The 72,089-nt window shown below is 44.3% G+C and overlaps 1 long non-coding RNA gene across 1 annotated transcript; it reads right to left on the reverse strand.

Annotated features, from left to right (window-relative positions):
• Positions 1-4,892: 4,892 nt before the first annotated feature.
• Positions 4,893-34,919, reverse strand: LOC115086207. The gene is made up of 5 exons (XR_003855153.1): positions 34,798-34,919; positions 31,890-31,944; positions 29,707-29,823; positions 19,799-19,889; positions 4,893-5,216 (listed from the first exon to the last, which is right to left on the reverse strand). It is a non-coding gene; the product is annotated as an uncharacterized LOC115086207 (long non-coding RNA).
• Positions 34,920-72,089: the final 37,170 nt, after the last annotated feature.

The following is a 72,089-nucleotide window of genomic DNA, read 5'->3' on the forward strand; positions in this document are numbered from 1 at the left end:
GAAGGTGAGGGGAGGGCGAAAGAGAGTTCCCTCCGAGGCCGCTCTGATTTCGGAGCGGCCTCGGAGGGAACGGTGACAGGCTGCGCGGCTTTGGCGCGCGCCGGCTGCCCAAAATCGGCAGCCTTGCGCACGCCGATCCAGGATTTTAGAAGATACGCGTGGCTACGCGCGTATCTTATAAAATCCAGCATACTTTTGTTTGCGCCTGGTGCGCAAACAAAAGTACGCGAACGCGCTTTTTAAAAAAATCTACCCCATAGGGAACTTCTCAATGTGTGGTTTTGTATTAAAGTATCAGGGTACATAAAGACAAGTAAAAATGGGAAGCAGAGTTCAAAGGACAGTTTCTGGTTTATCCGCATGGAAACGCCAGACATGCTGACTTTGGCGTCCAGCAGAGCTGATACATTTTATATACAACATTGTATTGTGGTAACAAAGGAGGATAGAATGTGATATTTTAAAAGACCATTCAGAGTACTTTGCAGCCCCTGAGGCAGCTCGTTCAAATGAGCGAAACTCAGCCAGAGTCAGGCTTTCACCGCTACTAGACCACATAATAAACACATCCTTGTTTATACCAATCATTCTTCTTGGTTGCTACTCCCCTTTCTTGTACATGTAAATTTACTCATGGTCCTTGATTTACATGCATATGTTACAGTTTTTAAAATAACCCAAACAACCAATGTACTGGTCTATCTTTATATAGCACACTGTCACCAGAAAACTTATGTAAGACCCTCTATTCACGAGCAGGCATGTATACTTCCATCTCGTTTGTCATAGGGGTCTGAATTACTTTAATTGTAAATCCTACGTATATTTTGTTAAATTTTTTATAAAAATGTCTTCACGAAAATTATAGGGAGGAACTCCCAACCAATCAAGTCACACGGGTAATATTAATAAGGATACTTATCCACGGTGAAAAGGTCCCAATAATCCCGACATGGCCATGTTTCGGACCGTAGTCCTGCTTCAGGGGAATAGCAGAAACCAGTTCATCAATCCTTCTTTCGCTTCAAACAATCCAACGCGGTGATTACATCCGTGCAATTCCTTTTTTCTAAATGCAGGCTGAATTTCAACCCGCCTAGTTGGGAGTTCCTCCCTATAATTTTCATGAAGACATTTTTATAAAAAATTTAACAAAATATACATAGGATTTACAATTAAAGTAATTCAGACCCCTATGATAAACGAGATGGAAGTATACATGCCTGCTCGTGAATAGAGGGTCTTACATACGTTTTCTGGTGACAGTGTGCTATATAAAGATAGACCAGTACATTGGTTGTTTGGGTTGTTTACATTGTGGTGTACTGGAATACACAGTTGGTGTGTGTGGGTAGTTGTGTGATTGATACAGTTTTTAAAACAACATGTGCTCACGTATGCACTATTTTATGCGTGCACTTGCTGTTTATTACACGTGCATCTTTTAAAAAGTTCACCTCCCAGCCTACATCTCTGGGACTATGTCTCCCCAGGACTATAAGGATGTCACAAGATATATACAGTACCGTAATCCAACATACAGTATGTATGCAAGCACATATGACATTTACAATAACAGCTCATAGCACCAGGTAGCACTGGGATACACAGGAAGCTTTCCAGCACACATTATGGCATATGTAAATCAATCATCCCCTCCTTTAAACCATATACCCCATCTCCACCACAACTGAGTAATCAACAGTCATATCTTGTTTTCCATAGCATTAAAGAAATGTATGGGAAAAAGGAAGTGATAGATATAAGAAATATGCAAAATAAATATGTTTTATTTACAGAATAAACAAAATTAAAGAAAAACAAATGGGTGATTTGCAGTAGATTCCTTTTATAGGTCATTGAGGGACTTCTATGCCTCTGCTTCTTCTGAGTAGACTATTTATGGGTAGAGCAAGTCATCCCCTGCTTTTGATACAGTCCCGCATAGGAGGCTTGTGAATAAAATGAGTAGCTTGGAAGTGAGCACCAAGATGGTGGCATGGATTACAAACTGGTTGACTGATAGGGGATGGCATGTAATGGTAAATGGAACCTACTCTGTAGACAGAGCCATGTTAAGTGGAGTGCCACAGGAATTGGTGCTGGGACTGGTTCTGTTCAAGATCTTTGTGAGTGACAATGAGGAAGTGATAGAAGGTAAAGTATGTCTATTTGCAGATGATACTAAGATCTGCAAAAGAATGGATAGACTAGAGAGGACTAGAGAGGACTAGAGAGAATGAAAAGAGATTTAAGAAAGCTGGAAGAGTGGTCAAAGATTTGGCAACTGGGATTCAGTGCCAAGAAGTTTAGAATCATGCATCTGGGATGTGTTAATCCAAAAGAGATGTATGTGATGGGGGAGTGAAAGACCGATGTGCAAGGACCAAGAGAGGAATCTTGGGGTGATAGTATCAAGGGATCTGAAGATGGTGAAGCAATGTGACAAGGCATTGAAAGCAATAGCTAAAGCCAGAATGCCTAGCTACATAGAGAGAGGAATAACCAGTAAGAAAAAGAAGGTGATGATGCCCTTGTACATATCCTTGGTGAGGACTCACCTGGAGTATTGTATTCTGTTCTGGAGCCCACATATCAAAAAAAATAGAGACAGGATGGAGGCAGTCCAGAGAAGGGTGACGAAAATGCTATGGGCTCTGTATCGGAAGACCTATGAGGAGAGGCTGAAGGATCTGAATATGTATGCTCTGGAAGAGAGGAGATGCAGGGGAGATATAATACAGACCTTTAGATACCTAAAAGGTTTCAATGATGTATGGACTTAGAACCTTTTCCATTGGAAAGAAAACAATAGCACTAGGGGTCACAAAATGAAACTCCAAGGGAAATGACTCAGAACCAGTGTCAGGGAATATTTCTTTATGGAGAGAGTGGTGGGGGCCTGGAATGCCCTTCTGGAGGGGGTGGTGAAAAAGAAAACAGTAAAAGAATTCAAAGGGGCATGGGATAAACACTGTGAATCTTTAAAGGCTAGAAGATAGAAATGAGATATACATGCAGGAGGGCAACTTACTGGTATGGCAGTTACTACCCTTAGCAGAAGGTCAAGGTATGATGATTACTATCCTTAACCAATATGCTTTGATGCTTTTAATGCAACTGCAACATTGTCCCCTTCTTAAACAGCAGGGGGGATAAGTGGAATTTTATTCAGATGACAACCAAGGGCCCCGACTTCCATGGTCTGGGATACTTTTACGCAGACATAAGAGAAAGACACAGGATTGCTTCTATGTCCAAGTCCTAAAGGAAACGAAGAAAGCATGCATGGGGGTAACTTGTAGGGATGTGCATTCGTTTTGAACGAATGCGCAATCCGCAACGTATAGGTCCTTATTCGTTGCATTCGTGGGTTCCCGAAACTTATGGCGAACCCCCACAAATGCAATGTATCATTAATGAATAAAACCCCCACCCTCCTGACCCCCCCCAAGACTTGCCAAAAGTCCATGCTGGTCCAGCGGGGGTCCTGGAGTGATCTCCTGCACTCGGGCCGTCGGCTGCCGTTATTCAAAATGGTGCCGATTGCCTTTGCCCTTACTTTGTCACAGGGGCTACCGGTGCCATTAGTCGGCCCCTGTCATATGGTAGGAGCAATGGACGGCTGGCGCCATCTAGAGCTCCTACCATGTGACAGAGGCCGACTAATGGCACCGGTAGCCCCTGTGACATAGTAAGGGCAAAGGCTATCGGCGCCATTTTGAATACTGGCAGCCAATGGCCCGAGTGCAGGAGATAGCTCCAGGACCCCCGCTGGACCACCAGGGACTTTTGGCAAGTCTTGGAGGGGTCAGGAGGGTGGGGGGTTTAGTTAATTAAATTTAAAGGGTTGGGAAGGGTTTTTTTTTTGTTTTTCCAACTTTAATGGAAAACGAATACTGAATTCAACTAATGGACGAATCAGGTTTCTCCCTATGAAAACAAATGCAATGTATTTGGGTCCCGACGAATACAAATACCAAATTGAATGAATCCGTCCCTTCTGCACATCCCTAATAACTTGCTGGTGTGATGGTTACTACTCTTAACCAAATAAACCTTGATATTTTTGCTGCAATGCCAACATTACTCTCTGCTTCAATGGCAGGTATAAAAGGGAATTGGATTTAGATAGTAGCTATCGAGGATCCCAACTTTTATGGTCTGTGGAACTGATGAACATGGGGGTAACCAGCACAGAACAGCGGTTACTACCCTTAATAGAAGCATGGGATTACTACCCTTAACCAATAACCCTTGAAGCTTTTGATGCAACTGTAACATTGCTTTCTGCTTTGAAGGAGGGGGTGGGGGCTGAATGGAAAGAGAAATTTGGATTCTCAAGCCATTACCTTTTTACAGTCTGGGGTACCGATGCTCAGACATTAAGTAAAAACACAGGACTGCTTCAATGGCCAAGTCCACAAGCAAAACACATCAAGTAAAACATGGGGGTAACCTGTACGATGTAGCAGATACTACCATGGGAAGTTTGCTTGGCAGACTGGATGGACACTCGGTCCTTTTCTGCCATCATTTCTATGTGTCTATGTTTCTGACTATATGGGGCTGCTTCTACTCCATCAGCTCCTGAAACAATATGTAATTGTTTTACTATAAAATAAAAGAAGTAATTGATAAGAAGGATCTACTTAAGGCCCATTCTTCTTTTTTTCCTAATAGGAATGTGTTTTCATTTTTAATGACATAGGCAATGTTGATTTTGTTTCAAAACTATGATGCTAAAAATATTCACAAAATTTCATTTTTTGTAATTTTTAATTCAGTGTGCACTAACTCAAATCTTGTGCAGTAAATCAAAATAATCATACTAAATGACAAATTAAAAGAAAACAAAAAAACCTTTAAAAAAGCACAAAAGAAAAAAGGGGTAAAAAACAAAACAAAATGAAAGCTTTATTGATGCACAACCTTACTATCTAATAGTACACAATATTCATATGTAATAGTAATTCTACTAAGAAGGCAAGAAAACAGATAAAAGAAGAGACTAATAGGCAGGAGATAACAAAAGATAAACAGATAGATAAAATGTAATATTGCATAAAACAAAATAATACTGACACCATTATAACCAATAACGTCCAACATTAAAGCAAGGAGAAAATGGAAAACTTGTTATACTTTGAAGAACATGAGCACCAGCACAACAGTGAGAAGCTAATTAATGCCTACTTTCCTCCTCCCTCCTTGGTCTGAAAAACAAAAGAAAGGAAAAACATGTCACTCAGCAAATATTAGCATCTCAAGCTTAAGTACATGTTATACAAATGCTACCTCTAATCATAGACTATCACAAGAAACATGCACAGACAGAGCACATCAAGTATACATTATCAACCTTCCTGCTACATTTCATTCACATAACACAACAAAGAAAAGTTCTTAAGGGGAAAGACAGAAGGACTCTCTGAGTACCTCCTTTGGGTTGATGTTGTGACCCTGGAAATAGGTTAGTGGTTGAAGTGAAGCTTTCCCCTTATATTACTAAATAGGGATGTGAATCGTTTTAGGACGATTAAAATTATCGTCCGATAATTTTAATATCGTCTTAAAACCGTTATGGAACACAATACAATACAGATTCTAACGATTTATCGTTATAAATCGTTAGAATCGTGAGCCGGCACACTAAAACCCCCTAAAACCCACCCCCGACCCTTTAAATTAAATCCCCCACCCTCCCGAACCCCCCCCAAATAACTTAAATAACCTGCGGGTCCAGCGGCGGTCCGGAACGGCAGCGGTCCGGAACGGGCTCCTGCTCTGAATCTTGTCGTCTTCAGCCGGCGCCATTTTCCAAAATGGCGCCGAAAAATGGCGGCGGCCATAGACGAAAAAGATTGGACGGCAGGAGGTCCTTCCGGACCCCCGCTGGACTTTTGGCAAGTCTCGTGGGGGTCAGGAGGCCCCCCACAAGCTGGCCAAAAGTTCCTGGAGGTCCAGCGGGGGTCAGGGAGCGATTTCCCGCCGCGAATCGTTTTCGTACGGAAAATGGCGCCGGCAGGAGATCGACTGCAGGAGGTCGTTCAGCGAGGCGCCGGAACCCTCGCTGAACGACCTCCTGCAGTCGATCTCCTGCCGGCGCCATTTTCCGTACGAAAACGATTCGCGGCGGGAAATCGCTCCCTGACCCCCGCTGGACCTCCAGGAACTTTTGGCCAGCTTGTGGGGGGCCTCCTGACCCCCACGAGACTTGCCAAAAGTCCAGCGGGGGTCCGGAAGGACCTCCTGCCGTCCAATCTTTTTCGTCTATGGCCGCCGCCATTTTTCGGCGCCATTTGGAAAATGGCGCCGGCTGAAGACGACAAGATTCAGAGCAGGAGCCCGTTCCGGACCGCTGCCGTTCCGGACCGCCGCTGGACCCGCAGGTTATTTAAGTTATTTGGGGGGGGTTCGGGAGGGTGGGGGATTTAATTTAAAGGGTCGGGGGTGGGTTTTAGGGGGTTTTAATGTGCCGGTTTTTCGATTTTTCGATTTTTAACGATTTTTCACGATATTTTACCCCCCCAAACGGCAACAATACGATTCCCTCCCCCTCCCAGCCGAAATCGATCGTTAAGACGATCGAGGACACGATTCACATCCCTATTACTAAATATGTTGATCTGATTGCTGCCATCACTTCCACATATCAATCAGAAAAGGATGAAAATCACATTAAAAGTACAGCAAGAGACATTGATTTGTAATCAGATGGATGTCACATTAGACTCATTAAAGTCCCCCCTCCATGCCACACTCCATAGCATATTTCAATAAAGAGCTTCCAACATAAGATCATGGATGTGTGATCTGAATTTATATCCTCTTTTTCTCTCAAGAATGGAATCTTAGTAAGTGTGTATGTGTGTGGTTGATTAATTGACAACTCCTTTGTTATGACAATGTTTGCTTTTACTTAGCTTTGGTCAAGAAACATATTTGGAAGATCTGTGTCTCCTACCCAAGGGTGAGATAAGACATGAGTAGCATTAATCTGTATTCAATTTGCAGATGCTTCTACGGAAGGCCAAGGCTTCAACCTGGGTCTAGGCCAAGGCCCAGGCCTCAAGGCCCAGCCTTCATTGGATACCTGATAGATAAGTTAAGTTTGTTTTAATTTTTCTGGGGTCTCGGCCAAAGCCCTGGCATCGTCCCAGGTCGAGGCTGAGACCCAGCATCATGCTCGGGCCTAGGCCATGGTCCCTGCTTTGGGCTTTGGCATATGCCTTCAGTGAGGCCCTGGCATCCACCTAGGTCTAAGCCCAATGCATTCATTTAAAATGAATGCGATGAATCATATTTGTTTAATTTGGGGAGCCTCCAAATGAAATGAATTGGCCTTATTTGTTGCATGTTGTACATTCATTTTAAATGAATGCACATCCTTAATAGTGACCACAACATTGTATATATTATTAGAAAGGGATCTTCGTGTTCTTTCAAACAAGCACAATTTTGGCTTGCTACAAGGATCCTGGGCAAAGTAAGTGCAATGTAGTTTTGTGTAGTCCTTTGAAAGGACTGCAAATATAGCCATGCTATCCTGTATAAGGGACCGATGTTGCTGGTCAATGGGGCAACATGTTGCTGCTGGTAGGGCAACTCATAAAATCTCCCATTAGGAAAGTATTTCTCCCCTTTTGAGGGAATAATATTGGCTTCCAGTATGGTACCTCTTAACTTTGACCTTTAAAACCCTTTGAGGCATGGGACCACAATATCTATGTTCTAGATTTGAATGGTATGAGCCTATTAGGGTGCTGAAATCATGCCAGGAAATCCAGTTTACCATTCTAACAGTAGATTCTAGGAGCAAGAGCAAATGCCTTTTCCATGGCAGCACCATAGGTATAAAATTCAGTTCCATTAGAGTTGAGACACATCACTGACTATGTTAACTTCATAAATTTTTTAAAACCAGGTCAATCTAATTAAATTAAGCTCCAAGGGACTAGATTGCAGGAGGAGTGTTGTTCTCTAGATGTTTAGGAAATTTTTTTCAGAGGAAAGGGGGCTAAAGCTATGTATTAGGGATGTGAATCGTTTTTTGACGATTTAAAAAAATCGTCAGATAATTTTTAAATCGTCAAAAATCATTAGAGTGTGTGATACAATACAAATTCCCCTGATTTATCGTCAAAAATTGTTAAATCGGGCACGGGAATTATTTGGGGGGAGGGCGGGAAAACCGGCACACCAAAACAACTCCTAAACCCACCCGACCCTTTAAAACCAATCCCTTACCCTCCCGAAACCCCCCCCCAAAATGTTAAATTACCTGGTGGTCCAGTGGGGGGGGGGGGGGGGGCGGTCCTGGTGCGATCTCCTGCTCTTGGGCCATCGGCACCATTTTGGCTGCTACTAATATAAATGGCACTGATGGCCCGATAAAAAAAAAACCCACCCGACCCTTTAAAACCAATCCCTTACCCTCCCCCACCCTCCTGAACCCCCCACCAAAATGTTAAATTACCTGGTGGTCCAGTAAGGGGGGGGGGGGGGTCCTGGCGCGATCTCCTGCTCTTGGGCTATCGGCACCATTTTGGCTGCTACTAATATAAATGGTGCCGATGGCCCAATAAAAAAAAACCCCACCCGACCCTTTAAACCGACCCCCTTAGCCTCCCCCACCCTCCTGACCCCCCCAAAACCTTTTAAAATTACCTGGTGGTCCGGGGGGGGCGTGGGGAGTGATCTCCTGCTCTCGGGCCATCGGCTGCCACTCATAAAGATGGCGCCGATGGCCCTTTGCCCTTACCATGTGACCGGGTATCCGTGCCATTGGCCGGCCCCTGTCACATGGTAGGAGCATTGGATGGCCGGAGCCATCCAGTGCTCCTACCATGTGACAGGGACCGGCCAATGGCACGGATACCCGGTCACATGGTAAGGGCAAAGGGCCATCGGCGCCATTTTTTTTTAGCGCAGCTGATGGCCTGGAAATGGGAGATTGCTCCCCGCGGCCCCCCTGGACCACCAGGTATGTATAAAAGGTTTTGTGGGGGGGGGGGGGTCGGGAGAGTGGGGGAGGCTAAGGGGGTAATTTTAAAGGGTCGGGGTGGGGTTTATTTTATCGGCGCGGGCCTCACTAAAAAAAATTAGTGATGTGAATTGGAATCGGAACTGATCCCAATTCACATCTCTAATGATCAGATTCCCCCAGCCGAACCCGATCGTTAAAACGATCGGGCACACAATTCACATCCCTACTATGTAATGGTCGTTCCTTTTGGATTTATATCAACTTATGGTATTTTATAATTTAATACTAGTCTCTGGGTGACCCTAAATAAGACCAATTAGAATTGAGTACTCTGATTGTAGATTGTATTAGTGGTTGTTTCTTTTAAGTAATTTTGTTATGTTTTGATTATGTCATATTCATTTTGTTATGCTGATGTCTGTTGGGTTCCTGGATGGGTTATGGTTAATTTTTTTCAGGGTTTTTTTTGGAATAGCATGGAATAAATGCAGGGGATGTCCAAGGTAGTGATATGAATTACAATGCTAAATTAATTGAATGGATGGGCAGACTGGATGGGCCATATGGTCCCGGGGGATTCCACGAAGACCACGGTTGAACAATGGAAGTATCAGCATTTTCCTGTTTGATGACATCAGCGAAATGTAATTTCAAGTTTAACTTGCGTATGAATGGTTACCATGGTTTAACATTTATATCAACAACAGCCCATTCACCTTTTGATGCTAGGATTACAGTACAAAGTTGATGGTTGATCCAACAAGTTCATTGATGAAAGAAATACAATCAATAGTGGAGACACTGTGTGGTTTAACTGAGAAGGAGCAAAAATACTTGGTGACGGTGAACCCTCGTATCCCAGACATTTATTCAGTTCCTAAAATTCATAAAGACTTGGTTCATCCTCCTATCAGACCGATAGTGGCATTGAATGGATCTGTACTGGAACTTCTGGCGGTACTATTAGATCGGATATTACAGCCATGTGTACAAGAGACAAAGTCATATATGAAAGACACAGCACATTTTTTGAGACATTTACAATCATTGTCATTGGATTGTGGAAACCAATATTAGATGATCACTATGGATGAAAGTGCTTTATATACGAACATACTGCAAGATCGTGCCTTACAGGTATTACAAGAAGTATTAAAGATGAGAGAGGGCGCCCAGCAGATTTCATTGCTATTTTTGATCCAACTTGCCGAGATTGTCATTTATAATAATTATTTTAGTTTGAATTGGTTTATTATCAGCAGATCCATGGCATTCCAATGAGTTCCCCATTAGCACCAACTACAGCAAATTTATATATGGCATTGTTTTAGTAATAGCACATATACAATTCCAATTGGTGGCCATTCATTGAAAGCTGGTGTAATTGAGGCAGATTTTATAAATTTGTGCGAGTGCATACTTTTGTTCGTGCACCAGGCGCGCGTATCTTATAAAATCCGGGGTCGGCGCGCGCAAGGGGGTGCACATTTGTGCAACCTGCACGCGCTGAGCGCTGCCTGTTCCCTCCAAGGCCGCTCTGAAATCGGAGCGGCCTCGGAGGGAACTTTCTTTCCATCCCCCCGCACCTTCCCCTCCCTTCCCCTCCCTAACCCCCCCCCCCCCCGGACCTATCTAAACCCCCCCCTACCTTTTGTTGGCAGATTTACGCCTGCTGAAAGCAGATGTATATCTGCGCGCGCCAGTGGGCTGCTGGCGCGCCATCACCCGACCCAGGGAGGCCTCGACCACCCTGACCCCGGACCACCCCCTGACCCCGGACATGCACCCTCCCCACCCCTTTTACGAAGCCCCAGGACTTACGCGCATCCCAGGGCTGTGTGCGCGCCGGCGGCCTATGCAAAATAGGTGCGCCGGTGCGAGAGGGCCCTGCGCGCTTAAATCCGGCCAGATTTACACGTGCAGGGCATTTAAAATCCGGCCCATTATATTGATGACATTTTTTTCATATGGAATGCATCTGAAACTTTGTTGACAGAATTTTGCGATTGGATCAATACAGTAGATAGAGATGTGAATCGTGTCCTCGATCGTCTTAACGATCGATTTCGGCTGGGAGGGGGAGGGAATCATATTGTTGCTGAACGACCTCCTGCAGTCAATCTCCTGCCGGCGCCATTTTCCGTACGGAAAACGATTCGCGGCAAGAAATCGCTTCCTGAACCCTGCTGGACTCCCAGAAACTTTTGGCCAGCTTGGGGGGGCCTCCTGACCCCCACAAGACTTGCCAAAAGACCAGCGGGGGTCTGGAACGACCTCCTGCGTCGAATCGTTTTTGTCTATGGCCGCCGCCATTTTGCGGCGGCCATTTTGCAAAATGGCGCCGGCTGAAGACAAAAGGATTCAATTGAGGGGGCCGTTCCGGACCGCCGCCGTTCTGGACCACCGCTGGATTCCCAGGTAATTTAAAGCATTTGGGGGGGGGTTCGGGAGGGTGGGGGATTTAATTTAAGGGTCAGGGGTGGGTTTTAGGGGGTTTTAGTGTGCCGGTTTTCCTGCCCTCCCCCTTCCCCCGATTTACGATTTTTTAACGATAAATCGGGGGAATTGGTATTGTATCGTGGCCCTAACGATTTTTGACGATTTAAAATATATCGGACAATATTTTAAATCGTCAAAAAACGATTCACATCCCTAGTAGATAATAATTTAAAATTCACAGCTCAGAGATCAAGAAATCATGTCACATTTTTGGATGTTCAGATACAGGTGGTTCAGGGCTCATTCATTACGACTGTTTTTCGTAAAAGCCTTTGGTCTTGTCAGCTTTCCACGACAAACCTCCTGAACCCACCAAACGTTCAGCTGAGGAGGACATCATTTATCAAGTAAAAGATGTATTAGACGTCCGTTTCCATCATAGACGATGAGAGTATCTTCTCTCCTGGGAGGGGTATGGCCCTGAGGAGAATACGTGGGAGCCAGCCTCCAACATTCTGGATAAGACTCTTCTTCACCAGTTTCATTTTGACCACCCTGCTAAGCCTCTTCAGTCTCTGCTGTCAACCGCCTGCCTAGAATCCTGGTTTGTTCTTCTTCCTGGTCTTTGTCTTCCAGACTGCTCCATCCAGGAGGCCTCACCTAAGTCCAAGGGGCTCGGGTCCTCCCAGGCTCCTCCTGGGGGGACATCGGGCTTCCAGTGGTGAAGTTCCAGTTGGCCTCCTGGTTCCAGCTTCTCCTCTCCTCAGTTTTCCATGACTACTCTTTGGATACTCATCCTCAGGAGACCGCACGTAAGTCCAAGCGGCTAGGGTCCTCACGGGTTCCTCCTGGGGAGACCTCGGGCTTCCAGTGGTGGAGATTCAGCTGGTCTCCTGACTTGGACCGCCTCCTGGCTATGACCTTCACTGTGGGCCTTCCCACGGTGCGCCATCATCAGTTCTAGTCGGTTCAAGAGTCCACGAATCCGACAGTAAAACTGTATAAGGCTTGCTTTCTAGCTCTATATGTGGATAACAGCCTGTCCTGGAATGTTGCCAGAGCTGTCACAAAGATGTGCCCTGAATGGTGGATCAGGAGATAACGGCAAACTTCTTATTAGTTGATACTTATGTATACTGATAGGTAGACATCTAACCATTAATATCTATACCATAGGTGAGAAGAATATTTATTAGGTCATTAGTTGTAGAAAGCATTTAATGTCTCATAGATTAAAGAGTATGATGGCTATCACTAGACTGCTTAGAGTCTGTAGCCTAAATGTAAAGCCTGCATTTATAGAGGCCAAGGAGGCTTGTTAGTACTTCAGCTATACATCATGCACTAGTGTGTCACCTAATAATGTCAAGTTTTATATGAACAAGATACAATTCAGAAAAAAAACAGTATTGAGTACACACATTTGACTATACTATTCACTATGCTCACCTTGCTGCCGTTGAGGTACCATGATGTCTAGGTGGCCAACTGCTACCACAGTAGCTTTGGAAAGAATGTTGCACACCAGCAGTCAAGGTACGTCCCACTACTTCTGTATTAGCTCAGCAATGCTGCAGTTGTGGTGGTAGATGCTATTTATGGCATACCGGATCCTCTTCCAAACCAGCTCTTTCCTGTAGGCAGGACTGTACAGCGTATTCTGGACCCACATGACATGCTTTACCAGCATATCTACCTCATCAGGTAGGAAGTTGGGCTTCCAGCTCATAGCTCCATGTTCCTGAGACATAGTGCAAGTAGGACAAGAAATGGGAAAACTATCCTACCAGCGGTAGTTTGCGTGAGTACACGCGCACATTACACAAAGGTGGGGTCAATGTGCGCGAACAAGCATTCTGCACATATCTTATTAAAGTTCATGTTGAACATGTACACCCATGTTGGTTTGTGCATATATAATTTAAAATACTTAAACATACATGCGACAATTAGGTAGATGGTTTTATGTGGAATTCTCCACCCACATGTTAATGATATCCACAGTGATATGCCTGAAGATCATTAAGCAATCAAGGGGAGGCTCTTCCAGCTCATGCATAATCATTGTGGACAACATCAACACCTAAGTGCCTTGGAGTGTGGAGGAATGGCTTATCACAGGTGCATGCTTGAGATGATATTCTCTGTGACCTTGCAGTCCAGATCCAGCATTCTCCTTAGGGCTTCCTATGTGGACAGTACCTGGAGTGGACTTGCACTCACAGCTGCTATTGGTCTAGTACATGGTAATTCATGGAACTGAGGATACAATACAATAACATAATAGGTCTAGAAGATTAAGCCTAGGAAACTTATCTATTCTCTCTATCTGCTTATGGGCATTAATATAGGAAGTCTCTAATTCTTACATATTTATATGTATCCTGTATCTTTAAAATTGTCCATGCCAGATTTTAGATTTTACCCATATCTTTTCTTTTTCCCTCCTATCCCTTTGTGATGACAAATCAATATCAATGTGAACTAGCGGGGGATAATCCCACATCGCCTGAACCTCCAGCTGCTAAACTAGCTCTGTTAAATACCTTCTTTCAGGTCATTATTCTAATCCATTCCATGTTCAATGCATGGAAGAGGTTGAGGGGCCCAGAATGATATATCAGCAAGGAGAGAGTGATTGATTTCTGCTGGGAGCTTCCTGAAGCCCTATGAAGAGTAGGATATAAGAGAGCTATTGTTTTGTTTACACATTGAAGGGATTTTCAATGGCTACAGATTATCAGCATCAAGATGGGTCAGCTGACTGAAAGTTAGGGATGCATAAGAGCCTTTTTTTTGACAGGTAGCTAATACATCTCTTTTGTTTGTGTCATATTGCATGTATGTTCTTTGACATCTCAAGTCCTTGAGATTACAAGAAAATTTAATTCTTAAACTTGTACCCTAACAATTTCTTCACATTCTGTATATATTATTATGTACAGGTAGCTAAATAACTACTGCAGATTGGGAATGCAGGATCACAGTGGAAAACCTTAGATGGCTGATAGTGACTATGGGGGTTCTCTCACTCCAACCCCCAACTCCTCCTCTTTGCTCTGGTGATGCAGAACTGACATCCCTAGCCCATGCCTTAATTACAATGTGTTTCTGTGTACTTTCTTTCCCCTTTACCCTGTGGTAATAAGGCCTCTATGTGTAATCCCTCTTCCCCTGCTGAGTCTGGATTAGTTCCTCTCCAGCCACATAACTTTTCATATGTGTTTCAATATTAATTTTGGGGGAAACAACCCAGAGTGGCTTTCTGGGACCCAAGGAAGTAGAGTAGAGCCAGCTGTATACACTAGGTTCTGCCTATCTCTTAGAAATAGAGCTGAGGTGGATGTTCCTACTTTCCTGCACAAACAGAGCAGAACACTGATCAGTTCTGGCTGCCCAGGGAAGAATAGCCACATGACCCAGATTTAGGTGTTATGTGTTGTCATTATTGAGAAGGCCATGAAGCCTAATGGCCAAGACTGAAGGGACACAAGTTGATTGCATGTTTGTCCCACTACTTAAGGAGCTACTAGATATGCCAGCTTCTTGGCCAAGTTGCTGCTTAGCATACTGGATTTCCACACTCCCTCCTCTACCTCTGGAGACCATACTAGGGTAGGAGGAACGTGCAAGAGAGGGGATTGTTAGGGGAAGGTCCAGCGACGCACGAAAAGCCCCGGGACACATGTTGGTTAGGGGAAGGAGGGCCACATTAAAGAAATCAGTGGACATACGTAGAATACTGGAGATAAGGGATTTTACTCCCGGAGATGAAAAAGCAATGGGCCTGTCCCATTTTGTATGTACCTTCAGGTTCCTGCCTGTGTTGCCTATGGCCACATGTGACCCAGGGTGAACTGAATGAAGGGATTGGAAGGAATCTGAGTAAGAGCAAGAAGAAGAACAAGAGAGTTAATGTGGTGGGGATGGTGGGCATTGACATGAAGAACAAGGATCACCATGATAGAAAGGAACAGGGAGGCTAGAAAGGGAGCCCCAGTCTACTCTTCTTCTTACCTTGGTGATCCTCCATCTGCAGCCTCTAGCAACTCACAGTTAGCCTTTGCTCTCCAGGCTTATTGAGCTCTGCTAGAATTAGAGTGGCTGAGAGTTGAGCACTGCAGGAGGCTAGAGGTGAAGGATCACTGGGATAACTAAGCAGAAAAATGTTTTGGTATCTATGGGGTAGATTTTAAGAGGTACGCATGGGCATACATTTGCGCGTGCTACCCAGCGCGCACACATGTACGCCCGATTTTATAACATGCGTGCGCAAGCGTGCGCTTGTTATAAAATCTTGCACACGCCAAACCCGTGCCAAGCCACGCTGTCTTCCCCCATTCCCTACCCCCACCCCACCTTCCCTTCCCCTACATCCCCCGCCCTTTCCCCCCTTTTTTCTTTTTTTTTTCGTTGTTGTACAACTTACTTCAGCCCTGGGGCTCAAGTAAATTGCATGCGCCTTCCAACTGCTGGCGCGCGATCCCCTGCACAGCGGCATATAGCCACTCTGCCAGAAGCCTCTGATCCCGCCCCACCCCCTCCCCACCCCTTTTTGCAGGTTCTGGAACTTACATGCTTCCCGGGGCTTGACGTGCGTCGCCGGACCTTTTGAAAATAGGCCCAGCGCACGTAACCTTTTGAAAATCCGGCCCAATGTGTGTGTGTGTGTGAATTTAGGAGAGTGTTCATTCCCAGCCCTGGCCCTTTCCCCTCACACAGGTCACAGCTGTGTTGCTTCCACCTCTTCTTTCTTTTCTTGCCCTCTCCCCAGCTCCACAGTTCCACTTCCTTATGGTTTACAAATTAAGCCCACATCTCTCTTTCCTTAACCATTCAAGTACATGTCTCCTTATTAAGTCACTTCCCATAGCTTAGGGGTGCAGAAAGCTACTGGTTACTTGGTGTGTTCATCAGTTCTCTTGGACATGAATGTATTGCCTTATATTGTACTGCTTGACCTTCTCTTGTCCTTCTTTGATGTAGAATGAAAGGATCTTCAGCATTTGCTGGATGCATTTCTCTCAATTTACCTACCACACCCAACCTTCTCAGCTGCAATCCTGCTTTCCTTTTAAATAGATAACTCAAAGACTGCCATACTACCCTGGGACTCAGGTACCAGCTGCTTGCAGTCCATGGGCAAAGGTTGGGGATCTGCCTTTCGAGTCCACTCACTGGCTGGCAGGGTTTCTATCCCGAGTTTTTTGGGGATTTCAGAGATTTCTCTGGACCTCTGGGTGTTGCTTGGGGAGAGGGCACGGTGATCCTCGCTCTGGGGGGACCAGGATAGGGAAGACCTGCCCTACTGTGACTTCCTAGGAAGCAGAGGAATAGTGGGGAGTCCCTGTAGTGACTTCCCATTTTTCAGGCATTTTTTGGGAAAGACAGTGTGGTAAGAAGACTTTGATGCCCCTTCTTCGTGCTTTGACAGAGGAACATTAACAGCAGTGTGTTCCTGGGGATCCCTTGCCAACTGGAGTTAAGAGAGAGAGATTGTGAGACACATTGGAAAACTGTTGGTAAGATGTATATTTATTTACATCTAAGGAGCCCCCACTTGCAGGCCTAGGCAGAAAAGTGCATTCAGCTAAACACACTTTTCTGCATGCACTGTAACACACATTCTCTGTGGGCAAAAGTCAATGCTAATTCAGCAAGGAGTTTTGCACTCATAAAATGTGTGTTTCCAAACAGGAGTGTTGCTTGGTGCCCTGGCAGTGAAATTCCATGCCAATGAGGTCATTAAGCATTTTCTCTGATGTAGAGACTGCATTTTATCAGCATATCTTATTTTGCACTGGAAAGTTAACCTCTGGTTACAGCTGGAGTTAGGTTTGCAGTGCTATTATAAAAAGAGTCAAAACATTAACACAAAGATGAAAATAGTCTAACATAATAACTGATTTATTTGAGTAAATGGCAGCAGCCACCACTTACCCAGTGTCGAGCTCGGGGGTGGACCCTTATCCTGAGGCAGTGGAGAACCACTTCCTGGTAGGGACCAGGAAGCAACTGCCCCCAGGAGGCGGAGCACTGGAGGAGACAGAGACTAGGAAGAGCTTCACCACTGGAAGCCCGAGGTCCCCCCAGGAGGAGCCCGTAGGGACCCGGGCCGCTTGGACTTAGGTGGGCCTCGCAGGGTCTCCTGGGAGAATGGAAGACTGGCGTGCCCACAGGTAGAAAGGGAGCGCGGTCAGGCTCGAGACTAGAGGTCAGATGGAACAAGGAGGACCAGAAGAGCGTAGGGGGTGACAAGGCTAGGAACAGAGCCAGAATCTAGAGACATGTTCAAGCAGGCAGAGGTCAAAGTCCAGGAGTCAGTTCGAGGAGTAGTCAGCAAAGCAGAGGTCAGGTCCGGAGGTCAGACGAGGTCACAGGCAGGCCGAGGTCAGAAAACAGGCAGCAGGCAGGCAGGTCAAGGAGCAAGCCGAGGTCAGTACCATTGAGATAGTCCGGAGGTACTACCTGGGAAGATGGACAGATGAACAGGAACAGGAGGACGCTGGAGTACTAGGATGCAGGAACAGAACTGGAACAGAAGGATCCTGGAACGAGACTTGGAACAAGACTGGAGCAAGAAACAACGCAGTGACAATCTAGCACAAATGCCGACCCGATTGCCAAGGCAAGGAAGTACAAGCAGGGACTTCCTTATAACAGGGGATCAATCAGGATGCGCCGTGGAGCTAGGACCCGCCCTTGGCCCTACAAGAGGCTGGGTGGTCCGCGTGCACGTGCGTGCACGTAGGGGCATGGCCAACACAGCCAAGGAAGCTGAGCTCCGGCATGAGGCCTGGTGCGCAGTGGAAGGCACGGCGACTGCCGCCGCGGGACGCCGGAGCCTGGAAATGCTTGCAGCAGCGGCTAGGGAGGCCAACCCGGGATCTGCCGTGGAACCATGAAGGTGAACAGGCCCATGCGCGGGCCGGGCGCGGACAGGATTCGTAACACCGAGGTAGCCTGTCAAGGATGCCTCCTCTCTCTTCCCTAGTTAAAATGGGCATTGCATCTTTACCAAATGCACAGTTTATAGTTTCTTACCATTTATAAACTCTGAATGCATTAGCATATTCTAGTTTACTGCATTGGGAGTTTACCCAAAATAATAATACTGGCGTTACAAAATGTGCAGTGAAAACCTGCACCCATTTTATTAGCAACAAGATTAGTGCATTAGCCGGTTGCAGTCTTGACCCCTGGGAAAGACAGAGGAATTGAGACTCTCAGTGCTAAGGCACTGTTAGCATTGCAGGAGATTTTCTGATCAAACAAGATAAATCCTGGCAACTTGTGAAACTCTATTAATCAAGGCCTACAAAAGAAAGGATGCACTCCCAAAGTTGTAAATAAAGTGCATTTTTATCTAAATTGTTTTTAAAAACTATGTACAATGTGTTAAAATTATTAAAATAAAATAGGTTAGGGGTGAGAAAAACTAGGGACCAAAACTATTTACAACTGAAAAAAGGGGCTGGAGCACTAGGAAGACTAGAGATGGCAGATTTAGGGACCTGGCTGGAACATTCCCAACTTTCTTAAAAAATGGTGCAGGCCATCCATTGCTCCTACCATGTGACAGGGGCCGACCAATGGCACCGATAGCCCCTGTCACATGGTAAGGGCAAAGGGCCATCAGCACCATTTTGATTAGTGGCATCCGATGCCCAAGAGGGGGAGATTGCTCCCGGGCCCCCACTGGACCACCAGGGAATTTTGGTAAGTCTTGGGGGGGGGGGGGGTTGCAATTAATTAAATTTGAAGGGTTGGGATGGATTTGGGGTATTTTTTTTTAATATGCCCTTTCTCCCCTCCCCAAAAACGATAAGAAAACCACATGAAATTTTGTGGGTTTTCTTATCGTTTCATCGCCCCCCCCCCCTGAAATGCGACAAAATAGGAAATATCGTCTCTATTTCCTATTTCGTCGCAAATGAATGCACATCCCTATTGAGTACACAGATTTGACTATACTATATACTATGCTCACCTTGCTACCGTTGAAGTACCATGATATCTAGGTGGCTAACTGCTACCACTGTACCACACAGCAAGGCATCTAGGGCCACTAAGCTGTACATACCAGTTGTGTTGTATAGGGACTATATTATTAGCATACAAAGAAATGGTTGAGTGGTTGTGAAGAACCTGAAGGTTTCCCAGCTAGAACCAGAAGGTACCTTTCAATGAACACTTCATGATAGCACTCCCTGTGACTCTGAGAGCATTCTCGATATAGGTATGTGTGAATGAGGATTTTGATAAGCTGAAAGCAGAGGCAAGGTCATGCAGAGCAGTAGGCCCATGTGTGTGTGCTGATAGAAACAGGACCTATACATACCATATTAATATGGCTAGAGAAGAACTTACCTCTAGCCCCAGCCCACCAAACCTGCAGCTGGTCCAACCACCTCCTATTATGTAGGTGCAACCACCAGGCCTTCTTCTTTAGGTCCTCAATCTATAGGATGGAATAGGATGAAAATGTTGAGAGTGCACTATAACTGTAATAGGGACTTCCATAATGGAATGTCAGAGTATCCTACTGATGTCTGAAGTGGGTAGCATGACTCTTGGTACTGCATTACTGTACAGAGAAGTGATGCAATGGCACCTGCACAGGCAGCCAGCATGAAGAACACTAATAAACTAGGTCACTATTAAGGTAGATGTGCAGTGCAGGCAGCGGGAATATCCATTTACATAGAGGTTCAGCTTTGAGGCGTATGAAGAACCATGCAGCAGGCCCTAATAATGTATGACTGGCTATTTATAAACATTAAGACCAGAATTGTCCAAAATATAGCAGCAGTGTAAATATGTATGCCTGTATGATGCTTTATATATTTTTTTATGTTTTGGAGACTGGTTGTTTAAATATTTTTTCTGTCTATTTTGGATTTATACTATATATATACATTATATTTTAATGTTACCTCTAGTATTTTGAATACTACATGTTTCTTAACTGCAAATATCACTGAAATGGTAATGAGCTGCTTGGCAAGCAAATATTTTGCAAATGAATGCAAAGCAGATCATTACTAGGTGATTTAATGTAAATAAAATAATGTGCCTTATCTGAAAAAGCATAAGACAGGTTAATTTATTCAAAGTTAAGCACAACTCAGGAGTTGTAGCTAACTTTCCCTGGAAGCATAGGGATGTTAACATGGTCTCATTGCTCCCAGAGCTGATATTTAAAGGGCCATAGTGGCCTGATCCAACCCTCCCCCAATATGTGAAAAATCCTGCTGAGGGTTTTGTAGGACTCTGACTCTCTCCCCCCCACTCCCCCCCCCCCCCCCATCTCTGGAGGTGGTACCTATACAATAACAGTTAAAATAAAAAAAAAAATAGCCTGTCTATGGTTCTCCTTCTTCCCAACGCCATCCTTTGAAGCATTTAGATGCCCCCAGCATCCAGACACCCCCAAAGTCATCCCAGAGCCCCTGTCATCCAGGACCCCCTCCAGGCACTCAGACACCCCTCTTTCCAGCTTGACCCCCTTCAAAGCATACCTAAAGATTTCCTGGTAGTTTAGTGGGGAGCAGAGCATCCCCTAGACTCCAGGCCCTGTGTCATCTGCCTTTGAGGTAAAATACAAAGGCTTAGTAAATGAGCCCCTTAGGGTTCTATTTAGTAAATATGCCTCTTGGGTGAGAAGATCCCAATGCTCTCACAGGCTGGTACCCACCTAAGAAATCCAAAATGCAACCAGATAACCTTGATTCAAACATTTAAAGATCAAAGCCATGATATTAAATTGTATTCTATATTTGACTATTAGCCAATAAAGCTCATATTGGACGGGCATAATATAATCAGACTTTCTTTTCCCCATCAATAAGTGTGCTGCAGTATTCTGGATTAACTGCAGCTGCCTAAGACAAGTCCCGGCCATGTCATGATAAAGTAAATTACAGTAATCCATTTTGCCCATAACTAGAGAATTTATCACTGTTACAAGGTCCTTAGATGATAAATAAGGACACAACTGCCAGATCTGCCTCAAACAACATAAAGAGGCACACATCATTGCTGATATTTGAGCAGTCATAGACAATTTACCATCCAACCTAACTCACAGACGAGTTATCACCACACAGACCAGGGCTGCTAATAGTGTAAGCATGCTTTTGGGAACAGTTTTTACCATGCTAATTTTTTTGCATCACACGTTAAGTAGCATTTTAAAATGCACATGAAATATTTTAGCACACACATGCATAACATTTTAGTGTGAGTTTTATTCCACAGGCCCCTAAGTCTTAAATTTGGACTTCCTTATACAGTAGGTTTGTCATTAAGAAGATAGCTTTTTATTCAATAAATGAATATCTGAAGATTGCCTGGCTTTCCTAGCATGCCCAATTTTCATTGGATTAAAAAGAAGCATTTCTCTGGATGTGTTTAGATGAAGGAGAAAAATAGTATGTATTTGTGATATTTTTACAAGTGCACATGCTTTTTTTTTTATTTTTACCAATCTTGACTATCCTTACCAAAAAATTCAGGTGTAAATTATGCAGGCCTTTTTAGCATGCATACTTTAATTTTTGAAGAAAGCAATTTCTGTTCTTTATTTTTGAAAATGAGTATCATGTATGTGCACTAAAAGTGCCCATGTGTGCAGGTCATTGCCCCCTGAATTTTCTTTGTGGAAGAGATAGCATAGAAAAACCATAATTATTGGATTTTTCTTTTAGTCGGTTGTAGGGAAGCTCATAGAGAGACTGTTCCTTTAGAGATTAAGGCTGAGAAGGAAACCATGTCTACCAGGAAATACATACTTGGAATTTGCACTTACATAAAATGTGCACAGTAAGATTCTTATGGCATAAAGTAGAAGTTGTATGGTAGGTAAACATGCCAGAGGAGATTGGAAATTACTTTTGTGTCAATTTGCTATATGGTGTTTACCTTTGCCATACTAAGACAAATATTCTTTATATTGTGAATGATGTCTTAAAGGTAAGTTATATACCCTTTCCAAAAATATCTATTCTCTAGCCAACCATCAAAATCATTAAAAACTCCTTCTGATATTGTTGGGCTGTTATTGTGGAGACAGAGCTGGATTTTAGTGGCCCTGTTGTAGAAGTGCCATTTTGGAACTGGTTTAATTTTTCAATCCTATGTTGAGCTTTCTTCTGTTGTGAGGTTACCTTCTTTTCTCTTTGGCACTGCTTCTTACTAGTTATAATGACTTTTATCTTCTTTTTGAATCCTGTGCTGCAGCTTGGAATAGTATAGCTGCTCCTGTCCCATCACTGGTCCCTAGGGAAGTTGTTGTCAGGGCTCCATGGTTACTGCTTCACCTTATCCTCTGGTCACTATGGAGATTCCTGGGTTTTTTTTTTTTAGATGTTATGGAGTGCACCATCTAAATTAATGGTGTTCGGGAAGCACCAAATTACTTTTTAATTAATTTCTTCAGTATTTTTATACCCTAACAATCCTTCTAACCCTATTAAAAATATTCCTTATGATTATTCTGAACTTTTTCCATGTTTATTTTTTATTCTTTAAATAGCCATACAGTTTGCGCAATTACCATTAAAACTTTTCTTGTAAAAGCCATTAACCTTAACTTTTCACTTTTAACTATGTAAGTCCTCAAGATCTTAGCAAGCCTTTCCTTTATTTTTTTAAAGGCTCTGTTTGTTTCTTAAAATTAATTTTTATCTCCAAAGGAGCAAGGCTCCCATTGGGGAAATTTGCATATACAAAATTGCTTTTGGGGCTGTAGAGTTGCTGTCAGACAGGTGGACAGGGTCCCCTTTCCTGACCACCACCAATGATTTCCTTCAATTGTTTTTCATTTTCTTTAATTCTTCAAAAAATCAATAGCCCCCCCCCACCTGAACCATGGGTACCCACTGACATCATCAATGATGGCAGGAGAAGTGTGGTCCACTCAACAGTTAAGTTGGGGGCATCCCCTGGGCCCTCTGACTCTAATCGCAGTATTTTATATTTTATTTTTTATAATTTTTATATTAAATTCATGGCAGCAGCAGCAGTGTAAGAAAGGCACTCACACAGGCAGCGATCTTGAATACCATAGAGGCCGGTAATCAATAATCTGCAGCTCTCCCATGGCTCTATTATCGGGAGGAGGAGGCCGACGGCAGCGGTCGCAATTTCAATCACAGCTGACCGCTGCCAGTCTGCTGTTTCCTCCCACTCTAGTTTCTCCGACGTTCTGAGCCACAACTCTTCCTCCACAACATCGCGCCCAGCTTTCTCTTTTGCTCCGATGCTCCCAATAACTGCTGTCGCATGCTGCAGGGGCCACTCTTCCGATCGCGGCCTACTTTATCTCAATCGCAGCAGATGTGAAAGGAGTCAATCTCTGACTCATGCCTCCTCTTTTTTTTTTTCCCTTTCAATCACAGCGTGCCTTGAGGACCCCGCCACCACAGCAACCGAGCACCATCATTCCTTACCACAGGGTGCCACCTTAGCACAGTACCTTGAAACCCAGGTAAATATTGTTTTTTTAATTTCTTATTTTATCTTATCTACAGCTTGATGAATCAAGGGTAAGTTACCCAGCTAACTCTTCTATTCAAAGTTAGCTGGCTAACTTAGGCCTGGATTCACTAAGCCATAATTTTTTATTGCAGGAAGGACCCCAATATTGTGTGGGAGGTTGTACTTATGATATTGTGCACCTCTTCCCAAAAAATATCTTGGCTGTTTTGCTGCATTGTTTTGTCTCATGGTAAAAGTACAAAACAAGGACCGCTGGGTCCTTGAAAGCCGGAGCATTTCGAAACTCCTTTGAGGAGTGAAAGAGAACTGTTTGGAGAGGCTGAGAGCTATCTGCATACCGGGGGTAAGGTTTGTCCCTGGCCCCGACGGAGTTGCCATACCACGCCCTCCCGTGTGACGTCGACCGCTGGGTCCTTGAAAGCCGGAGCATTTCGAAACTCCTTTGAGGAGTGAAAGAGAACTGTTTGGAGAGGCTGAGAGCTATCTGCATACCGGGGGTAAGGTTTTGTCCCTGGCCCCGACGGAGTTGCCATACCACGCCCTCCCGTGTGACGTCGACCGCTGGGTCCTTGAAAGCCGGAGCATTTCGAAACTCCTTTGAGGAGTGAAAGAGAACTGTTTGGAGAGGCTGAGAGCTATCTGCATACCGGAGGTAAGGTTTGTCCCTGGCCCCGACGGAGTTGCCATACCACGCCCTCCCGTGTGACGTCGACCGCTGGGTCCTTGAAAGCCGGAGCATTTCGAAACTCCTTTGAGGAGTGAAAGAGAACTGTTTGGAGAGGCTGAGAGCTATCTGCATACCGGGGGTAAGGTTTGTCCCTGGCCCCGACGGAGTTGCCATACCACGCACTCCCGTGTGACGTCGACCGCTGGGTCCTTGAAAGCCGGAGCATTTCGAAACTCCTTTGAGGAGTGAAAGAGAACTGTTTGGAGAGGCTGAGAGCTATCTGCATACCGGGGGTAAGGTTTGTCCCTGGCCCCGACGGAGTTGCCATACCACGCACTCCCGTGTGACGTCGACCGCTGGGTCCTTGAAAGCCGGAGCATTTCGAAACTCCTTTGAGGAGTGAAAGAGAACTGTTTGGAGAGGCTGAGAGCTATCTGCATACCGGGGGTAAGGTTTGTCCCTGGCCCCGACGGAGTTGCCATACCATGCACTCCCGTGTGACGTCGACCGCTGGGTCCTTGAAAGCCGGAGCATTCGAAACTCCTTTGAGGAGTGAAAGAGAACTGTTTGGAGAGGCTGAGAGCTATCTGCATACCGGGGGTAAGGTTTGTCCCTGGCCCCGACGGAGTTGCCATACCACGCCCTCCCGTGTGACGTCGACCGCTGGGTCCTTGAAAACCGGATCCCAGCGGCGCATCGCGTCCGCCGGCGCGTCGCCTAAGCCGCGCGCGCCGAAGGGGCACGCGCGACTTAGCTCCGACTTTGCTCAAGACTTTCTCAAGAATTGGACGGCTCTCTTCCACTTCTCCCCGAAGGGCAGGTAATTGCTATTTTAAAAGAAAAGGTGAGGTAAGCCCGTTTGAATTTCTTCTGACTGTATAATGCCTCATACAAAGCGGAAAGGACGTTTGAGACAGGAGTCCTCTGCTGCTGACCCGAACATCCCCGCTCAACTCAAAATAGAAGGGTTTTTTTCACCGGTAACAGCTTCAACACCGGGTGAAAAGTCCGCGGAGGTTTTTGGTGGGGAACAAGGCCTAAACCTTATGGACTGCCAAACATCTCTAAGCCCAGGTGCACCTGTGACCCCCCCACCTCCTAATCCAGGAAAAATCCAGGACCTCGTCCAAGAGAAACAGGCTAATGGCCAGGGGACTCGGGAATCAGAGGGAGGAACTGGGGAGAGTACTGGGGAATCCCTTCGAGTAATCAGGGATTTGACGAAAGAACGTGAGAGGGGGGATGATACAGCAGGCGAAATTAGTAGAATTTCGGAAGCCTGTCGTATAGGAATGGTGAAAACTGATTTTGAACTTCCTAAGTTAGATAGACCTAAAGTTATAACTTTGGACTCCATATGGCAAGCTATTGTAATTTTAGAAAAATCAGTGTCAATGCTAGCTACTAGTATGAATAAAACACAAGATATGATACAAGCTATTGAACCAAGGGTGAAAGTTCAAGAAGAACAAATCAAAGAAGTAACAAATAAAATATCTATAGTGCAGGATATTCAATTAACTATGATACAATCTGAAAATATTATGAAAAGGAGAATCGAAACCATGGAAAACAAATTAAGATATCTAAATTTAAGAGTCCTTAACTTCCCCAATGTTAAGTTAATCTCCCCAAAGGAACAGTTTAAAAAATACCTTAAGGATATTTTGATGATATCAGGTGATAAGGTACCAGAGATATTAAAAATGTATTTTGTTCCTATTCCTAAAAATACACAGGAGTTAAAAACTGGTGAGGTAAATTTGAATTTGAATTTAGAAACAGATTTAACTGCATATATAGAAGCACCATCAGAAGAATATATAGAACAAAGAGGAACTTTATTAGTCTCCTTTAAATATCCTACAGATAGGGATTTAGTTCTTAGAATTTTCTTAAAGAACCGTAATAAATTATATTACGGTCAAAAGGTATGGATATACCCCGATATAGTAAAAGATACTCAGACCCGAAGGAAAGTGTTTGTGGGGTTAGCAAAAGTAGCTAGAGATATTGGTGCCCAAGTTAACATTAGGTACCCCTGTAAATGCCTAATGAGGCATAAAGGAAACAGATATATTTTCTATGACCCTCGAGACATGGAAAAATATTTGGATAACAACAAAGAGGGAACTAGATAACCAAACCAACAGGTGATAAAGGAATAAGCTGTTATATTCTTTGTTTAAAATTATATACTATTGAAAAGTACTGTTCCCATTTTAATTACTGTAATGGGCCCTTCATTTCTTTCCTTATACACTGTAAACAGATTATATGGTTTGCTATTAATATTTTTCATTGCTATGTGAATTGTGGGTTATATATGTAGGTAAACTGATTGTTTGTTAAAAATGAAAATGATGATAAATAAAGAATTATAAAAAAAAAAGTACAAAACAAGGTGACATCACCCATTACCAGGTGAAGGCAGACCAACACACAGGGTCAGCACTGCCTTTAAGTGCCCAGCTGTGAAAAAATGTTTGCCAGCCAAGGTACCTAAAAGTGCAAGCTCTTGCAAGTGCAGAGCAAAGACTTAGGTGGAAAGGGGACAAAAATATCGCCCGTTTTAACTACGTGAGAGAGAAGTGTGTTAATGTGTGCTGAAGGCGAGTGTGAGTGCCAGAGAGAGAGGTAGACTACATGAGGGATTGTGTATGTGTGTGAGAGGGATTGGGCATGCATGTGTGAGGGACAGAGGGAGAGTATATGTGCAAGAGAGAGAGAGAGTGGAAGCCTATGTAGGGGGCTATATGAGAGAGAGAGTCTCTACTAGGGATGTGAATCGTTTTAGGACGATTAAAATTATCGTCCGATAATTTTAATATCGTCTTAAACCGTTATGGAACACAATACAATACAGATTCTAACGATTTATCGTTATAAATCGTTAGAATCGTGAGCCGGCACACTAAAACCCCCTAAAACCCACCCCCGACCCTTTAAATTAAATCCCCCACCCTCCCGAACCCCCCCCCCCCAATAACTTAAATAACCTGCGGGTCCAGCGGCGGTCCGGAACGGCAGCGGTCCGGAACGGGCTCCTGCTCCTCAATCTTGTCGTCTTCAGCCGGCGCCATTTTCCAAAATGGCGCCGAAAAATGGCGGCGGCCATAGACGAAAAAGATTGGACGGCAGGAGGTCCTTCCGGACCCCCACTGGACTTTTGGCAAGTCTCGTGGGGGTCAGGAGGCCCCCCACAAGCTGGCCAAAAGTTCCTGGAGGTCCAGCGGGGGTCAGGGAGCGATTTCCCGCCGCGAATCGTTTTCGTACGGAAAATGGCGCCGGCCATACGCGTATGGCCGGCGCCATTTTCCGTACGGAAAATGGCGCCGGCAGGAGATCGACTGCAGGAGGTCGTTCAGCGAGGGTTCCGGCGCCTCGCTGAACGACCTCCTGCAGTCGATCTCCTGCCGGCGCCATTTTCCGTACGAAAACGATTCGCGGCGGGAAATCGCTCCCTTACCCCCGCTGGACCTCCAGGAACTTTTGGCCAGCTTGTGGGGGGCCTCCTGACCCCCACGAGACTTGCCAAAAGTCCAGCGGGGGTCCGGAAGGACCTCCTGCCGTCCAATCTTTTTCGTCTATGGCCGCCGCCATTTTTTCGGCGCCATTTTGGAAAATGGCGCCGGCTGAAGACGACAAGATTGAGGAGCAGGAGCCCGTTCCGGACCGCTGCCGTTCCGGACCGCCGCTGGACCCGCAGGTTATTTAAGTTATTTGGGTGGGGGATTTAATTTAAAGGGTCGGGGGTGGGTTTTAGGGGGTTTTAATGTGCCGGTTTTTCGATTTTTAACGATTTTTCACGATTTTTCACGATATTTTACCCCCCCAAACGGCAACAATACGATTCCCTCCCCCTCCCAGCCGAAATCGATCGTTAAGACGATCGAGGACACGATTCACATCCCTAGTCTCTACCCCCCCTAGCTCTCCACTTATAGGTTAGAGTGGAAGGGGTTGAGTGTAGAGGGGAATGGGAGAGCAAAGGAGTTGGGGCCTGTAAGGATAGAGTGAAAGGGGTCTGAGCCTGTCCCTCCGGCACCAGGGTAGGGGGGAGGGAGTTGGGATGGCAGGACCATTTCGCCTCGCTAGATCCCCCTCGGCCACCGCTGCAGCTCCTACCACCGCCACCGCCTCTGGCCCTTCGAGGTGCTGGGGAGGGGGGGGAGGAACAGAACAGAGCAAAGATGTAGGAGGAGAGGGGACAAAATTCTTGCCTGTTTTAACGGGCTTAACGGCTTGTGCTAAATATTTTATGATTCCATTTCAATGTTTCCGATTGCATTGTTATATTGAATTTTCATAGATTTCGATTTATTTTCATTTTGATTTAATTATTTTGTGTGACATTGAGTTGGAATTGAGCTGTGTCGTTTACCATGCCATTCATTTACTGAGTATAGTTTTTTTTTTTTTTTTTTTCATTCTTTTTCATTTCTAGAATTATGCGGTTTACATCTAGACACGGATTGCTTCTCACATGGACAATTATATGTTGCGTGTTCTAGAGTCGGCAAACCAGACAATCTCTATATCTGCACAGACAATGGAACAACAAAAAATATTGTATACCCACAAGCATTGTGAAATTAAACATATTAGAAATGTGCACTCTCTCTTTTCTTTCTTTTCCATTTAACCAGACTGAGCCACAGCAACGCATGTCTGGGTACAGCTAGTCCCTAATAAAAACTAACCTGTTTGGAGACACTACCCTTGATAGATTACAATTTCTCCTGATATAACTACTTCAGTCCATAGCTAAATCATTTAAAGAAGTTTGTCTTTTATTCTAAACTCTGAAGCAAGGAGCTTCAGAACCTCTGCCTTCTGTATCTGACATCTAACATAGTAATAACTGATAACCATTTCATTCTGAGTTTAAAAAAAGCGATAAAATTCATGACATTAATCTGCTAGCTGGGATAGGCTGATTGACAAAGTACTTGAATATGATTGATCCTGCTCCATCCCCATCTGGATCTGCTATTTCTGGCTTGAAATTGAAAATAAATGCTTTGCTTTCTTTCCCCCATAGTCTTTAATGACACAAAACTGAATGACATTTCATCCCATTTCTCTAGACTGCATACAATATACTCACAGTTTCCTGCATCGTGTTCTAGTTTTCCAGACTCATAGAAGTTGTGGTCCCCCTGACGCAGCCCCTGATGCGAAACACGGCTGTGTCGGGGTCCTTGTATGATTTTCAATTATGTAACTGTATAATTTAAAAAATATATGTACCACATTTGTGATTGTATGCACTATAAAAAAAAACTATATTGCCAAGATGTATTGACCAGTAAATTGTTGCCACACATTATTTTTCTGGTGAATGGACAAAACTGAATGAACGAGAAATTGTATTTTTCAATTAAGATTCAAACGAATGAACATCCTTACTATTTAGCTGTATGTCAAAATTTTTGCCTCTGACATGTTCATCTGATGTTAACTTTCCTTGTCCTGATGCTTACACATGCCATGCTGGATCAGACCAAGATCCATCAAGCCCAGCATCTTGTCTCAGACAGTGGCCAATCCAGGGTCCAAGTACATAGAAAATCCCATAAGGTAGATCTAATTCCTATTACTTCACTTCCAGGGATAGCAATAGGTTTCTTTAGTCTACCTGGCTAATAATGTGCTATAGACTTTAACTCCAGAAACGTATTTAAACCTCTTCGCTAGTTGCCTTGATCATGTCTTCTGGTAACAGATTCCTCAGTTTGATAGTATGTTGAGTGAAAAAGTACATTCTATCATTCTATGATTTGTTTTGAATTTGTTGGTTGTTAGTTTCATGGAGTATCCCCTTGTTTTAGTATTATTTAAAAGGGTAAATAACCTTCCATTATTTACTTCCGTGTTTCTCCAATAATAAGACAGGTCTTATATTTAATTTTTGCTCCAAAAAGCAGGTTAGGGCTTATTTTCAGGGATGTCTTATTTTTTTTTCCATGATTGGTGAATGAGGACAAGGCTAAGCCCGCCTCCTCTTTCATTCACCAATCAGATTCAATTTTCGGCCGAACCTTATGGTTTGGTCATTGTTATCGGCCCGCCACGGGAAATCTCATTTTCCTGCGGTATGGGTCAATTTTATTTTGGCTGCCCCCTGAAATGATACCCGAAACCCGCCCCGACCCTTCCAATTTGATTAATTAAAACCAGGTTTGTACAGTAAAAAAACCCCCAAATAAAAACCTCAAACCCACCCCAACCCTCCAAATGTAATTTATTGCAACCACCCCCCAAAAAAAACCCAACTTGCCGAAACTCCCTGGTGGTCCAACGGGGGTCTCGGGAGCGATCTACCTCTCTTGGGCCGTCAGCTGCCAGCAATCAAAATGGCGCCAATGGCCCTTTGCCCTTTCCATGTGACAGGCTATAGGTGCCATTGGCTGGCCTCTGTCCTTTGCTCATTCCATGTGACAGAGGCCAGCCAATGGCGCCAATAGTCTGTCACATGGAAAGGGCAAAGGGCCATCGGCGCCATTTTGATTGCTGGCAGCCGATGGCCTGAGAGTGGGAGATCTCTTCAGTGATTGTCATATTTAATTGTATTATGATTGCTGTTGCTTAGCAGCCCCACCAGAGTAACTGCCTTGTACCAGGACCACTAAGGATTAGATCTAAAGTAGCTTTCCTGCTTGTCGGTTCTAGGACCAGTTGATCCACAAAGCAGTCATTTATAGCATCTAGAGACTTAACCTGCTAGCATGTCCTGATGAGACATTGACCCAGCCAATGCTGGGATAGTTGAAATCTCCCATTATTATTATGTTGATAAATTTGTAAACTTTTAAAATTTCAGCTAGCATTTAACAGTTTGTTTCTTTATTTTTGCCAGATGGTCACTATACTATTTCTGCTGTACTGATACCCATCACACATGGAATATCTATCCAGGATTATAAATAGTACCTTTTGTTTTCTGTAGGATTTTTATCTTGCTTGAACCTATGCCATCTTTTACATATGGTGCCACTCCTCTATCAGTTTTATCTGCCCTGTCATATTGATATTTTTTAACCCTGATATCAAAGTGTCCTATTAGTTATCCTTCTTCTACCATGCCTCTGAAATGCCTATAATGTCTGTATCCTCAAATAATGCCTAAATCCTAACTCAAATAATTATTTTAATTCAAATAAATCTTTTTGACTCAATACAATTTAAAGGGTCAAGTAAGATAAGTACTACACTGTACCTCAAAGCTATTTTTTCATGTACATCAAAGGGCCTAGATTCTAAATCAGCTCTAATATAACAGATTTTTACCTTAATTGGCTAACCTGATGATGGCTTTAACACCTTTAATCAAGAGCAGCAGCATCTGAAAGAAAAAAAGTTGCCTTATGTAAACTCTCACCTTTTTGCTAACACTTCTTTTTTACACCTACTTAATTTCCTTTAGGGAGTGTTTTGTCCAGGGAAAGGACCGGCTGAGAATAGCTACAGAAGAGGAGGTCAGATCTTTATGGACGTATAGGGTTCTGTTTCTTTCTGTGCTGAACAGTGAAACCGATAGGCCACAAAAGACTTTATTTACTCGGCTTTCTGCCCATAGACATGAAGTAAGAAAAAAAGCTTTATTAAAACAGATCCTACATCAGCTATTATCGAATTTTTCTTTTGCTATTTTTAATCTTTAGCTCCACTTGAAACTATAGGACCTCAAAATATGAAAAAAGTTCTGTGGTTTTGCAAGTAACTATGGTAGTCTCTAAAAAAAATGAAAAATGATTAAACACATGATAAACAGCTTATCTCAATTACCTCTAAGCAAACTTTCAATGTCAACCACAATGATGGACACTTCTTTTATGGATTTCAATGGTAAGCCTAGACTAGCACAGAAATAAATGTCTCATTCTTGTATTGGTTCACTGAAAATCATCTTCTTAGAATCCTGGCTGAACATTGCACAGTATATAAGTGAATTTAACTGTACTCAGTTTCTTACAGTAGGTAACGATATCGCATCCTGCTCATGTATTATAATTCTCAGTGTGTTTAAGATTTAAAAATCAAGTTCTAAACATAATTGAGAATAAATCGAAGTGCATGTGGAATTATGCAATTTATGGATCAGATCTGGTTAAGCATCACTATAGAGCTGGGAACTTTCAGTACAAGTCTTTCATATTCAGAAAAGCTTTTCCTTAGATACAAAATGGTAGGGATGTGCATTCTTTGCTCCATTCGTTTCAATCATTTTGGTAGTACATGTGTATCTCACAAATGGGAAAGGGCATAATGGGTGATTGTGGTAATGATGGTATTTGGGGTGTGGTTAAGACTAACCTTAAAGAGATGGAGAAAGCATGACCCTATAGCCTGTATCCAGAGTTTAGCTGGTGGGAGGGCAGAAGAGGCTCATGGGGAAGAGAAGGTACTTCCCTGGATGGATCCAGGGTGAGTAGTGGTGCTTACCCCAATGAGTTCAAGCTGAGAGAGAGGGTGTGTAAAGGAGTGGTCTTACTATCTCTCTATAAACCTGTATGGGACCAGGTATCTAGCCTGGTCCACCTTAAACCCTATAGACAGAGAGGACTCTGAGAAGAACCCTGCTGAGCAAGATAAAAGCATGAGCTCAGCTGAGAGCAGATAAGCCTAATGTCTCCAGGAGAAGGCATCCCCTAAAAACAACTGTTCTGAAGGTTAGCTGTAAATATACTGCTAGAGATAAGCAGTGGGCATGTTCTGAATATTGTATTATAATAAAGTGAATTCTATAAGAAAGAGGCTGGAGTCAGTATGGCTTGTCTCTCTAGTCTAAGAAGTTACTCAGCTATCCCACAGACTCTCATCCCGGGAGTACTAACATGCACCAGGGCACATAGTGGAGCTGTTTCATGTAGCAAGGGGCTCTGGGAAAGACCCTGATATGTGCTTAGAAGTTGATAGAAAATTCAGAGTAAATTGCCAATGCCACCCTGGGGAAAAATATTTAAAATTAATTGATTGGGACAGGACTGAGAGATGAGTACCCTGTACCCTGTGCAAGGGTGGCTGGCACTGATTTGGCAGAACAGTAATAATGGGAGATTTCAATTATCCCAATATCAACTGGGTAAATATTAGAGATGTGAATCGGAACTGAAATCGGATCCGATTCTGGTTCCGATTCACATCTCTAGTAAATATCACATCAGGACATACAAGCATACAGTTTCCAGATTAAATAACTGCTTGATGGAACAGTTGGTTTGTGAACTGATGAGAGAGGGAGCCATTTTAGACTTAATTTTTTAAGTAGAATGCAGGATATGGTGTAAGAGGTAACAGCAGTGAAGCTGCTCGGCTACAGTGATCATAATGCAATCAAATGTGACAATGACTGGAGGGAAGACCTTAAGTAAATCTACTGCTCTAGAATTTAATTTTTCAAATGGAAATCTTTGAGGAAAATAGAAAAAATATCAAAAGGTGCAGCAACAAAGGTAAAAGTTTATATCAGGCATGAGCATGGTTTAAAAACATCACCTTGGAAGCACGGACCAGTTGTATTCAATGCATTAGAAAAGGTGGAAGGAAGGCCAAATTAATGTTGACATAGTGTCGTGGGCTCCTCCGACTGGCTCCCCGGCAGGGCTTATTTTCTTCCTCCAAAGCTTTGCAGGCACTTCAATCCCGATAGCACAGCTGCAACCGATGGTGCCCGCTGTATTCCTAGCGGCTCTGACAACCCTCCAATGTGGTTATTTGCAAGCCTTTAAACACAGGCCCGAATCCTTAACCTGGCTAGTCACTCTAGCCAGTACCCTTTTCAAGGTCCACACAAGTGGGTAAATAACAGTTTTCCCCCTCCCCCACAGGGCAAGGGTTTAACAAACCAAACAAAAACAACAAAGAATAGTTTAGTATTAGTTCCAGCTGATTCCTCTCTCTGTGTTGTGCAGTAATCCCTCTTCTATAGTCCCGTGATAGAAAAACTGCAACCTGGAACCTCTTTATCCAAATGTCTGCTGTCAGGCTTTAATCCTGGCGCTGACAGCCTTTTTGTGTTTGGGATCCAGCACAACTCACCCCTTCTCCCCTACAGCTGTGCTATAAGTAATGTTTTACCTCTACCACTCAGTCAGTACCTTCTTTAGTTAGTGCCTTCTTGGAGAAACAGGGGAGACAAACAATTTCCCCCACCAGGTTCTCTCTCAGTTCTGTGTCACATTACTTCTCCACTTACTCTATCTCCATGCTGGATAAAGAAGAGTCCTCTGTAGGTAGCTCCCAGTCCATCTCCTCCTCCTCCTCAGAGAAACTGCTCTCTCCTTTTTCCTCCTCACTCAGGGACACACCCTCTCCTTCCCACAGCATGGACTCAGCTGACTCTAATTCCCCCAGATCACCGTCAGCAGCCACTTCAGCCTCAGCTTGGTCACGAGCCTTCCACTGCCACTCTGGAACTCTGGGTATTGTAGTCCTTACAGGTTGTCTAAACGCCCCCTGCTGTTTCACTTTGGGATAGCTTGACAACTGTTTAGTTGGGACCCACTTACTGTCCCTCTGGGATAGGAGCCTGTTGCTCTTCTCATTACATATCCCCCCCTTTTGAAAACACTGGAACTTCGCGGGCTGGGTGTTTCAGTGTTCTCTTCTAAACGAGATAAGAAATCAGCATTTATATGCTCTTTACCGGCTCTATGGCGAACTTCAAATGTATAGGCCTGAAGTGCTAAATACCATCGGGTTAACCTAGTGTTGGAATCTTTCATCTGGTGTAACCACTTCAAGGGGGCATGGTCGGTGACTAAATCAAATTGCCTCCCCCCCAAGTAATACTTTAGAGAGTCCACAGCCCATTTCACAGCTAAACATTCTTTCTCTATTGTAGCATAATTTTCCTCATGGGGATGTAATTTCCTGCTTAAATACAGAACAGGATGTTCCTCCCCCCCTTCGAGCTGAGATAACACAGCTCCTAACCCTCTTCCTGAGGCATCCGTTTGTAACACGAAGGGCAAAGCAAAGTCTTCCGCTTTTAATAGGGGTTCCTGGCATAAAGCCCGCCTAAGCTTCTTGAAATCCTGGGTTGACTCCTTTTCCCATCTTAACTTATTAGGAGCTCATTTTTTTAACATATCATTCAAGGAACTAGCTAACTCCGCGAAATGGGGAATGAACCTCCTGTAATACCCTACCAAACCCAGGAAAGCTCTCAGTTGCTTCTGAGTTTGTGGCAGCACATAGTCTCGAATACTTTGCACTTTATCCAGTAATGGTCTCACTACTCCCCTCCCCACTATGTGCCCTAAATATTTCACTTCCCTTTGTGCCACCTTACATTTTGTGGGATTGGCAGTCAAACCTGCCTCTCTCAATGACTGAAGTACCGCCTTGACTTGACCCAAATGAGTTCTCCATTCTCTAGAATAAATAACAATGTCATCCATATATGCAGCGGCGTACTTTAGGTGGGGATGTAGCACTCTATTCAGCAGGCGCTGACAACTTGCCGCTGCCCCTTGTAAGCCAAAAGGCATTCTTACAAATTGGTACAAGCCTCTAGGTGTAGCGAAGGCAGTCTTCTCCCTTGAGCTCGGCTCCAAGGGGATTTGCCAATATCCTTTGGTTAGATCTAAAGTCGTGAGATACTGGGCTGTACCTAATTTCTCCACCAGCTCATCTACCCTGGGCATCGGATAGGCATCAAATGTAGAAATGGCATTAACCATTCTGAAATCAATGCAAAAACGCATGGTCCCATCTACCTTCGGTACTAATACTACTGGACTACACCAAGCACTGTTGGACTCCTCAATAACACCCAATTGTAGCATTTCTGCTACCTGCTGATCCATCTCTTTCTGTATGGTCTCAAGCAAGCGGTAGGGTCTTCTTTCACCACTTGTCCTGGAGGGGTAATAATCATGTGCGTCACTAACTTCGTATGCCCTGGTAGCGGGGAAAATACATCCCGGGCTTGGTCTATTAACCTCTCTACTTGCCCTTTCTGCATCTCTGTTAGTTCATTTCCTATAAGTACGTCCCCTCCTAGTTCTATGTCTCTTATCTGGGGACCCAATTCTACCTCTTCTTCAGGTCTTACTTCCGCCCCCATTCCCTGCATTTCTACCCAGGGTTTGAGGAGATTAACATGATATACTTGGGGTCTTTTGGATTCCACCTGTACCACATAGTCTACTGGTCCTAACCTCCGTACCACTTTGCCGGGACCCTTCCACTTTGCCACTAATCGGTTAGGGGAAGTAGGAACCAGAATGAATACCCAATCACCTTCCCTAAATTCTCTTTCTCTAGCTTCCTTATCGTAATAGGTTCTCTGTTTATCCTGGGCTTTTCTTAAATTCTCTTTAGCCAGACTGAGCGCTTTTTCAGCATGTTGTTTTAGGTTCTGAATGTAACTCACTACATCTTGTTGCTCAGGCTCCTCCCCCCTCCATTGTTCACTGAGAACATCCAATAAACCCCGTGGCTGACGTCCAAAGGTCAGTTCGAAAGGGGAAAATCCGGTAGACGCTTGGGGCACTTCCCTTGTAGCGAATAATAAAAACGGCACCAACTGATCCCAGTCACTAGAGTCTTGCTTCAAACAACACCTGAGCATAGCCTTTAAGGTTTGATTGTATCTTTCCACTAACCCGTTTGTTTGAGGATGGTAAGCAGCCGTAAGCAAGTGTTTAATCCCGAACTGCTTCCACATTCTGGCCAACTCCCATGACCTGAAGTTAGACCCTCTATCGGTTAGAACTGCTCTTGGGAAGCCGAATTGGCAGAAAATTTTAATCAACTCCTGTCCTATTACTTTGGCTCCCGTAGACCGTAGGGGAATTGCCCAGGGAAATCTAGTAGCATAATCAATTACTACCAGTATATATTGGTGGCCTCTCTTGCTTTTTTCCAAGGGACCTATAATATCCATCGCTATCCAAACCATAGGTTCTTGCACAACTGGTAGGGGTACTAAAGGTGCTTTTGGAGGTCCTCTGGGTGCAACTAGTTGACAGTCCCCACATGACCTACAAAATTTCTTGACCGCCGCATATATCCCTGGCCAAAAAAAATGTCTTTTAACTCGAGCTAATGTACTATGAACCCCTAAATGACCCGCTAGGGGATGTTCATGGGCTAAAGACAAAACCCTCTCCTGACAACTACTAGGTATCAGTAATTGATGATGAGGTTCCTCTTTAGTTAGCCCTTCCTCAACTCGGTATAATAAACCTTGTTGTATAACAAAATAAGGATAAATTCTTATATCTTTATTAGTCACATTCGTGCTCTCCATCTTAGCCTTTTCCCAGGCTATTTTTAATGCGGGATCCCAGTTAAAGCAGCTATCTTAGATAGATTAGGAATAACGCAAGACTCCTATAGACGACGCTTTAGAGAGACTTGCCTTAAACCTAATTAGCGTCCTAGGGCAGTAGCCCAACGGCTAAAAGATTTAGCTCATCGCTGGCTAGAACCGGAGGGCAAATCTGTTTCCAAGATAATAGAAATGATGGTGTTAGAACAATATATTGAGGCTCTACCTTTGCCAATGAGAACCTGGGTGGTGTGTCAAGGGGCTGGGGGTTTAGAAAGAGCCATTATCAATACGGAAAGGTATCTCAAATCAGAATCTACGATGAAAGCTTCGGCCCATAAAGGGAGGTTAGAGGAGCCCAAAGGAATTAAAGCCTTGGGGAATGTGGAGCAAGAAGGTTTGGGTGTTCCTCGAGTTAACACTGCTGGGGTCAGGCAGGAGGGTCCTCCCGATAAGGAGAAAGGAAAAGGGCCAGTAAGGAGCGGCATGACCGGACCCCGGAGATGTTATCATTGTGGGGCTGTAGGGCATTACCGTAGGGAATGTCCGCACTATACAGCGGCATACACTTACCCTCCTCAAGCAGAAAAGGAGGGGAATAACTCTCTCCGCAATCCCTACTTACAGAAGGTGCAAGTGAATGGACATAAGGTGCAGGCTTTACTAGATACTGGTACCAACCAATATTTGATCTCTGGACAAACTGCGCAGGAAATAGGTTTATATGACACCTTAGAGCAGGGAAATTATGTAACAGTTAGATGTGTACACAGACATGCGATACGACACCCCGTGCAGAAGGTATGGATTCAATGCCAAGGGTATGAGGATTTAATAGAAGTAGCTATGGTGAAAGGGCTACCGGTGCAACTCATTCTGGGGAGAGAATGGAAGCACCTTAGAGAATTAATGGAGGATAGGCACACTTTTGTAACCACGCGAGCCCAAGAGCAAGCTACCTTAAACAGAGGTCAAACTCTGGGGGAGGTGTTTCCCTTTGAAGGGGAGGAGGTAATAGCCCCTCCAGGGAAGGATCACAAGTCCCTGGCTTAGCGGAAGAAAGCCAAGCAGCAATTTAATGAGCAGCTAGAGGAAGGTGCAGAGGGGGAGGAAGCACCAAACTTGTTAAGGGAAATATTAGTTCAAGTCCCAAACTTGAGAACATAAGAACATAAGAAATTGCCATGCTGGGACAGACCAAGGGTCCATCAAGCCCAGCATCCTGTTTCCAACAGAGGCCAAAAACCAGGCCACAAGAACCTGGCAATTACCCAAACACTAAGAAGAACCCATGCTACTGATGCAATTAATAGCAGTGGCTATTCCCTAAGTATAATTGATTAATAGCCATTAATGGACTTCTCCTCCAAGAACTTATCCAAACCTTTTTTGAACCCAGCTACACTAACTGCACTAACTAACTTCTCCGGCAACAAATTCCAGAGCTTTATTGTGCGTTGAGTGAAAAAGAATTTTCTCCGATTAGTCTTAAATGTGTTACTTGCTAACTTCATGGAATGCCCCCTAGTCCTTCTATTATTCGAAAGTGTAAATAACCGAGTCACATCTACTCATTCAAGACCTCTCATGATCTTAAAGACCTCTATCATATCCCCCCTCAGCCGTCTCTTCTCCAAGCTGAACAGCCCTAACCTCTTCAGCCTTTCCTCATAGGGGAGATGTTCCATCCCCTTTATCATTTTGGTTGCCCTTCTCTGTACCTTCTCCATTGCTGTAGAGGAGTACAGGGAGCCAGGATACACGGGCAGAAGTTATGGGAAGGATTCAGCTGAAAAGAGCATCAGGAGTGTGGTGAGTGCGGTCACGTCTATTCTTCCTTTAAAGACACCGTAGTCAGACAGAGGGGGATAAGAGCAGGTTTCACTACTTTAGGGCTTTGTGTGAGCGCTAGTCAAGGTACAAGGGGGGGGGGGGGGGCGGAGGGCATATCAGGGGTCAGTTCAGACAGAGACAAGGGAGCAGGAGATGAAGGGATAACTGGGGCAAGATGGATAGCAGGTATATTTCCAAGTGGGAGAGGAGTAGCAGGAAGGGGAAGGAGGTGTCTCTACCCATGCGAGACCATACAACTTAAGGCCAGGAGCGTGGCTAACAGGGCATATTTCGGGCAAGATACTGGTGGTGGTTTTTCTGCTGTTTCAGGAGGAGATGACGACGAAAGGCCGAGTACATCTACGGGAGAGAGTTGGCGGTGTCGGGAGGAGAGAAGCCTTGAAACGGTTGCTGCATCCCAGGGCGGCAGGCAGGAGCATGGCACAGGAGAACGTTGCTTCAGAGGGTTGGCTGAAAGGACAGGTAATGCCAGCGAGGAGGATAGTACAAAGGTGTCCAGCAAAAATAGGAAGAAGCAGAGAGGGCGCAGTGATAGTACAACACGGAGTTCAGACTCATCAGAGTCGTCTTCCTCGGATAGTGGGTCGACCGGAAAAAGTAGACGAGCTAGCGGAGTGGGTCCAGGTCAGGATATGGGGCAACCAGCGTTAGTTTCCTTGACAGAGCTATGGGAGGGGGTACCTAGAAGGCTTCGTAGCAGATTACGCAGGAGAAGATATGTTAACATCTTCTGTTTATTAGCAGGAAGTAGGGAGGACAATAAAAGCCGGAAGAAGGGAAAAAAGAAGAAGAGGGCGGATTATTATGAGCCAGAAGTGGCCAAGAACATCCTTAATTGGATGAGGGGTTTCCTGAGATTAGCGAGCCACTACCACCTGGATCAATATGGGGCCCTACTGGCACATGGGGACAGTATACTGGGAGCATATAAGGATTACGAAAGTTGGGCCTGGCTCAATTACAATGAGCGCTTCCGGGAGAAAATGGTGGGAAACCGGTTCATGTCTTGGGGAACACAGGATATAAACCTATGGCTTACCCAAATGACAAATAAAAGTGTGGGGCAGGGTAAATTAGAACAGGGCACAGGGGCGACAAGCAGCATGGGTGGTGTACTAGGCAGAGGGAAGGGAGGTGAGACAATGGGCCTAGGAGTTACCACAAAAGTAAGTGATGCCAGAGCCCCCCCGGTGGGTCTGATGTTTGCTGGAGATATAACAAAGCCACTTGTTTATTTCCTGAATGTAAATTCAGGCATGCATGTTACGCCTGCAGTGGAGCACATCCAGTGTCATGATGCTCTCAAGCAGGGCAGGTAGGAAGTGCTAAAGGATCAGTTGCAGGGAAGCGTCAGATTCAGTAGAGACTGAATTAAAAAAAAAAAAAAGGGAAAACGGGGGATAGGGAGAAGAAAGAAAGGCCAAGGGGTTTATTGGGGAAAGGGTCAATAGTTTAGTTCAAAAATTTCCTAAATAAATAAATAAATAAATAAATAGGAAGGGAGGGGATAGGGGGAGGGCTTTCATGCCATGTTTCGTTTTCACGATGTTCCAGCAGAGCCCAGTCAGGGAAGGCTGCCTAATGTGAGATTTCCGGGAAGTGGCAGGCCTTCTTGGGAAGATGAAGAAAGGGAGATGATACACAGCTCTGTCGTTCCTGCAACATGGAAGGCGTACACCACTGGATTAATGGTGGTTGCAGGTTTCCTAAGAAATATAGGGTGCAGGTTAGGGGATGTGGCGGAGCGGGAGGTGGTGCAATTTATAATCGAGGCAAGGCAGGCAGGACTGTCATTGTCTACAGTGGGATCCCAATTGGCGGGCTTTGCCTTTTTCCAAAAATTAAATGGACGACCGAACCCTTTGAATAGTTTTCGGGTGAAGAAAGTGCTGGAGGGATGAAAATGTGGTCAGGGAGTTAGGGTTGACAAAAGGAGGCCAATTCGTTACAGGGACTTAGTAGTGTTAGGGGAGGTCCTGCCGCGGGTTTGTTGGTCGAATTTTGAAGCAACCATGTTTAGAGTAGCTTTTTCCTGGGCTTTTTTTGGAGCCATGAGGATTAGTGAATTAGTGGCAAAATCGCGAAAGGTAGGCAGGGATACAGGCATGTTAAGACGAAACGTGCAGATTAGCGATTCGGAGGTTAGATTGTTTATTCCCAGATCTAAGACAGATCAGGAAGGGAAAGGACAGGTCATCACATTGTCACGTGATGCTCACGAGTCGGTCTTCCCAGTATGGCTTGCACACGAGTACCTGAGCATAAGGCCAGAACTGAAGGGCCCATTTTTCATACACGAAGACAGTTTCCCCCTCACACGTTTTCAGTTTGCCAAGGTCCTGGGCTTAGCTATTAACAAAGTGGGCGGTGATCCGTGTTGTTATAGTTTGCATTTGTTCCGTATAGGCGCAGCCACTTCTGCAGCCGAAGCCGGGTTGTCAGAAAGCGATATCAAAGGGCTGGGCCACTGGAAGTCTTCCGCATTTCAGTCCTACGTTAGGCCCAGTTTTTTTTCGGGGTTGGAACCATCCTGCGTATAGGGGGAGGTGGGGGAGGGGAAGGGAGGGGAGGGAGACAATGCCAGTTACTAATTGTGTATTTGAATTGCAGAGCGCGCAGGTGTGAGAAGGTTCGAAGGATGTGCCTGGATAGTGGGTCATTCCTACATACATCAGGTGCAGAGAAGAGTGATGAAGCGGCCGTATGGCGAAAATTTGGACATTGAGAGGGTTGGGTGGCATTTATCCTGGTTTAGCAAGAGGGGCATGGGATGGGATGATCTGCCCTTCTTGTCGGAACGAATTCAAATGTGGGGTGAACCGAACATAATTATGGTTCATTTGGGTGGTAACGCTATAGGATTAAAATCATGTAAGGAGTTATTCACTTGCATGAAAAAAGATTTATCCCAGATTATGATTCGATGGCCATAAATCCTGATAGGATGGTCGGACATCATTGTGCGACTGCGGAACAAGGAGGAGATGATTTGGCGATCCGGGGTCAAACAATTGAATAGACAATTAGGAAAATGGATGGGATGGGATGGGGGATTTTGGGTGAAACATCCCTGGTCATGGGGGTCAGAACCAGGTTTATTCAGCAGGGATGGTATACATCTCTCTGATGTAGGTATGGACTTATTTAATAATTCCATACAAGAAGGGCTTGAGCGGGAGATTAAGAAGTGGTAACCAGGCTGCAGTTTGGGGGGACAAACCGCTATGTTACCGGTTTGTTGTGGCGGTAAACCCGAGCCCAAAAAGGTATATGTAAGGGGCAGTGTTATGAGGGTAAGGATGGGGGGGGAGAGCCCCGTGTAGTTGGGGGGGGCCGCTACATGGGAGAACCAGAGAACTGCGGGGCCAAAGTTCCCGGTGCGAGCCTACTCTCGCTGGTTTGAGGCGGAGTAGGCGGGGATGGGGAAGGGAAAACGTCACTTCACCATTGGGGGCAAGGTGGTGAAGAAGGGGAGGGCTGGGCTCGGACGGAGGGGGGCGCTGTTTGGAGGGGGTTGTTTAATAGTTATAAGTTGTAAGGGCTCAGGTTGATGTGCTGTATTAAACTGCGGCCAATTTAAATGCCACAAATGTGTCTGGTGCCTTATTGGGGGAAATGGGATGACAGGAGTCCGCAGTATTCCATCCCTATGCTACTAGCTATCTTAAAGTTAGCACCATATGTTCTTGTGGTTAACATTAGGACAGCTTTTTGGCTCAACCACAATTAGCCACATAAATTAAGCAGCTAATATAACATGCAGCTAACTCCACTCCTAAATTCTAGCCGCATAACTCATTATGCATCTACAGTTTAGCTGCGTATGGTTTTTCATATTGCTGGTTACCCATTTAGAAGGATAACTTTTCAATTATCCATCTAAATGGCTTTTGAATATCAACCTATTTGTATTTATTCAATTTTGCTAACTTCATTTGTTGAGTATAGTTTTCAAAATCGCATATGTCAAATCCTGTTTGCTGACATGTTACAGATATGCAAATATCTATTAGTGCAGAGAATGTAGCTCATGTACATGCTGGAAAGAACAGTTTTTTGTTATATATAGCACAAAATCCATTTAGAGGTAAATTACTGAATGTCTGATTATTTTTTTACTTCTTTCAGAATCCTTGAATGCAAGCTCTTTTCTGTAGCAATGTTGAAAGAGCATTTTAGAAAGAGATGAACAAAACCATGCATACAGACATCTTTAAAGAGTTGGTGCTACTCCAAAATGGTGAACCCACAATTCCCTCTATGTTGTGCAGCCAAGCAGAGGAAATTCTAGGCACTGTATGCGAGCAACTGACACAACTTATTAATTTTCAACTCTGGATTAATCGGTAGGGGCACAGTGGTGCTGTTATGCACTTATTGACAGCCTTTTATAGGAAGCTCTGGTTGGGCTTCTCCATCTCCCAAACTAGACATAGAAGATTCAGTTAAAAAACTGGATATGTGATCTGCTAATTTCCATGCATAACTTTTCCTTCTGTCTGCCATTATTTTCACTTTAGTCTCCTTCACTTATAACATCTACCTAAAGCTATGTCAGAATTGTTTATGAATCTTGATTAACTCTATCATGGAGTGAAAATGGTGACAAAGGAATTAAGGGCGATTAAAGCCATCATTAGACTTTTCTAGGGGTGGGAAAAAGAAAAAAAATCATTTTGTTTGGGGGTTTGATGTTTCATGAATTTTATTTCGTTCAATGTTTATTTTGTTAATTTAATTTAAAAAGCAAAATAAATATTGCAAAAATAATAATAATAAAAAGAAATGGGGCCTCCCAAGCCTCCCACCTGAAAAAATTCTGGGTCCAGGATACTCCCCAGCCCCCACTTACCCAGATGGTCCTAACACATAGATCCAGGATAATGGAGCCTAATGCAGCCTAGGCCTTGAGTAGGCCTAGGCTGCAAAATGGCGCCGGCCGTATGGCCGTATTGCCGTATTGCAAAATGGCGCCGGCCGTATGGCCGTATGGCCGGCGCCATTTTGCAATACGGCAATACGGCCCGAGTGCAGGAGGTCGCTCCCGGACCCCCGCTGGACTTTTGGCAAGTCTTGTGGGGGTCAGTAGGCCCCCCCAAGCTGGCCAAAAGTCCCTGGGGGTCCAGCGGGGGTCCGGGAGCGATCTCCTGCGCTCGTGACGTTGGGGTACAGGAACCAAAATGGCGCCGGCGCTACCTTTGCCCTGTCATATGACAGGGCAAAGGTATCGCTGGCGCCATTTCTATTAACGCAGCCGTGGCCCGAGAGTTTAAGATCACACCGGGACCCCCCCACTGGACCCCAGGTAATTTAAAACATTTTGGGGGGTTCGGGAGGGTGGGGGATTTATTTTAAAGGGGCGGGGTGGGTTTTAGGGTTGTTTTAGTTTGCCGGTTTTCCCGCCCTCCCCCGATTTACGATTTAAACGATTTAAAAAAAACAAACCAAAACCGCGACGATCAGATTCCCTCCCCCCCCAGCCAAAATCGATCATTAAGACGATCGATCACACGATTCACATCTCTAGTTTTTAACACTTCTCCTCAATGACTGAGCCTCTAGCGGATGTAACCCCCCCTATGTCTGACAGGAAGGCAGAGTTGTAGCTAGCCTACGGCTGATATGGCCTTGGCCATAGGCACCATCAACCATGGGGCGCCACCACTCTCATACGATGTGGCTGAAAAGTGCCTTTCTTCCTTTCGAGTTAGCCCTTGGTTCTCAAGAGCTCTGCCGCTGGGGAGAGAAGAAGATGAGTTGCTGTGCCTGCTCTTGGTGTCCCTCCCACTCCACTCTGGGCCATCATTGTAGGAGGAGAAGACAAATCGGAACAAAAATGCCAAACCTGATGCTCAGTGGAGGTGGTCTGTGCAGGATCCCCTCCCTCTGCCGTCAGAAGCAGCGAGGTCCATGGAGCTGTGAGAATAATCATCGGAAGCAGGAAGCACAGCTCGCTAGCTGGAAGATGATGCATTGGCCCACCCTGCCCAACTGCAGCTGGAACAGCACAGCCCGCGGGACCACAGAAAAAGCAACAGCCTTCATCTACCCAACGTTCATGAGCAGAAGAAGCAGTGCAGCCTGTGGTGGTCGCAAGAAGAATCTCTTGTTCCCCCGCAGTCAGAAACAGTGGGGTTATTGGCCCGAAGATGCAGCACTGGCCTTCCTTCAAGAGCAACTGCAGAAGCAGTGTGCTCCGAGGCTAGAAGGAGGAAAAATCTGCTAAGCCGTGAAGCTGAAGGGGGAGGTCACTACTGCTGCTGCTTCTGCTTCTTGTGCTTCAAGATGGGAGAAACAAGTAAGAAAGAGACAGTAAGTGTATGTTTGTGTGCTTGAGCCTGTGATAGAGAGAGACAGACTGTGTGTGTGTGTTTCTGTGTGTATGATCGAGCATGGCAGAGAGAGTAAGCCTGTGTATGTGTGAATGAGTATGGTATAGAGAGAGAGAGAGAGAGACAGCCTAAGTGTGTGTGTGTATTTCTGTGTATGTGATTGAATGGCTGAGAAACTGTGTATGTGACAGAGCATGGTAGAGAGAGGCTACATGTGTGTGATTGAGCATGATGGAAAGAGACTACATGTGTGCATGATTGAGCATGGCAGAGAGAGACAGCGTGTGTGTGTGTACACATGTAATTGAGCATGGCAGAGAGTGCGTATGTGTGCACATGTAATTGATCATGTGTGTGTGTATGTGATTGAGCATGGCAGAGAGCGAGTGCACGTGTGTGCATGAATGAGACTGAGTATGGCAGAAAGTGCATGTGTGTGTGTGTGAGATTGAACATGTGTTTGTGTATGGGTGTGTGTATATGTGAGATTAAGCATAGAAGACAGGCAGATTTTAATACCTACACGCGGGTATAGATTTGTGCGCACAACCCGGCGCGCACAAATCAACGCCCGATTTTATAACATGCGCGCGCAGCCGCGCGCATGTTATAAAATCTGGAGTCGGTGCGTGCAAGGGTGTGCACACTTGTGCACGGGAGCCCTGATGGCTTTCCCTGTTCCCTCCGAGGCCGCTCCGAAATCGGATCGGCCTTGGAGGGAACTTTCCTTCCACCCCCCTCACCTTCTCCTCCCTTCCCCTACCTAATCCACCCCCCAGCCCTACCTAAAAAACCCCCATACCTTTGTTTTGCGCCTGCCTCCAGGCAGGCGTAGGTTGCGCGCACCGGCCAAGTGCCGGAGCACGATCCCCCGGCCTAGAGGCCCTATGGAGGCCTCTGGCCACACCCTCTCCCCGCCCCTTTTTTCAAGCCGCCGGGACACACGCATGTCCCGGGGCTTGCGCGCGTCGTCATACCTATGCAAAACAGGCTCGGCACGCGTAGGGCTTTTAAAATCTGCCCCACAGTGTGTGTGTATGTGTGTGTGTTTGTGTGTATGTGAGAGAGACCGAACTTTGGACAAGGTGCGCACAGCAACCCCTACTCTCACCCTGCTGATCCACAACAATCTCATGGAATCTAGAAATCAAAAGTTCCCAAGTATGGAATGCAGGGGGGTTTTAAAAATCTTTATTCATTTTAATATTTGAGTGTTATTTGATTTGTCTGCTGTTTTGAATTATTTTATTGGCATTTGAAAAGTTATATGAGTTTTTAAATATTTGATGTTCTGTTTGTCAGCTATTTTGAAAATTTTTTTATTAGTATTGTTTTACTATAAGAATTGTTTAATTTTTCTTGATTTTATTGTATGTTTCATGAAGAATGGTAATGTTTTTGTTTTTCTATTGCTGCACTGCATACAGGGTCTGACGTTCTAGTTTCTTGCTCAGTTTTTGTCTGAACCTTTCTATTAATAATTTATGGTCTTTTGATTCTGTATTTGAGAGTCTGTGTTCTGCACCTATGACCAAGGTGAGGTATTCTGCTAGTGTAGTTGTCTGTAGGGATCTATAGCAGCTTGGCTTATTTGGTTTTCCTTACAGAAGGGCACATTGGTATTCTAGGACCTCTTATAATATTTGCAGTATTGTCATTTCATAGGTAGGGTTGTTACTGTTTGAATGCTGGCAGTTAGTGCTGTTTTAGAACAAGAGGTCTATTATATCGTAATTGTAATTCAGGTTGCTTACGGCTTTCTCAGGACCAAGCCCACACTCAGCCCCCATTACATAGGCATGATATCATATAGGTTTCAATCATCATTTTTGCAGGCTTGCACCACAGTAATCCACGTAAACATAATATATGTATATATATCATAATGCAAGTAATATTTTTACCTGAGAAGACTGAATATTATTTTTAATTATTCTAAATGCATAATTTTTTATTGTGTATGGGAAGGGTATGACTAGTGGTGTGGGCAGCACAAGGTTTTAAAGGGGAGGGAGGAACTAGGAAGCAACATGCTCGGGATTTCATTTTGAAGTTCCTTTGTATGTGTTATAGTGTTGAGTTTGTACCTGCGACAAAGCAGAAGCAAAGTCTGTGGGTATGCATGTGTCCAGGGATCCAACTGGCCCCCATATATTCAAAGACAATCTTAGCGGGCAGATTCCCAGCCTCTTACTTAAGGTACATTGGATATGTCTCATTCTGAATCCTCTGATCTATTCATAAGATACATCTAAAAATATTTCCATGCTCATTATTCCAGCATTAGAAATCTAACTAATTTAATATGGCATTTAATATTTGATGTATGGATGTATACATATTTATTGTGAACCTTTTGATGGTTATAAGTTTTAATATGTATATAATTTAGTACCCCACCTAGAATTGTAGATAGAGTGAATTATACATTTTTATAAAGATTTCATGATTCTCATATTGGTTCTGATTGAACCATCAGGATGGCTTCAGGATCCCCATATTGGTTCTGACTGAATTGGAAGCCCAAAGGAGCAGAAAGAAACTGCAGAATAAAAATAGAATTAAAGCCCCCTACATTTAACAGTCTCCTAGCTTGTGGTGTTGTATGTTATATTTAGGGTAATGATGTATTTTTTCACTTGGCCTTAGGTACCAAATGACCTTGCTATGGCTCTGCAGGAAGGGCAAATTATACCCTATGACAAACAGATGACCTAGAGCCCTGGAACATTCTTACTTTGGCTCCAGTATAACCTCTTGCCTACTGCATGTCCTATGTACTTCTAACAGATGTTAAACTCTGTTTGAGGGTCTGCAAATTGCCCATAAGGGCGGCACCTCTATTTTACCATAAAACCTGTTAGCACTGTTAACATATATACATTCTTGTGGCATAGGGGCCACACAGGTACACTTGTGAAGAACTATGGGTAGCACTTTCAGACCTAACTAGGTTACTATGTAGCCAGTCCCCTCCAGTCTTCAGGTACAATGGATGATTTTAATGATAGGTTACAAATTTTTACTAATAGGTCTAAATTTCAATTTTGAGTTTCTTCAGAACTCTGGGGTATATACAGGTTGCCAGAGTTTAAGTCCGGCAGGGGGAATTTAACTTCCTCTTCCTCTGGCACTGTCACTAGCTCTTGCTTACACAAACTCACACTCCAGCTGGATGATGGTCACGAAGTACATGACAGTGCACAATAGAAACATGGAAACAAAAATTATTAATAGGGTTAAGTAACAATCATCCCAATATCTATTCATACAGTTATGGCAAATTAAAAATTTTAAAATCCAAACAGAGAACATACGAATATAAGAACATGCCATACTGGGTCAGACCAAGTGTCCATCAAGCCCAGCATCCTGTTTCCAAAAGTAGCCAATCCAGGCCATAAGAACCTGGTAAGTACTCAAAAACTAAGTCTACCCATGTTACTGTTGCTAGTAATAGCAGTGGCTATTTTCTAAGTCAACTTAATTAATAGCAGGTAATGGACTTCTCCAAGAACTTATCCAATCCTTTTTTAAACACAGCTACACTAACTGCACTAACCACATCATCTGGCAACAAATTCCAGAGTTTAATTGTACGTTGAGTGAAAAAGAATTAGTTTTAAATTTGCCACATGCTAACTTCATGGAGTGCCCCCTAGTCCTTCTGTTATCCGAAAGAGTAAATAACCGATTCACATTTACCCATTCTAGACCTCTCATGATTTTAAACACCTCTATCATATCCCCCTCAGCCATCTCTTCTCCAAGCTGAACAGGCCTAACCTCTTTAGTCTTTCTTCATAGGGGAGTTATTCCATCCCCCTTATCATTTTGGTTGCCCTTCTCTGTACCTTCTCCATCGCAAGTATATCATTTTTGAGATGTGGCGACCAGAACTGTACACAGTATTCAAGGTGCGGTCTCACCATGGAGCGATACAGAGGCATTATGACATTTTTGTTTTATTCACCATTCCCTTTCTAATAATTCCCAATAATCTGTTTGCTTTTTTGACCTACAGCACCCTGAACCGACAATTTCAATGTCTTATCCACTATGATGCCTAGATCTCTTTCTTGGATGGTAGCTCCTAATATGGAAGCTAATATTGTGTAACTATAGCATGGGTTATTTTTCCCTATATGCATCACCTTGCGCTTATCCACATTAAATTTCATCTGCCATTTGGATATGCAATTTTCCAGTCTCATAAGGTCTTCCTGTAATTTATCACAATCTGCTTGTGATTTAACTACTCTGAATAATTTTGTATCATCTGCAAATTTGATTACCTCACTCATCGTATTTCTTTCCAGATCATTTATAAATATATTGAAAAGTACGGGTCCCAATACAGATCCCTGAGGCACTCCACTGCTCACTCGCTTCCACTGAGAAAATTATCCATTTAATTCTACTCTCTGTTTCCTGTCTTTTAGCCAGTTTGTAATCCATGAAAGGACATCGCCACTTATGCCATGACTTTTTACTTTTCCTAGAAGCCTCTCATGAGGAACTTTGTCAAATGCCTTCTGAAAATCCAAATACACTACATCTACCGGTTCACCTTTATCTACATGTTTATTAACTCCTTCAAAAAAGTGAAGCAGATTTATGAGGCAAGACTTGCCTTGGGTAAAGCCATGCTGACTTTGTTCCATTAAACCATGTCTTTCTTTATGTTCTGTGATTTTGATATTTAGAACACTTTCCACTATTTTTCCTGGCACTGAAGTCAGACAAAACTGGTCTGTAGTTTCTCAGATCAGCCCTGGAGCCCTTTTTAAATATTGGGGTTACATTCTTCAGGTAGAATGGATGATTTTAATGATAGGTTACAAATTTTTACTAATAGGTCTAAATTTCAATTTTGAGTTTCTTCAGAACTCTGGAGTATATACAATCCGGTCCAGGTGATTTACTATTCTTCAGTTTGTCAGTCAGGCCTACCACATCTTCTAGGTGCACCGTAATTTGGTTCAGTCCATATGAATGATTGCCCATGAAAACATTCTCCAGTACGGGTATCTCCCCAACATCCTCTTCAGTAAACACAGAAGCAATGAAATCATTTAATCTTTCCGCGATGGCCTTATCTTCTTTAAGTGCCCCTTTAACCCCTCGATCATCTAATGGTCCAACTGACTCTCTCAAAGGCTTTCTACTCTGGATATATTTAAAAAAGTTTTTACTGTGAGTTTTTTCCTCTACAGCCAACTTCTTTTCAAATTCTCTCTTAGCCTGTCTTTTCAATATCTTACATTTAACTTGCCAACGCTTATGCATTATCCTATTCTCTTCTGCTGGATCCTTCTTCCAATTTTTGAATGAAGATCTTTTGGCTAAAATAGCTTCTTTCACCTCACCTTTTAACCATACTGGTAATTGTTTTGCCTTCCTTCCACCTTTCTTAATGTGTGGAATACATCTGGACTGTGCTTCTAGGATGGTATTTTTTAACAATGACCACACCTCTTGCATACTTTTTACCTTTATAGTTGCTCCTTTCAGTTTTTTTCTATTTTTCTCATTTTACCAAATTTCCCTTTTGAAAGTTTAGCACAAGAGCCATGGATTTTCTTACTTTCTCCCTTCCAGTCATTAATTTAAATGTGATCATATAGGGGCAGATTTTAAAACCTGCGCTCGAGCACAGATTTGTTCATGCAACGCAGCGCAAACAAATCTATGCCTGATTTTATAACATGCGCGTGCTAGGGGCACGCACAATTTTACAACTTGTGCGTGCCGAGCCGTGTAGGCTGCCTCCTTTCCCTCTGAGGCCACTGAAATCGGAGCAGCCTCGGAGGGAAATTTTCTACCTTCCCCCCCCACCTTCCCCTTCCTTCCCCTATCTAACCCACCCCCCAGCCATAACTAGATCCCCCCATCTTTATTTCAGAAGTTACGCCTGCCTGAAGCAGGCGTAAATTGTGCGCACCGGTGTACCATCCCCTGGCACAAGTCACTTTGCCGGAGGACTCAGGACCACTCCCGGACCGCCCCCGAACCTCCTCCCTGCCCCCGGACTGCCCCTGACCCCCGGACCCATCCCCGGACTGCTGTCACACCCCTGGACCTGCCCCCTTCCCGTCTCTTTTTTGAAGCCCTGGGACATATGCATGTCCCGGGGCTTGCACGTGCCGCCGAGCCTATGCAAGATAGGCTCGGCATACACAGGGGCAGCTTGGGGCAGCTTTTCAGAGGTTACTTGCGTATCTTACGTGTGTCTTTGAAAATCTACCCCATTTTGATCACAATTGCCAAGCAGCCCCACCACCATTACCTCTCTCACTAAATCATGTGCTCCACTGAGAATTAGATCTAAAATTTCTCCCTCTCTCTTCGGTTCCTGAACCAATTGCTCCCTAAAACTGTCATTTATTCCATCCAGGAACTTTATCTCTCTAGCATGTCCCGAGGATACATTTACTCAGTCAATATCGGGGTAATTGAAATCTCCCATTTATTACCACACTACCAATTTGGTTAGCTTCTCTCATTAGTCTTAGCATTTCACTGTCTATCTTACCATCTTGGCAAGGTGGATGGTAGTATACTTCTATAACTATAGTCCTCCCCAACACACAAGGGATTTTTACTCATAAAATTTGATTGTGCATTTAGTCTTATGCAGACTGTTTATCCTGTTGAAGTCTATGCCATCCCGGACATAAAGCGCTACACCGCCTCCCAGGTGCTCCTCTCTGTCACTGCGATATACTTTGTACTCCGGTATAGTACTGTCCCATTGGTTATCCTCCTTCCACCATGTCTCTGAGATGCCAATTAAGTATATGTCATCATTCACTGCTATACATTCTAATTCTCCCATCTTACTTCTTAGACTTCTGGCATTAGCATACAAATATTTCAAAGTTTGTTTTTTGTTTGCATTTTCATTCTGCTTTTTAATTGATAGGGATAAGTTAGAATTGTTCTATTTTAAAAACTGCTCTATCTCCTTTTTAAAGGTTAGCACCAGCAGTCTGGTTCTACCCTGGTTAAGGTGGAGCCCATCTCTTCAGAAGAGAGTCCCCATTCTCCAAAAGGTTCCCCAGTTCCTTACAAAACTGAAGCCCTTTTCCTTGCACCATCGTCTCATCCACGCATTGAGACTCCGGAGCTTTGCCTGCCTCTGGGGACCTGCACGTGGAACAGGGAGCATTTCAGAGAATGCTACCCTGGAGGTTCTGGATTTAAGCTTTCTACCTAAAATCCTAAATTTGGCTTCCAGAACCTCCCTCCCACATTTTCCTATGTCGTTGGTGCCCACATGTACCACGACAGCCAGATCCTCCCCAGTACTGTCTAAAATGCTTTCTAGGTGACGCGTGAGGTCCGCCACCTTCACACCAGGTAGACATGCTACCAGACGATTCTTATGCTCACCAGCCACCTGGATGTCTACATTCCTAATAAATGAATCACCAACTATGACGGCCAACCTAACCTTTCCCTCCTGGGCAATAGGCCTTGGAGACACATCCTTGCTACAGGATCCTTTCCTGCTGCACCAGGTTGATGCTCTCTGATCATAAGACCTTCTTCCTCCAAGGCAGCACCAGGTCTGCCAGTCTGAAGTTGGGAGCATGGGTGATGTTCAAAATAAGCATTTACTTTAACTTGAAAATGAGTATCCAGGCCAGAACTGAGAAAATTAAGAATAGCATAAAAAATATGAAAGTTATAAAAACCATAGTTTCCTTGTTCATTACAGTTCTCCATACAAGTCTCCTTTCTCCTGCACCACCATCCATGTTGCGAAACCCCTCCTCTTGAAGGATAACAGCAGAGTATAGTTCCAACATGCACTGGTCAAAAATTGGAAAAAGATCTCCAAGCTCAAAAATCTTAACAATATCCAAAAGGTCAAAACTCTCAACTGTAATCCAGCTTTCTGAAAACTGCAGGTCCCTTGAGGTCTCTGGTCTAGAGTCCAAAATTCTTCTCACCCTTGCTTCTCTGTTCATGGAGGCAAAAAGATCTCAAGAGTCCAGCCTTTCAGGATCCTGGGGTAACACCTTCCCTCTAGACTGCATCAGTCTTCTCCCCAAAATTTCTCTTCTCTCTACTCCAAAAATCTCAATTGTTGATCAAGACTCCCAGGGCTGAGGAAGAGGTCTTTCTCTTAATCCACAACCAACTTGCTGAAATTTGAACATTCTCCAGGGGGATTTTATACTCCACTGAAGACTTTCCCACAAAGAGGGGTTATGGCAAGGAGAGGATTCCCAAATATATATATAAAAAAACCTCCCACTGTCCATTGATGGAAAAAATAATTGGGAGCAAATGTTAGTGACCGGCAAAGACCCGTCACATATACAAGAGTAGAGACCAGGTTGAGGCATACAAAAAGATACTACTAGGCCATTCTCTGATTTAGACTAAAACATAGAATGATAGCAGATAAGGACCATAAAGATCATCTAGTCTGGGGTATTCCATAGAGCCCAGTTGATCTTTTGGTTTTCTCTTCCCTTCTTGACAAATAAGGATTCTTTATGCATCGCTTATCCCATGCTGTCTGGAATTCTGTCAGTGTTTCGCTTCTACAACCTTCACTGGAAGGACATTCCATGCACTCACCATGTTTTCTATGAAAAACTATTTTCTGGTGCACACCTGGGTCTACCCTTTTAGAGCCTTTTGTTCTAGAACTCTTTTCCACTAGAAATGAATTGTTTCTTGTACATTATTTATAATTTTGAGATATTTTAATATATTTATCATATTCTTTCAGCTCTCCTCTTGTTTAGAGTATGCATTTTTAGGTTCTTAAGTTTCATCTAATAGTGCTTTTGTTGCATAATCTGTCCAATTTTGGTAGCCCTTCTCTGGACTCTTCTACTCTGCTATATTCATTAGGAGATACAGCCTTTAGAAATGGATACAATATCGCAGGTGACAGCTTTCAGCTCAAAATTATTGTAATACTCCTGCTTTCAAAAAAATCTAGTTTTATGGCCTTCATTTTAGCAGATAAAATGAATGCTTTACTAACAGTTTATTCATTAGTAGGTGTGAATAGAGAATGCTTCTGTACTATATCTCTAGTATATAGCTTTTTTATTTTGCAGCATGCTTTCAAATTCATTTAATCCTTTTCTGTACATCAATCCAAATTTTACATGATCCTCTCTGGGTTTCCCCTCCACAGTCCTCGCTCTCTCTCATTTCCGCTTTCCTCTCCCTCTTCCCCATCATCCCCTGCCCCATCCTCACTAACTTCCTCCTATTCCTTCCTTTCTTGATCCTCTTTCTCTCACCCTCCACCATCTGATCTAATGATCTTCTTTTCCTCCCTGCATGATTCATTCCCTCTCATTCTTCCTCATGTTCCTCTTCTGAGCCAGTGTTCAAAATATTATGGTCTTTTTTTTACTTATTTTTGTTCGGGGTGCTGCTCTTTTCAGAGCCAATGGCAACATTGGTCTGTGGGAGGCAATGAAGGCCTAAGTCACAACAGCTGTTTTTTGGTTGCCTTGTTTTGGAAGTGGCCTGAGGCAGCAGTGGCTGCAGCAGAATGTAGTATAAGATGCAAGAGTGGGCCATAAGCAGTGGCTGTAGCAGATAGGCAGTGAATTCCCAGAAGTAACAGGATAGTTGGCTGCAGAGCACTTGAGGAAAAGCTGGCAGGTAGTGAGACTGACTTGTTACAAGCAGTGGTGTCCAGTACAGGAAATAAGCCAAAGTGAGCTGAACTCCTTTAAGAGTTTACTGTCCACAGAAAGCATATTTAATGTTTTATCCCAATTATTAAAAAATAAATAAGAACTCTCGTCAGGGTAATCAACAACCTTTGACAACTCAATAATGTTCGTTCTTTCTTAATTTGGCAGGTTTTATTTACCTTGGTTATTCTTTTGTTATCTCATTGTTAATCTCTCTTTTGCCTTCTCTACATTCCAAGTTGCATTTTATCCCTGTTTTATTGTAACTGCTACCTTATTCTTCTATCACATGTTAATTTATTTATTTATTTATTTATTTAAGGATTTTTATATACCGGGGTCCGTAAGAAACATCACCTCGGTTTACATTCAAACATTAATTCAGCAAAGAGCTTTACAATATAACATAATAACTGTATGAATATAAGACTAATTATAACTTTGTAAAAAAAAAAAAAAAAAAAAAAATTAATATAAGAGTGTCTGTAGAAATATTCAGAAAGGTATATAATAGAACTCAGTTTATTGATAGAAGGCTTTTTTGAATAGCCAGGTTTTTAAGTTTTGTTTAAATTTTTTGTGGCAAAGTTCCTGGCGTAATTCAGAGGGCATAGTATTCCATATTGTGGATCCAGCAATGATGAAAGAACGTTCTTTTGTAGTCGAAAGTTTGGTCAAATTAGGCGCAGGGATCTTCAGTTTCGCAAGATGTTGGAATCTGGTAGGTCGGATTGATGTTTTGAATTGTAATTGATCATTGAACCATTGCATTTCTCTGTTGTGAACGGCTTTATGTATAAGAGTCATGGATTTATATACTATCCTTGAAGCCACAGGTAGCCAGTGCAATGACTGAAGTGCTGGAGTTATGTGCTCATGGCGTCTCGTGTCAGTGATGATGCGGGCAGCTGCATTTTTTAACATTTGCAAAGGCTGGATTGTTGTTTTAGGTAGTCCTAATAGCAATGCATTGCAGTAATCAATTTTTGATAGAATCGTTGCTTGCAAGACTGTACGGAAATCATACTGGTATAAAAGGGGTTTAATGCGTTTTAGTGTGTGTAGCTTAAAGAATCCATTTTTAATTGTATCAGCGATGAATTTTTTGAAAGTAAGATTGTTATCAATAATAACGCCAAGGCTACGTACTTGCTGAGACATTGTAGAGATGTGTTGTGAGAGGTTGGAGTTGTTCAGTAAAGTATTATTTGGGGGTGATATAATCATAAGCTCAGTTTTATTGGTGTTAATAGCTAATTGGTTGTCCATAAGAATTGATTTAATTTCTGATAATGCTGCATTCCAAAAGCTCAGGGCATTTGTAATTGAGCTGGTAATAGGAATAATAATCTGTACGTCATCCGCATATATAAAATATTGAAGACCCAGTTTAGAGAGTAGCCGGCATAGTGTTTTAATGTTTTAAGTTATTAAGTATTTATTCTTTTGTCACACCTTGTTATTTGTAAACCGGCATGATGCGACTCCCATCGCGAATGCCGGTATATAAGAAATTTAAATAAATAAATAAATAAATAAATAAATAAATATAATGATTCAAATCCCTTATAAGCAGGAAATATATCTATCTGTAAATAATTGAACACCATTTTTTGCCATTGGGCAATTGTTAGTGGATCAGGTATAATTCATTGAGGAAGGATGTGTTTTTTTAAATCTTCTCTCTTTGCATTTTTTCCATGTTTTATTTCAACTTCACCACTAGGGCATTCACTTTCTCTATTAAAGAATACACCTTAAAGAAATGTAGTCCTCAATTTAACATATCCAACATTCACTACAAGACCACTAAGCCAACTTGGTTGGCTTTGTTGAAATGTACTGTCAGTGAAAAATGTATTCTCTAGCTAAATAGTTTTCTCAGTGCATGTTTCAAATAACTTTAAGACAGTACCTAATAAAGATTTTTAAATCTTTATAATTAGCAAGCAAGGAAATCACCCTAGTTTTAATTGATAGCTTAATAATACTGGTGGTTATGGCAGCAGTGAATCATATGTCAGCAAGGAAATGTGAGGGTTTACTTTTTTTTTTTTTTTTTTTTAAATCTGCAGTTCTGATAGAATCTTAAGTTCCAAAAACATATGTAAAGTATTAACTCCATAAGTAGACTCAAGTCAATGTCTTTCTTCATATAGCTTTTCGGATAATGTGTATTTATTTGTATGTTGCAGTTAGTGTAGCTAGGTTCAAAAAAGGTTTGGATAAGTTCTTGGAGGACAAGTCCATTAACTGTTATTAATCACGTTTACTTAGGGAATAGCCAGCCACTGCTACTATTTGCATCAGTAGCATGGGATCTTCTTGGTGTTTGGGTAATTGCCAGGTTCTTGTGACCTGGTTTGGCCTCTGTTGGAAACAGGATGCTGGGCTTGATGGGCCCTTGGTCTGACCCAGCATGGCAATTTAAGAACATAAGAACATAAGAAATTGCCATGCTGGGTCAGACCAAGGGTCCATCAAGCCCAGCATCCTGTTTCCAACAGAGTCCAAACCAAGCCACAAGAACCTGGCAATCATCCAAACAAATAGCAGTGGCTATTCCCTAAGTAAACTTGATTAATAGCCGTTAATGGACTTCTCCTCCAAGAACTTATCCAAACCTTTTTTGAACCCAGCTACACTAACTGCACTAACCACATCCTCTGGCAACAAATTCCAGAGCTTTATTGTGCGTTGAGTGAAAAAGAATTTTCTCCGATTAGTCTTAAATGTACTACTTGCTAACTTCATGGAATGCCCCCTAGTCTTTTTTTATTCTTAAGTGTAAATAACTGAGTCACATCTACTCGATCAAGACCTCTCATGATCTTAAAGACCTCTTATGTTCTTATGTTAAGTTAGGTTGGAAAAGGACAAATGGACAAGATGATTGAACATTTAAATGAATTCCCCCCTCCATTCCCTTTAGAATGTATCACAATATTTAATATATTGATCATAAATCTCAATATACAGGGAGGTTGATATTCAAATGCTAGATATCTGGCTATCTAACAGCTGCTCATTATATTCATCAGCTGCTAGAAAGCAGATAAGTTACTTATCCAGCTATCTAGTTAGCCAGACAAGTTGTGAGCAGCAAATGGGTGGAACAGAGCAGCGCTACTTAGAAGGATAGGTTTTCCGGCTAAGTAGCAATATTCAGCCTTAGACGGATAACTTATTCAGCTAATTTAGACCTGCTCAATAGGAGATCTAAACTTAGAGGGATACGACTTATCCAACTCAATAGTGGTTTGTCCGGGAATATTTGGCTGTGCTGTGCTGCCAAATATCCCATCTGAGTTAGATGGATATGTCTATCTGACTAACTTAGAAGAATGGCTAGGTTTTCAATATTGACCTTTATATGTTTAATATTTTGGAGAATGCAAGGAAAACAATATCATCAAGTGAGGATGATTCTGTTAGGAAGTGCCCCAAGGAACAGACTTGTATAACTTTCTTGGCACACTAAAGGCAAAGCCCCCAGTTTCCTGTGGCAGGTCATGGGTGGATTCTGTGTCAAGCATCAGAAAATTATGTAGCAGTTCTGTGAACATTTGCATATGTTTGTTTAGGTTAACCTATTAGAGATAATTTAAATGGGTTGTAAAATTTCTGAAATAAAGCTGATTTCTGACATTTCTTGTGTCTCTGGATAATTTATTTTCTTCTTCATGGGAAAAAAGGGATCTTAGAGATTGATGTTGGGAGGGAAGGGGTAGGGGATAGAAAATAGGATTCGAGAGGTGGATCTGGGATAAGAAAAGATCTCAGAGAAGGAAGATAAAGAAGAGATCTCAGGGGAAAGCAGAGAGAAAGGAGATGAAAGATGGCTGGCAGAAATAGGGGTTCAGATATGGAGTCAGGAACACAAACAGGCCAATGCAAAATCATGAGCTGAGCCTAGCACACAGGCTAATGAGTGCTTGGACGCGCATCCATAAAATCTTATGCAATAAGGGGTAGATCTTTAAAAACTACGCGATCGCGTACTTTTGTTCGCACACCAGGCGCGAACACCAGGCGCGTTGCTGCGCGTATCTTATAAAATCCGGGGTCAGCGCGCACAAGGGGGTGCACATTTGTGCAACCTGCGCGCGCCGAGCCCAGCGCGACCTGTCTGTTGCCTCTGAGGCCGCTCCGATTTCAGAGCGGCCTAGGAGGGAACTTTTCTTCGCCCTCCCCCCAACTTTCCCTCCCTTCCCCTACCTAACCCACCCCCCCGGCCCTATCTAAACCCTCCCCTACCTTTGTCGGCAAAGTTACGCCTGCTTTCAGCAGGCGTAACTTTGTGCGCGTCGGCCGGCAGCCCCGCTCCGTCCTCCGGTCCCGGGGGCAGGTCTGGAGGCCTCGACCACGCCCCTGGGCCGGTGCCACACCCCCAGGCCCACCCCCAAAATGCTGGGGCACGCCCCCGAAATGCCGCGTCGTTTCGGGAACGCCCCCAGGACACGCCCCCTCCCTCCCCTTTTCGAAAGCCCCGGGACTTACGCGCGTCCCGGGGCTTTATGCGCGCCGGCGGCCTATGCAAAATAGGTGCGCCAGCGCGCGAGGGCCCTGCGCGCGTAAATCCGGAAGGATTTACACGCGCGGGCCTTTTAAAATCCGCCCCTAAGGGGATTAGCACATCCAAAAGGCATGTCCAAATCAGCACGTAGCTAACAACGCTCATCACATTTTGCGGCAGATTTTAAAAGCCCTGCGCGCATAAATCCGGCTGGATTTATGCGCGCAGGGTGGTTACGCGCACCAAGCCTATTTTGCATAGGCCCGGCGACGCACGCAAGCCCCTGGATGCGCGTATGTCCCGGGGCTTTGAAAAAGGGGTGGGTAGAGGGTGGGGGCATGGGCGGGGTGCCGCTCCAGGGGTGATATGGAGGCGGGATTGAGGCCTCCGGCACAGCGGCCATGCTGGGGGATCGCGCACAAGTTACGCCTGCCAGAGGCAGGCATAAATAACAAAATAAAGGTAGAGGGGATTTAGGTAGGGCTTGGGGGCGGGTTAGATAGGGGAATGGAGGTGAAGGTGGGGGGAGGGGGGCGGAAGGAAAGTTCTCTCTGAGGCCGCTCCGAACGGAGAAAGCCATCGAGGCTCCCCTAGGGTTCGGCAAGGGGGTACACACTTGTGCACATTGCGCACGCCGACCCTAGATTTTATAACATGTGCGAGGCACCAAAGTTGATTAACTCCAGTACATCCTCCCCAGTGGAAGGCACCAAATTGATGTATAGAAGTTCAATTAACTGCCTTACATCAAAATAGTGCCCCATGCTGGGGAGGATGTGCCAGAGTTAATTAACTCTGGCACCTCCCAAGTGGACAGTGTCATTTCAATGGCAAAGACAGAAGAAAGAAAACAGAAGAAAGAAGACATCCAAGGTCAAGACATCAGGCATGCTCCTGACCCTGGGCTGAGGCCCCGGCGTCAGCCTAGGGCCTGGGCCTGGGCCAAGGCCCAGGTGTCTGGATCCAGTCTCTGGACCAGGCCCTAGTGTCAGGTTTGGGCCCGGGCCCTTGTCCTGGCCTAGGCCAAGACCTAGGTGTAGGGACCCAGTCTCCGGGTTGGGGCTCAGCATCAGGCCTGGGCCTGGGATGTAATGCTGGATCCCTAATGAAGCAAGTACATTTGGACAATTTTTGGAGTCTTGGCTGAGGCCCAGGTGTTGGGACCAGATCTCTGGGTTGGAATCCAGGTTTGAGCATGGGCCTGGGCTGAGATGCTGGGTCCCTGACAAAGTAGATAAATTTGGACAATTTTGGGGGTTTTGGCTGAGACCCTGGCATAACACTTGGGCCTAGGCCATGACTCCTATGTCGGGCCATGGTCTGTGCCTAGGTGAGACCTCAGTCTCAGGCCTATTCCCATGCCCCATCTACAGTGTTGCGCTCAGGCATTGGTCATGACCCTGGCTTTGGGCATGGGCCTATTCCCTACACGAGGCCAGGCTTTGGGCCTGGGCCTAGGGTTGATGGATCACATTTTTGTTTTCAAAACAAAACTTAAAACCCAACAAAATTACATTGGATTTTCAATTTTTTTGCTTTGAGAATGACATGAAACAAAATAGGAAATTTTGTCTTATTTCCTATTTGTTTTCTCCTGAATGCCCATCCCTATTATATATATTGCAGAGAATTCACCTAAATCGCTGCAAATTCAATTGTGTGTACACAAACTTTTCCCCTCCCTTCTAAGTTAAAATGTGTGCAGTCTATCCAAAAGTCTGAGTCCATATTTTAACTTGGGTTTGCATAGTTTTTTTCACTTCTGTTTTATTAGCATACTATGTGCTTACTGCATCAAGTGTTACATTTTCATTACTCTCTGGGGATTTTCCATCAGACCCGAGAAACAAAGTCCCACTTGTATTGTGTGAATGAGAATATGCGTGTTAATGTGTGTACTTTAATCAGGGTTTTCAGTGCATCTATATAGAAATAGTGAATGTTAAAAAACATTATTCTTTGCTTTTCTGTAATTAGTGAGTATCTCAAGAACAGGACATTATATATTTGTGGTACTTCTATTTTATTGTGGAAAAATGTATGTATATAGAATTTAGAATGGTTAAATTCATATGATGGTGTAATAGTTTATTGATCCACAAGATTAATTTTTTAAAACATGTAAATTTGTACAGATCCAAGAACATATATGTGTGGAGATACATAAGCCACAGTTAGATTTGAAACTGCTTATTTATTTTAATGTTGTTATTTGAGAATAAATTAATATTTTTTAATGTGGTATTGAACATTTGTTTTTTTTCTCCTGTTCACATTTTTTGGTATAATTTCATTGAATACTTCAAATAATATACACATTGCCCTTCTGATTTTTTCTGCTTAGGTACTGGTGCATTTTGGGCATAACAGAGTATGTAAATGACCTCACTTTATTTATCTATTCTAACACCGCAGCCGCAGCTGTTTTGTCTGAGATCAGACTTTTTTATTCCAACAATGGCTGTAGTTGAGAATCCATAGATTGGTCTTTGGTTACCAAAACTTGAAAACGCTTGATACGGATTGAACTCCAGGTTCGCTGAATGAATATTGCTGAGTCAAATGTATCCCTAAAGAGCTATGGGTGTACAAGGAACCAATTTATTGGCAGATGGAACATTATTCTTAACAATTGTTCACATGATCTCACGCTTCTCATTATTGAAACAACCAATGCTTCAGTGGCTGCATAACACACAGAAATTGACACTCAACTGAACAACCTTAAAGCCCAGATTTCAGTAGAGGTGTTTACCAATATAAAGTAGCAATGGATTATTTCAGGCAAGAACTTCAAGCATCCAAAATTAGAAAATTTCATAGTGATCAATTTGACTACACACAAATGAAGTTAGCATGTGGCATATTTAAAACTAATCAGAGAAAGTTCTTCTTCACTCAATGTACAATTAAACTCTGGAATTTGTTTCCAGAGGACGTGATTAGTTCAGTTAGTATAGCTGTGTTTAAAAAAGGATTGGATAAGTTCTTGGAGAAGTCCATTACCTGCTATTAATTAAGTTGACTTAGAAAATAGTAGGGGTGTGCATTCGGATTGACCGCATTAGTAAAACGCAACTCATATTTTTTTTTTACTTAAAAATTGATTCGACATAAACGATCGGATTTCCCACATATCGAACATAGATATGTTCGATATGTGGGAAATCGCGATTGTTGAGCCAAAATAAAAATATAAACCCCCTCACCCTCCTTAATCCCCCCCCCCCCCGACTTACCACAACTCCCTGGTGATGGAGCGAGGAGTGAGGACGCCATTTCTGCAATCCTTGGCGAGAAGCATGTGACGTCGGCGGCACGTCGAGTGACGCCGGCGTCACGTGATTCCCGGCTCGTTCGCGCCGGACGGCTCGTTTGGCCCAAAAAGAACTTTTGGCCAGCTTGGGGGGGCCCCTCCTGACCCCCCCAAGCTGGCCAAAAGTTCTTTTTGGGCCGAACGAGCCGTCCGGCGCGAACGAGCCGGGAATCACGTGGCGCCGCGTCACTCAGACGCGACGTCACGTGATTCCCGGGCAAGTTCGCGCCGGACGGCTCGTTCGGCGCGAACAAGCCGGGAATCACGTGACGCCGACGTCACGTGATTCCCGGCAAGTTCGCGCCGGACGGCTCGTTCGGCCCAAAAAGAACTTTTGGCCAGCTTGAGGGGGTCAGGAGGCCCCCCCAAGCTGGCCAAAAGTTCTTTTTGGGCCGAACGAGCCGTCCGGCGCGAACTTGCCGGGAATCACGTGACGTCGCGTCTGAGTGACGCGGCGCCACGTGATTCCCGGCTCGTTCGCGCCGGACGGCTCGTTCGGCCCAAAAAGAACTTTTGGCCAGCTTGGGGGGGTCAGGAGGCCCCCCCAAGCTGGCCAAAAGTTCTTTTTGGGCCGAACGAGCCGTCCGGCGCGAACGAGCCGGGAATCACGTGACGCTGCGTCACTCGACGTGCCACCGACGTCACATGCTTCTCGCCAAGGATTGCAGAAATGACGTCCTCACTCCTCGCTCGATCACCAGGGAGTTGTGGTAAGTCTGGGGGGGGGATTAAGGAGGGTGAGGGGGTTTAATTTTTTTTTTTTGCACATATGTACATATACCCAACTCATTGGATTTTTTTTATGTCCATATTGGCCGCAAGTGGGACCCCCTTTCGGACATAAAAAATATGAACATAAAATTTTGCTCTGCACATCCCTAGAAAATAGCCACTGCTATTACTAGCAACGGTAACATGAAATGGATTTAGTTTTTGGGTACTTGCCAGGTTCTTATGGCCTGGATTGGCCACTGTTGGAAACAGGATGTGGGCTTGATGGACCCTTGGTCTGACCCAGTATGGCATGTTCTTATGTTCTTATGATCGAATATATGTTTATCCATGGTTGAATGAAAACAGACCTCCATGGAAGTTGCGTATATTTGATAATTGTTGAGTGACTCTTCAGAAGATGATACCAGTGGTATATCAGAGAAGAAGAAAGCTTTCAAATTAGTGTCATTCAACCTCTCCAATAATATTGAGGGTCTCAGTTTATCCCCTGATTATTTTTCCTACAAGCACACAATCGGGGCACACAAATCAGATGGTCAGGAAACACACAGGGCCAATGTTCATCAAATCTCAAATTCACAGGAGGGTCACATGGTCCCAGTAATAAACTCACAATTTATATTTAACTTATCCTTCCACATATTATCCATTGCAGAGGTTTTGTTACTTCAAAAAGGTCTATTCTTTGAACCTACCATCAAATATGACGCTTTTCAAACACGCATATACACAAATTCATTAGACAAATAAAGATTGATCATTTTTTGGCTGGCACTCCTCAGTTAGAGAAGACAGGGTTGGGATGCAAATCCAAATGGGTGCCTCTAAACCCCATCGATCCCCTCTTTGCCACATTTGAGCAACTTGTGTTGCAGGACATGACTTTAATGGAGGACACCTTGTCCCCCTATATGAATAATCTATCTCCTTCAGAACTCCAGGCTTGCCATGCACTTCAGCAGGACTCCTCTATAACCATATGCCCGACCGACAAAGGAGGCAGAGTGGCAATTTTTAAGTACCACAGCCTACAACGAGGAAGTCCTTCGACAGTTGTATAATCCTAGTTTCTATATTTCTTTATCTTCAGATCCCACTGCAGAGCTGCAAACACTCATCAAAACAAGTTTTGGATGAGGGCTTATCCAACAAGCTACCTTCCATTGAACTTAAATGTAATTATTTCAAATTTAATGATCAATTTTTCCAGCAGATCAAAAAGACAGCTACAGTATCAACAAGGGCCCCATCATTAGCATGCCTCTATTTGGCTAAGTTTGAGGAATCTTTCATAGACGCTTCAGAACAGTGGAACTACATACATTTTTGGGTTAATTTTATCGACAATATATTTTTTTTCATTTGGAAAGGGTCTGTGGCATCATGGCATCTATTTTCACTATGGATCAATGCACATAATCCTAACCTGCAATTTATCATTACATCATATGAGCACACTGTTTCTTGTTTGGACCTTTCAGTGATTAAGGTAGATTAATTACCACCATTTTCACAAAACCCACTGATCAGAATAACCTACTGAATTTTGATAGCTTCCACCCTGGCAATTTGCGCACTAACATCCCAGTGGAACAGTTTCTTAGGCTAAAACATGTAAGTGAAATGTCCTCGGAATATAAGACACAGGCTCTCAATATGCATACAAGGTTCTTGGAGAGGGATTACCCCTTGAAAGTCAACAAACATGCTTATAAGCATGGCTTATACCAATCATGATCTTCTGTTACAGACACACTACTGTTCCCCAGTGGACCAGTTAGTCTGTGTAATTCCAATTTCTTCCAGGTCACATGCGGTCCAGAACATCATTTTGAAGCACTGGCACATATTGTCATTACATCAGGTCTTTCAGAAGAGACTAATTTTTGCCCACACCAGGGGGTCACAATTTATGCAACCTACTGGTCAGCCCTTACCCCCGTGTTGGCCCTATAACAGAAGAGCTTGCACAGTTTGCATGCAATCACTGTTCAGTCTGTATTAATGTACATCAGATTCAAATTTTTTACCATACATCTTTCTCATTATCTCATGAGCTTAGAGGTCACATTGATTTCAACACATCCCAGGTAGCATATGCCATTATTTGTCCTTGTGAAAAACTATATATAGGCCATACTAAGTTCTCTATACGCACACAAATTATTCAACATAAGAGCTGTATTTGTACTCATAAACTAGAAGCCCCTCTTGCCAAGCACTGGTTTGACTTAGACCATTCTTTTGATCAATTGAAATTCTTTGTTATTCAGCATCTTTGCAATCCTAGAGGTGGACATATATCCCCACAACCTCTGTGCTGCAAACAAAGGTACATTTATACATGGCACACCTTGGCCCTAGATGGATTGAATTCAGTTATCAAATGGGAGACATTCATTTGATAATAAATTAGAGTAGGGTTCTTCCAGCTTCATATGTTAAATGTGAAGGGCCGCCTTCACCTTTACCTCTAAGTATGGTCAGAATAATACGAAACAGGTTGTCTATCTCATCTGTACCAGCAGCCCCCTTTCCTAGGATGTGCTGTCCCGTTGACACATAAGACCCAGTTGAATCATAACACAGGTTTACCTCATTTTGGTTCCTGAGAGCTGTTTGGGAGCACAACAAATTTGGAGTTCTTGGTAAGTATGGACATTAGAATGGTATCTGCCACTGCCAGTACTAGGTCTTAATGCAATCAGGTTGCACAAATAGGTTAGAAACTGCTCATTTATTTTAATGTCTGTAATTTGAGAATAAAGTATTATTTTTTAATGTGAACATTGAACAATAGTGCTTTTTTCCCTTTTGAAATTTATATATATATATATATATATATATATATATATATATATATATATATATATATATATATAAAACATGTAACAAGGGATTTAAATTAAGACTCTACCGCAATTGGTGGCTGTGTGCTGTCTCTTTAAAAGGGGATTGAATGCTGCTGCCACCTCCGATGGAAAAAAAAAGAAATAAAAAGAGGTTAGTGCTGCATTAGTAAGCAAGAAAGGAGTATGGAAGGATTGAGTCAGTGTTGGAAAGGGGGACCCTTGCTCCGAGACGAGGTTGACACTGCCACCAGGAGTGGGCCCCTGTTGGTAACTCTTCGTCAGGAGGCGGTACGAACAAAGAAGACCCAACTGGACCTTCATCTATACCAGCCCTCGTTCCCTGTAGGTTGAGCCCTTGGGTACTGGAGCCGGCAGGACTTAGGCAGGGGTCTCTCAAGACATGGAACAGAGGAGAAGATGAAGTAGCATCGGACAAGCAGGAGTCGAGGCAGACGGCAGACATGCAGAACCAGGAACAGGCAGAGGCCAGGACAGGCAGCGAGCAGGTGGAGTCAGTGAATCAGGTAGGTCAAGCAGGTGAAAATCAAGCAGAGTCAGGATACCAAGCAGAAGTCAGGCAGGCGAGGTCAAGCAGAGTCAGGCAGGCAGAGTCAGAACCAGAAGATCAATCCAAAGGGATGAGGAGCAAGGCAGGGACTGGAGACAAGGAGCAGGAACAATGGAACCAGGAATCAGGAACAGGAGGCAAGGCAAGAATGCTGGGAAAGAGGCAGGTATCAGAAACCCAGACAACTCGCAATCACAAAGGAGCAGGACCCATTGCTGAGGCAAAGTGCTGGTGACAGAGCAGGGTATATATACCCACCCTGCCTGACATCATCTCTGTGGGCCACGGGGAACTTTCCCACCGCTGCTCCTTTAAATTTGTAGCAGAGGCACGAGTGCGTGCCTAGGGAGCCAGGTGCAGAGCTCAGCGTCGGAGACGAGTGGAGGCACCGCGTGAGCAAGCCGCAGCTGCAGTGGTCAACGTCGTCAGTGGGGACAGGGGGAGGCAGGAATGGGCTACATCAGGGGCTCTACTTGAGTCGTGTTATGATGACAATTTCGTAAACAACACAAGGGTTGCAAATGTGCCGACATAACTCGAGTTAACAAGGGAAAGCCACACTGCCGCCCGTGTTTGTCTTCACAACCACATCAAAAAATTTCGGCACATTTGCAACCCTTGTGTTGTTTACGAAATAAGAAACTGAGGTACCGCTGTCATTGAGAGTTTAACCAGCCTTTCCAATAACCTTTTGTTGCACAGTCTTTTTTAAGACTTGGATTGTCATCATAACACGACTCAAGTAGAGCCCCTGATGTAGCCCCATTGTAAGAGGGCGAAACTCGGCCAGAGTTGGGCATTGTTCATATATTCGTGTTACTACCCAATAAAGGAAATCATTTGGACATCTGGTTACATCCAGGATCTCCTTCACTTGGTAAATTTGTTCCTCTTCTGCCGACACGTCCTGTGGTTCGGGAGGCTTTCATTGTTGCCAGAACAGGACCAGAGGTTTCAAGAGGGATACATGGAACGTATTGTGCATCTTCAGAGAAGAATGTAGTCTCAGACGATATATGACAGCCAATTCATTCGATGATGGAGTAGGGACCAATGTATCTGGGAGCCAGTCTCATTGAAGCTACCTGGAGGCGGATGTGGCAGGTACTCAGCCACATGCGGTCCCCGGGTTTAAAGAGGGGTATGGGCCCCCTTCTTTGCTTCTTCAGAGATTATTTGCCTGTTGGAGATTATTCTGTGTACTGGTCCAGAGGGAGAGTAGTTGTTGTGTGGTGGACTGAGCCACGGGAGAGGGCACCGAGAGATGTGTGGGAAGCAGTGGTGCTGGTTATTTGTCATATATTACCTGGAAAGGTGAAGAGCTGGTTGCAGAGTGGATGTGAGAGTTGTGCGAAAATTCTGCCCAGGGGAGCAGGGCAGCCTAGTCATCTTGTCTACTGTTCATGAAGGAGCGGAGAAAGGTCTTCAAAGTTTGGTTGGTGCACTCAGCCTCTCCGTTGCCTTGTGGATGATATGCTGAGGTGAAGTCGAGTTGGACACCAAACTTCTTACATAGCGATTGCCAGATGTTTGCCGTGAACTGAGCTCCACGATCGGAGGCTATATGCTGCAGAAGCCCATGAAGGCAAAAAATGTGCTGAGTAAAACTCTGGGCCAGTTTGAAGAGTGCAGTAAAGTGGACCATATTCGAGAACATATCAATGACTACCCAGTTGACATGGTAGCCAATCGACAGGGGCAGATCTACCATGAAGTCCGTCAAGAGGTGGGTCCACTGGTCCTTAGGAATGGGCAATGGTTGCAGGAGGCCCCAGGGATGTCCGAACAGAGGTTTCTGTTGGGCACAAGTCGGGCAGAAATTGAAATAAGCCCTAGCGTCTTGTTTCATCAGCGGCCACCAGTAATATCGCCACAATAAGTCCAGTGTACGTGCTCTTCCCGGATGCCCAGCAGTGAGAGAATCATGAGCCCAGGCTAGGACTTTCTGTTTGATGAGAAGGGGCATCACCGTCTTCCTGGGTGGGACAGTCTGACTGGCAGCCAGGAGGATGTTCACGGGGTTGATGATTAACTGAGGGGCCCCTGGTGTGTTTTCCATCTCAAAGGCCCTGGACAGGGCATAGGCCCTGGCATTCTTGGAGGCTAGTCGGTAACGTAGGGTAAAGTTGAACTGGCTAAAGAATAGTGACCAGCGTGCCTGGCGAGGATTTAACCATTGGGTGCGGCTGAGGTATTCTAAGTTCTTGTGGTCTGTAAGGATTGTGATGGGATGCTGTGCTCCCTCAAACATTGTTGCTATTCCTCGAATGCCATCTTAATGGCAAGAAGCTCTTTGTCCCTGATGCTGTAATTTCTTTTGGCTGGTGAAAATTTTCATGAGAAGTATGAGCATGGCAGCAGGGTACCCTTCTCTGAGTGCTGGCTTCATATAGCACCCATGGCCATGTCAGAGGCATCTACCTTTACCACGAATGGGCATGAGGGGTTTGGATGGCGAAGGCATGTATCCCGTAGGAAGGCATCCTTCAATTCATTAAAAGCCGCAGTTGCCTCAGGCGACCATTGCTTGGGGATGGCCCCCTTTTTAGTGAGTACAGTGAGAGGCGCTATTAGGCAGAAGTAGTGGGGAATAAAGTGCCTGTAGAAATTGGCAAATCCCAGGAAATGTTGTAAGGCCCAGAGTCCAGAAGGTTGGGGGCCAATCCTGGCTGCTGGAGACCTTTACTGGGTCCATGTAGAACCCTGTGGTTGAGATGATAAAGCCCAAGAAAGGAAGGAACTCCTGTTCAAACAGGCACTTTTCTAGTTTAGCAAACAACTTATGCTCTCATAGTCACTGAAGTACATGTCTGACTGTCCCCCTATGGGACAACAGGTCTCTGGAGTATATTAGCATATCATCCAGGTATTCGATGATGATGGAGTGGAGCATGTCCTGGAAAACCTTGTTCATGAGGTTGAGAAGACTGCTGGGGCATTGCAGAAGCCAAAAGGCATCACTAAATACTCATAGTGGCCATCTCTGGAATTGAAAACGGTCTTCCACTCATCACCTGGTTTGATACGTATGAGGTTGTAGGCCCTCGGAAGTCCAATTTTGTGAACAATTTAGCCCCTTGAAGACGATCCAGTAGCTCCGGGATAAGTAGCAGCAGATACCAATCCCTCCTGGTGATGGCATTCAATCTGCAGTATTCAATACAGTGCCTTAAGGACCCGTCCTTTTTAGCTACAAAGAAGAAGCCAGCGCCAGCCAGTGAGGTGCAAGGGTGGATGAACCACTGTAGAGGTTTTCTTGGATATATTTGGACATGGCTTATGTCTCCGGCAGCGACAGGGGGTATACTTGTCCCTGTGGAAGCATGGAGTCTGGGAGGAGGTCGATAGTGCAGTCAAATAGACAATGCTCATGATGCATCTCCACTTTTTCCCTGGAGAAGATGTCTGCGAAATCTGCATACTGTGGTGGCAGAGCGAGTGGTGTGGTATGCCAGGAGGAGTCTGGGACGAGACACGCCTTGGAGGTAGGAGGTGTCGCAGTATGTCCCCCAGGAGGCCAATTGCAAGGTCTCCCAATCAATGCAGGGGGGGGGGAGTGCCTCTGGAGCCAGGGTAGGCCTAAGACCACCAGATGTATGACCTTCTCCATGACAAATAAGGAGATCTCCTCCTCATGGAGAATCCATAGCCTCACTGGGGTAGTCACATGGGTAATCCAACCAGGTAAGGGATCCCCCGGATGGAGGAAATTACCAGGGGATGTGTTCTGGGTAACATAGAGAGTCCTAATTGACTGACCAAGTCCGCAAGAATGAAGTTTCCTCCGGCTCCGGAGTCGATAAGTGCCTGGGTGGACAAGGTGCCACCGAAATGGATGATAGTCATGGAAGCTGTGCATTGGGGAGCAGGATTAGTGTAGCCCAGGGTCATCCCCCTACTGATGCCTAGGCTCTGGAGTTTCCCAGCCTCTCGGGACATTGTGCCAGCATATGCCCCTTACCAGTGCAGTAAATGCACAGCCCAAAGGTCTGCCGCCGTTGTTTCTCTTCCGGAGAAAGGCGGCTCCAGCCAAGCTGCATGGGCTCCTCTTCCCAAGGCTGGCCAGGTTAAACTGGTGAGGATGGAATCAAGGGTCGAGAGAAGGACGGAGCCAGTGGCACTGCCTTACGGCCGGGTTTAAACTCCCAAAGGTGCTGTTGTAGGCGGCAATCAGTACGACCGGAGAGGTCATCAGGTAATTCCCAAGCGGCCAGCTCATGCTTGATCAATGAGGACAACCCCTCCAGGAAAATGCTCCTGAGGCTATCCTCTCGCCACCCCAGCTCGGATGCTAGGGTACAGAATTCCACTGTATATTCCACCAGTGAGCGCGACCCTTGACGGAGATGGAGGAG

Source organism: Rhinatrema bivittatum, chromosome 2 (assembly GCF_901001135.1).
Source record: "Rhinatrema bivittatum chromosome 2, aRhiBiv1.1, whole genome shotgun sequence".
In the NCBI taxonomy this organism is placed as follows: domain Eukaryota; kingdom Metazoa; phylum Chordata; class Amphibia; order Gymnophiona; family Rhinatrematidae; genus Rhinatrema; species Rhinatrema bivittatum.